Source organism: Nicotiana tabacum, chromosome 9 (assembly GCF_000715075.1).
Source record: "Nicotiana tabacum cultivar K326 chromosome 9, ASM71507v2, whole genome shotgun sequence".
Classification (NCBI taxonomy): Eukaryota; Viridiplantae; Streptophyta; class Magnoliopsida; order Solanales; family Solanaceae; genus Nicotiana; species Nicotiana tabacum.
This window is the reverse complement of record NC_134088.1, coordinates 108,299,069-108,371,157: the sequence shown is the minus strand read 5'-3', so window position 1 is coordinate 108,371,157 and position 72,089 is coordinate 108,299,069. Positions and strand designations below refer to the sequence as shown.

The following is a 72,089-nucleotide window of genomic DNA, read 5'->3' as shown; positions in this document are numbered from 1 at the left end:
TCCCAGAATGTATCCCTTTTTTTCATTGCCAAAGGACACACTTCCTCCTTGTAGGACTTCGAGTGAAAGAAAATCATCGATGCTTCCAGTCATGTGTTTAGAATAACTACTATTCATGTACTATTTTTGGCTGCTTCCTTTCACTGCTCCTTGCACAAGAGAATCAAGGGTTAGACTTAGGAATCCAAATAAGTTTGGGTCTCTTGTAATGAGGGAAGGGGCGAATCAAATTTCTTTTTGTCCATAATGGCATCACACATTTCTTTTTCAGAGAATCAAGTTCCTTAGCAGTAGAAACTTTTTCGACAAAAACTTTGTTTTTCTGTTGGGACTGAAACTTTGCTTTACATAAATCTTTGTAATGACCAGTCTTACCACAGTGAGTACAAAGCCAGTTATCAGGCATAGTAACATACTTGCTATGTGGATTATAGGGTTTTTTTTCCTTGTGGAACCTAATTCCTCCATTACTTTTATACATGGAAGTGATTGTATCAGAGGACCAGGTCCACTTCAGAGATTTATCTAGATTATTTTTGACTCTGTTTAAATTTTTCTGAAGTTGTCTATTCTTTTCAAGTTCAGCATCAAGACTCAATTTTATATTTTTGAGTTCATTTTCAAGCTTAAGGTGTGCCTCACTTGCCACTTCCTTTCCTTTAGAGGAGTTCATGCATTTTTCCATTGAATTTTAAAAAAAGATGTTTTCTTTCTTTGTTTCCTCCACTGTTTCATTCAAATATACAACTACAACCACCAGATTATCTCTGTCTTGTTCTAACTCTCTGATTTCCTATGTTAAAATTTTTTATCACTAATGAGGTTGTCGTAAGTATCAATTAAAACATTAGCCAAATATACCAGCTTCTTTGTAGAATAAGACTTCAAATTTCTTTGAACGTCCTAGAAAGCTTACCTCATCGTCATCATCTTCTTCATCCTCATCAGATATTGCCATCAATGCAAATACGGGATCATATTTTGCATCTTTGCTTTCAACGGCCATCATGGAGGTTTCTACATGTTCATCATCACCCTCAGATTCACTAGAGAAATCTCCTCAGGCAGCCAGAGCTTGCTTTACAATATTATCAGCGACATATCTTCTCTTGAACTTTCTGTCGGGGTCTGGGTTCCTCTTAACCATCTTGTCAACATTGTGTTTGTAATGGTCCTGCTTGTGGAGAGGACAATCTTTGATGAAATGTCCCGTCTTTCCACACTTGTGACAGCAATCATATCCTTTAGTGTTTCTGCTAGAGCTGCCCTTCTTGGGAATGCCTCCATTTCTAGGAACCATTTTCCGAAATCTTGGTGGTCTGTATGTTGATTGACCTTCTTCAAAGTTTAGTGGAACAACCATTTGGATTCTTTCTAGGTGTTAGCCTGATAGAAAGAACCTGCTCTTATATCAATTGATGTAAACTTAGGGTCTACCAAACTGTATAGAGAACCTGGTTCTCTATCAGTTTCCACATAACACAAACACACATCGGTAAGTAAATCACACAATAATATTTTACGTGAAAAACTTCCATCTCACGGGATTAAAAACCACGACCTACACTCGTAGGATTTCAACTTTACTAACCGCGCAACTTTAGATTACAACCTATTGTAACCTAGGAATTAAACTCTTAATCCCTCACCTACTTGCTATAACTATATTGCAAGCCTCTTTGTAATAACTCTATTACAAAGCAACAAACCTTGATTAGCTCTAGTCAAGAAACTAAACCAAATAGTGGTTTAAATCTGTCCTACAAAGACACTTCTTGAAAGTAGTGTAGGATTACAAATGAAGAACAAATAACAAAGACTCAACAAACCTAAGGAATTAAGATATCTTCAATCTTTGGATCTGGTCCTTGAGGTTGCAGCAACTTTGTTCTTGCGAGAGATGGTGGCTAGCACTTGAGAGAATATTGTCTTTTGATTTGCAAGTGTTGGAGCAATGAAATCCCTTGTCTCATGTTGATAATATATGCATGTGAGGTCATTGGGATGATGTAAGAAAATATCTAGTACAAGCCATGCTCCATTAAGTGACTGCTGCACTGTTGCGTGTGTAGTGCAACAATGCAGCAACTTTAACAACTGTAATGAGTTGACCTGTACTGTGACCGGAGGAACTGATCTCTATCTGTTCCCTTTATAGTTCCCTCTGTTGTTCCCTTAATTGATTTCATTGAGAGTTGAACCAGACATCTGACTAGTTACTCTAAACGCAAAGGAACTAATTGTTTCAGGTTCCTTATCTTGTTCTCTCATGAAGTTTGTCAAATCATCAAAACAAAAGACACATAACTTATCAGTTTGGTATGAGGTATAAGAAGGTATAGTGTTGGTATAAAAAATTAATACCACCTTAATACGTTGTTTGGTTAGCAAACCTGGTATAAGTTATCCCGGGATTAAAATTAGTACCAGGATAACTTATACCTTATAGAGGGTAGGGTAATTAGTGCCGAGATAACTTATACCTTCTTCTTAAAAATTATGCAATCGTCATTTTTAATACAACATACCAAACAGTGAATAAAAAACTACCAGGATAACTAATCCCAACATAACTTATCCCGGCATAAGCTGTATTCAAACCAAATGACCCCTAAGATATATTGTGTGATGACCCGATAGGTCATTTATAGTTTTACCCTTCATTTTCGTGTTCTGAGACCTCGAATAACTCCGTTTAGTCTTCCTCGATTTGCATGCGTAGTCCATGTCTTTTCCGAACAATTCTTATGTGAAAAAATGATAAAAGGTGAAATTTTGTCTTAAAACTTATTTGAATTGACTACGGTCAATATTTTGTGTAAGCGGACCCGGATCAATATTTTGACGATCCCGGTGGGTCCGTATCATGATTTGGGGCTTGGGTGTATGCCCGAAATCGAATTCGAAAGTCCCTAACTTGATTTAACGTAATTTGTTGAAAACTAGTAATTCAAAGGCTAAAATAATTTTATAAGTTTGATCGTAGGTTGACTTTTGCTACGGGGCTCGAATTTCAGTTCTGGAACTTGGTATAGATTCATTTAAGTATTTATGACTTGTCTGCAAATTTTGGTGTAAAACGAAGTTGAATTGACGTGATTCGAACGTCTCGTTGTAAAATTTCATGTTCTTGAGTTTCTTTGAAAACTTCAATTGTTTTGGTGTCTGATTTGTGGTTCTAGGTGTTATTTTGATATTTTGATCACGTGAGAAAGTTTGTATGATATTATTACACTTGTGTATGTTTGGTTTGGAGCCCGATGGGCTCGGGTGGGTTCCGGATAGGCTACAAGTGATTTTTGGACTTAAGCCATTGTTGGTTATTCACTGTTGTTGTCACTTGGTGCTTTATGATTCGCAATTACGAAGCTGCTCTTGCGATCGTGGAGGGGAAATTGGGGTTGGGGTGGTTTTCTTCATCGCGAACTTGATAGATGGGTCGCGAACGCGGAGCATTGGGTGATTTACCTTTCGCGAACGCGACCAGCCTCTCGCGAACGCATAGGGTTATGGGCCTGGGAAGAGGGCATCGCTATTACTCTACATAAACGCGAGCCCTGGCTCGCGAACGTGAAGTCCTGGGGGAGAAGCCTTCGCAAACGCGTGAGGAACATCGCGAACTCGTAGACCATTCTGGCTACTATGCTTCAAGAACGCGTCAGGCCCTTCGCGAACGCGAAGAAGGCGTGACACCTAGTCAATTAAATATCCCAAAGACGTGATTTCACCCATTTTTCACCATCTTCTCATTAGAGCTCGGCCTAGAGGCGATTTTGAACAGAAATTTCGTCACCACTTCATAGGTTAGTGTACTTTAACTCGTTTTCTTCCATTTCCATCTGCACCCATTGATTTCTAACCTTGATTTATGTTCATTCATGGTAGAAAATTAGGGATTAGGGTATAATTTGAAATTTTTGTAAAATTGAGATTTAGACCTCAAATTGAGACCGGATTTCGAATCCAATTATATAATCGGGCTTGGGGATGAATGGGTAATTGAATTTTGGTCTGAATCTCGGGTTTTGACCAAGAGGGGTCGATGTTGACTTTTGTTGACTTTTTGGGAAAAGTGTAAAGATCTTAACTTTATGCATTGTAATTAATTTTTCTAGCATTGTTTGATGTAATTGAGTCGATTTTGGTTAGATTCGATTGGTTTGGAGTCAGATTTTAGAGGAAAGGCCTCGGTTGAGCTTTAATTTGCTTGCGGAGCGAGGTAAGTGTTGGGTCTAATCTTAATTTGAGGAAATTAGCTTGAGTTATGTGTTATGTGAATTACATGTGTAGCGGCGTATATGCGAGGTGACGAATGTATATACGCTGTCAAAATTGTTGTTTTCGTGCTTTCCCGTATTTTATTAGTTATCTCATTCCATGTCTTAACTGTTACATGTCTTAGTTGACTTATGTGCCGTAACTTGTTATTTGTCATCCATTTACTCTTGTATTGAAATGCTTGTTTCTTCCATGATTTCATGATTAATTGCTACTTGCCTTACTTAATTGTCATATATTTTGGCTTGACTTGTTGCTTGGTATTAATTGTAGCATTCCTTGATTTGGTACGAGGTTCCTTTATGGCTTTGCTTTCATATTCTTTAATCGTAGAGATCCTTGTAAATTGAGTTGTTGAATTGAATATATTTATTTATATTGATTTTATTTATAGATCGGGTTGCATGTCGTAACGGGTGAAATATTGGAGGATTGATATTGATATGGTGGGATCAGGTTGCACGGCGCAACGTATTTTATATGTGATTTTGATATGGTGAAATAATGGAGGATTATGATATTGATTCTGATTATATGGTGGGATCGGGTTGCGCACTGCAACGAATTTTTACATGATATTCTTGATATTGATACAATAAAACAAGGGAGGATTGTGTTTGTACGGTGGGATCGGGTTGCGCGCTGCAACGAATTGTGTGTTTTATATTTATTGTTACATTGTGTTAGCTTTCAGTGTTTTCATGCGAGATTCTGAGGATTGATGTTTCTAGTTTTACTAGTTTCGAGGATTGAGTTTATTTTCATAAGTTAACTGCCTTATTTTTCCTGTGTTCCTTTTCTGTTATTATTATTATTATTATTATTATTATTATTATTATTATTATTATTATTATTATTATTATTATTATTATTATTATTATTATTATTATTATTATTATTATTATTATTATTATTATTATCATAATTTGTTGGTTTAATATCTGAACCGCTTTAGCCTCATCACTACTTCATCGATGTTAGGCTTGGCACTTACAGAGTACATGGGGTCGGTTGTACTCATACTATACTTTGCACTTTTTATGTAGATTTTAGAGTCGGTCCTAGCGACGGTCAGTAGATTGCTCGGATTGATTGCCTGACGAAGACTTGAGGTACAACTGTTCGGCATTCGCAGCCCTGAAGTCCCCTTCTACTTTATTCTAGCTGTTTATTTCATTTCAGATAGTTATACTTACATTCAGACCATTTTTTGTATTATTCTAATCACTCGTGTACTTGTGATACTAGTTTTAGAATTGTATCTAGATATCGCTGTTGTTATGATTTTCTCACTCTATTTCAGTTTATTTAGTTTCTTGATTATTATTTAATTTGGGTTGTTTAAAATGGCTAAAAATAACTATTCTAACGTTGGCTTGTCCAGTAAGTGAAATATTAGGCGTTATCACGATCCCGAAGGTGGGAATTCCGGATCGTGACAGGCTATTTGGTTCAATTGAGAGATAGACAAGGATATCTCATAAATTGGAATATCGCATTGGATTAGATATCCACCCTATATATGAAATACATTGGTAGATAATTTATCTTTCTATTAACTAATACCCATGATTAAACATGGGATAAATATAATTTCATATTTTATCCCGAAATTAATATTTTTATCTCGGAAACCAAATGTCCCCTAAGAATTGGAATTCATGGTCTGGATTAGGAATTTGAGCAGAAAACTTAACTAGGTAATAATTTAAAATTTTTTACACAGCCTTAGCAGATTATCTTAATTTACAATTTTAACTATCATATATTTGTATTTCAATTACAATCCAACTGGACTCTATCTCTTAAACCGGCATCTCATCACCCCAATCCGAGCGAAAATCATATTGTCGTTATAGAGTTTTATCTTTTAGGAGCGTTTCTCTTCATTTTATTGGTAAATGGTAATGATGATTTTAATATTTCTCTCACTTCCACTTATGGTGGCTGTAATTAATTATATGTTATTATTCGTGGGATCCTTTTTGCCCATGTTTAAAGTCTTGCTTCTTATATTTCATTCCAGCATACTTCTCTCCTTTTTCTTTTTAATTATTTGGTGTAGAACTAATCTTTTTTGAGAAGCAATAAATTTGTGCAATGAGTTGAAAAATTCTTTTGTTTTTTGGGTTTGTCAAAAAAAATTGTAAACTAGTAAACCGCCCGATTTTTGGTATTATATGTATATAATCTGTATATTTTATATATATATAAAAAATATTATATGTGTATTTTAAATATATATATACAAAAAATATTATACATATATAAGCAGTATATATATAGAAAATGCATATGAGAAAATATGACATATTCTGTATATATTTTATTACATATATACACGTCATATATTTGAAAATATACATCTCATATATGTTGTATATGCACTTCTTATAAATTAATACCATTATATACACTGTATATATCATATGCACAGTGGTCAATAAATTATCAAAAAATCACTAGGATTCGTCTACTTTCACCTCTAATAAGAGGAGAGAGATACTCATTAATATGCACAGTGGCCAATCCCATGATTTGTGCATTATGTATACTCATTAATTGTGTGCTTAATCTGTAAAAAGAAATGCTATTTATGGAATAAACAAAGAATGATGTCATTTTTAAAAAATAATTCTAAAGAAATCCTCAACCGTGTAAAAATGTTTAAGGAGGAATATTTGGTGTCTTTCCTTGCGGGCCTTAAGAGCCTTCAAAAGTGAAATCTAATTTGTCCAACCTAAGACCTGATTCAGCTTAGGCCATTGCTCAAGGAATCAAGAGGTCTTTACACAAATAGCCGACGAATTTACTGTTTATTTTTTTATAGCCAGTGTACATAAATTATATAGCTATTACACATTACAATCCATGAATCCAATTAGGTGCACCGGCAGTGAATAAAACAAATGGGATGGGTTAACTTAAAGCGACACTGTAGAATTTATTATACTATCGGTATATAAACTCTAAACCAATTGTAGGTAGCAAACCCATTGTGTTTATATTTATAATCATCCGTGACACTCTGTTCGAATTGTGACCTCGTAGTCATTGAGCTATTTTCAAGTAACAATTCTATGAGTATACAAAACATAATGGCTTTATCTTATAGGACTTGCGAATTTTACGGTATAAAATTTTATAATCACATGAGCTCATTTGACTTAACTATATTAACATAGTTAAAATAGGAATTAATTGCTGAACGTGATTTTATAAATCCACATACGGGATGGAACCACATTAAGTGGTGGACTTCTGCTTAAACTTTCAAGGGTCGTTCGGTGGAAATAAGTTATTCAAGGATTAATTATTCCGCTAATGTGGGATAAACTCATCTCAAATTTAATTCCGAGATTAACTCCGGTAACAAACAACTCCTTTCTGTGATACTGTGAATGCATTTTTGAAAAATTTATTCTAAGTCCTCTTTGATGGCTATTATATTCCACACGAAGTCAATTGGATGAACAATTCACAGACCCTACAACAACTCTTTTTTGTACATTTTGATGCCCATCTTCAATAATGGAAGTTGTAAATGTTGTGGAAACAACATTTTCGACTTGGCTGTAGGCCATTAATCATGTAAGACCAAAATGCTACTCAGTTGTTGTCAATTTGTCTTTTCAGCTTCTATCAATTTTGTACATCTTTTTGGAAACTTTATCACTCCATTTTAAATGTTCAAGTTGTCAATTACTATTTGATTTCAACAACAACCATGGGACAGCAAGCATGAATCCAGTAACCCAATGGGCGTTTTCCCCAATATTTCTTGAGATTAAATATAAGTAGGTGTCTATGGTATATAAAATTAAATTTGAATATATATATATATATCTAGTATATAAAACTGAAATTGTAAAAAAAAGTTCGTGAAATTTGAGTTGTGTTTAGACATTAACTTCACTAGGAAAAGAATATTGAAAGTTTAAGATTTGTCAGTGAAAACCATTTCACTTAAACTACACCTTTAAACTATCATTTCAATATTTCACCTGAAATTCAATATTTACAATACTCGTGACAGAAAAGTATTTGCAACTAGTAAATTTTAGTAGTTTTGCAAATAAAAAAAAGAGACTGATTCTAGTATCATCTTTTTACATAACAATTACTTTTACACTATTAGGTAACTTAAGAGCAAGATGAGTTATTATATGATATATTCAGTCAAACCATATTACCAGTGTAAAAGTAGTGTTTTAGTGAATTATTTTAGCATAGAAGATAATCTGTAGCGTAAATATGCTGCTTAAGTAATTTCTTGACTATTTAAATTTTAAATTTTAAATTTTGATATCTTGACTATTTACTATATCTGGTTTTAAGACTATTTTCTTTTTCTTAATCTTGATAAAAGCTCATTTGCACTTTTTTACTAATCACCTGCTTTCGCCCTTTAGGAAACCTTTTTTCTCCTCTCTTTTCTTTGCTTTCCTTTTTCTTTTCTTTTCTTTCCTTTTTCTTTCTTCTCTTTATCGAACTTTGTCATTGCAACTTTAGGAGAAGTAGAGGCTCATAATTTTTCATACCTTTTCATGCTTGTATTCAAATCTTCATTATTCAATCTCTTTGCAAATCTTGAAAGAACCCCACATGGGCCTGGCCTCAAGTAATCATCACGTCTAAATGCATAAAAGCTCCACATATGTATACTCCACATGCCTATGGAATCTAATCAAAAGTATACCATCTTTGAATTAAAATGTCGAAGTACTAAATAAATGCTTTAAAAAATGAAGTAAAGGCACACCCCGCTTCATCGAGGGCGCACAGGTTCATCCGAATCTCATTCGACAGGAAATCATATTGTATATATAAAGTTAAGATTATTTTTGTTCACATATAATAGATATTGAATCCTATGTATATTACTTTATATTTTTAATTTTTTTAATAAAAATTCTGTCTCCATCACGGCGGAAAGAGTGATTGAAGTGTTCCGTGAAGATGTGTTTAATTAGTTTGGAAAGGACCAACCAAGTGAAGTCTTTTTGAGTTGGTGGAATATTCATAGCATTTGTATTTATTCACCCAACTCATCATAAGACAGAGGATATATAATATTTCACCCAACCACAAAAAGGAAATATGAATTTAAAATAGTACCTATTTTTTCTTTAAAGCATTAATATATAGGTAGAACATTAGGTGAATTCTAACAAACGATTCTAATCTTCCGTTATAAGTACCCCTTCGTTTCATTTTTTGGACATTATTCTATCGAAAAGGCTACTAGCTGTCATTTGGGGCTAAATCGGTTAAGAGTAATTCATTTTGTAACATAAGGTTTAATTATTTAGAAATTACAAAAAAAAAAAAAAGTGTTACAAGTTATGACTCTTCTCATATTAACATAATGAAAATTAATTTTGCAACATATCAGTAGATATACAATTGATTGATATCTTAAATGCGAAATGCATGTACCAAATATGTTTACTCGTGGTGAACTTTTTGAGATACCTATCAAATAACTTTAATCATTAGATCATACATACCAAAATATTGTTACTTCAATATATTAAGAGATGAATAATTTAAAACCCTTTCTCAGATTTTCGTAGCATTGACCTTTCTTGTGATTTACAATATTATCCTAATCTTCTTCATTTTTGTTTCTTTATAACAAATCTTTTAACCTTTTCATAATCAATAAAAAATTGTTAGACTAAAATGTTACACAATTGGTGTCGAATTGGGTACAATGCAGAATTTCTTAACTTTTTCTTTTAAATATAGAAGTTCAATTTGCGCTACTGTTTTATTATATAGTATCAAGTTTTTCGTAATCGTATCTTAGGCCAATATGAAAATAACTATCCATGTAAAGGGAACGGATGAAACTTTACCTATCCCATATTCAATTGAAACAAATTCTTCAAATCAAAATCTTCAGAGAAAAGATTACAAATAGTAATAGAAAATCAGAACAGTAGTTTTATCATAAATGTTTTATAATCTAATTGGAAGGTTTTTATTAAATGCTTCAAGGAGGGGGGAGTGGACTTTTCTCTTTTAATTTTGTATCTTGTGTCCGGTAATTCATATAAGGATCCCAACTAATTTGAATTTGCGCTCAGATAAGACTAATTAAAGAGAAGAAGTGTTTCCTATCAATTTTGTTTTTTCATTTTCGGAACTTAAACTCAAAGACCTCTAATTAAGTACGAGGAATCTTATCAATTTCACCATTATACTTCAATATGAACCTTGGAGTAACCTATACATCACGGTCGAGCCGTGCAACAATTAATGCTTGCATTAGAGTAAACTATCTACATCACACTCCTTGACGTGCGGCTCTTTCCTGGATCCTGCCAGCGGCGGAGCCACATTCAATCAAGGGGTGTCGGTTGACACCACTTCGCCGAAAAATTACACTGTATTGCTAGATAAACTTTTTTATTTTATGTATATTTTCGATACATTGACTCCCCTTCATTTTACGGTATATTTAAATTCTTATATTTTGATATCCCTTAGTGAAAATTCTGACTCCGCCACTGGATCGGGCGTGAACACAAAATGTTTTATGTAACATACTACCATTACTCATCAATATTGAGAGAAGACTTTACATGGCATTGATATGTGAGATGATCATCATCATGTAAATGTCATGTGACACATCATAAAAGACACGTCTTTCCTACATCCTAAGTAATTATCGTACTACATACAACGTGGGAAATGGGCTTAGCTTACTAGGGGTTTGTAGTAGTGGTTCATCATTGTCAAAAAAAAGGTGTCTGTACCACTGTTTGGGGCCATGACACCAATCATTCATTCTTTCTCTTGTCATACTCTTCGTTTCCTACCACAGTAAATAAATACATATATTTAGTGAAAATGTTTCAAGAATAATTAACTGTCCATTTCACGCGTAGGAGTTTGTATTTATTGTATCCTCTTCATTTTATTTTATATGTAAACTTTTTTATTTATGGAATCAAGTAATTTTTTTTAATACGACTCTAATAATAAATTTTGATCCTATACCTGAAATATGACGGATCAACCCAATATGCATATCATGAAGGCAAGATCGAAATCTCGACGACGGAGGCGGAGGTAGAAGCTCAACTAGGCAAATATGAGTTGAATCAAACCTAATAACTTTGCTTAAACAATATAGTATATTAATTTTTTTCTTAAATATTTACAAATATTAAATTTAAAATTTAATTATTATTAATACTTGATTAGAATCAATAAAGTTGAAATCTTCCTTTCGCTTCTTAATTGGCCAATAATAGTCCAAGCAAAGAAGTTTACTAAATATTCCAAAAAATAGGAAATATTTTACCCATGAAAATCATAAATGTTTATGGTAATTGTTTTTTACATATTTTGTGACTTTCTTGGGGTTATCAATATTCGAGGAAAAAAGAAAACGCTTTTGAAATAAATGTACGCCTCGTTTACAATTATAAGATATAGTGGAATACACTAATCGCTCAATGAATAACTTGGTTTAGAATTAGATGTATTAAAAAAAAGCTTTCTCAAATTAAACATAACATCAGAAATCCAATTATTTTCAAGAAAGGAAAGCAGATTAGGAAGTAAATACTATCCGATTTAAGATTAAGAAAAAGGCATGTTTCTTTCCTAGGCCGACATAATTAGTCTCTTACCCTATTGATCAAGGCTGACAGGATTTCATTTAATTTACAGTCAATGTTATAATTACTAAAACAGAAATCTCAATTATTAACGTAACTGGCTGTTACTTTTATCATGTATGCGATATCGTTTTTTTAACTTTGTCTGTTCATTTTTTTGAGTCGTATACATAAATTATATATTGATTATATATAATTATATACATATAATATATAAATTATGTATATATATTATATCTTCATTAATATTTTTAATTTAAGTGATTGGATGAACAACTATTTGAGTTAATTTTACCTTTTTCTCTTCTTAATTTAGTTTGATTTTAGATTCTTTTTATTTCTTCAGAACTGTAAAATAATGTAGTATTTTTTTTTCCAGGACGATAAAATAACGAGAGTTGAAGTGTTGAACTCATACAGTTTGTCTGAAATATATTCTTTTCTCCTTTTCTGCTATTTGAAATTAGATTTTCTCATAATATTTCTAAAGTTTTAGCAATAATATTTCAATAGCTTTAACATAAAATTCAACACAACAGTTTTTTTCTCTTTCCAATTATTTTAAAACTAAACACAGACATGCTACTTGTTGCCAAACATAAAACTAATTTTACAGTCTACACTTTATGTGTATAACATTCTAATTTAGGATTTAATTGAAATAATGAATCATTATTTCTTAATAAATCAGGACTGCCAAATTACTAGCGCGTGCAAGACCAACACTAATGCATCCAAAAGGAAAAGAAGAGTACATTTTAACTTGCACTCAAACGATGAGGCTATTATTTCAAGATCTCCTAATTAATTCATGATTTTAATTAAGTATAATTAGTTTGACCTGGAAAGATTAATTAACTTAAATATTTTCATTAATGAGTGCGTTGAATTTAGTAGAATATTTCCTGCGGGCTGAACAAGTTATACAACTCGTTGTTGCTTCAGTTTTGATTCAAATATGAGATTTTGTAAGACTAAACAATTTTTTTTTTTATGTATTATTATTTAGGGTTTATATAACACAGAGATTGTTATCCATGGAATGATAATACATGAATTATGATTTTAAATCACGAATTCGTTATTATATGTGTACATGCACAAATTTTATTTTAAAAGAACTTTTCTTCAAATTTATTAGAATTCTAACTATATCTGTTTACCCGAAAAACGGATAGAGTTTAATTTGTACGTAGTTCTAAGGATATGTGGTATAGCTTAATACAAATTGTAAGGATAAATAAAAATCTCAAATATGGATACCAAATAAACAAGGTTGGAAAGAAAATGATTTTTAGGACTAAGCAAGATGAATCAATTTATGAATCGTAAAAGAATAACTTTTCAATATAGGAGTGTATGGTGCTTGAATTTACAACGTAAGCCAAAGAACTCTCATCTACATAAATGTAGCCATCCTCTTTATAGTAGAGGATCCTACTTTAGATATAATTAAAAATACATAGTGGATAACCTATGATAAATCAGTTTTTCCCTAATTTTCGCCGAGATTCTCTCCTTTAGTGTGTTCGCAACGGCTCTTGTCTGTGAGCTCAACTCGATCAGCCTCGGTGCTGGTCGGTATTACTTCTAGAGCTCGATGTGGACTCGAGATCAGGCGATGATTCGGGCTCGGTATCGATTGGCCTCTGCCCCTTAAGCTCGAAATCATCTCATCATAGTTCGATTCGGACCCGAACTCGATAATAACTTCGAACTCGGTATTTGACCTATATCTGAAATCTGAAACTCGTTCATACCATCTTCGAAACCCATCCCGATATTACGAAGTCTTTCTTCGATCCATTATGTTTCGACCTCGATCAATCGTACGAAGGCCGAAATCTATTTCGACCGTATACAGATAGTCCCCTCGTTTCTCGGAAAGGATGTGGTGAGAAACGATATGATTTCTCAATGGCTCGATTGGATATGCGCTGACGTTTGCATCAAGTCCGACCATGACGTCCGTGATAGCTGTCTGTCGGTTTAGCTTGTCAAGGCATTTAATGCGTGTCAGACTGTGGTCGGCTACCGCTGATATTGAACCGTCATTGCTTTAATATATAAATAGCCCTTCCTTCCACCATTTATCACTTTTACATCTTCAATCTTCAAAAAAAATTTAAGTTCCTTTTTGTCTCTTCTGAGTTCATTTGCTGATCTGTGACTCTTTTTTGCAAAATTCTTCTTCTAAAATCTAAACTACCAAATCTTTGTCCCCTCATTTAAATTCAAAAATGTTGAAGACATCAAAAACCGTCCCCCAAAAAGAAAAAGATTCTTCTTCCCAATCCGCCGAAAAAACACCAGTGGATCCACGGTCTGAGGAGTGCATTCCGGTGGCATGTGTTCTTACCTCTGATTTCAAACTCGATAAAGGTTCGACGGTTCCTGGCTGATATGAGCCCGTATTGAGATATATTTGTTCGCTAACCGGGGGGTATATCGAGCAGATAAAAAAAGATTGTAATTGGGAGAATAAAGAAGTGGTAGTGCCGTCTCCTGAAAAAGGATATTACTACTCACGTGAGAGGGTTTTTAAGTGTGTACACTTACCCATTCACGTTAGGACCCCTCGACCCTATTATCATAGATTTTTGTCGTAAATACCTAATAACCATAGGCCGGATCTATCCTTCTTTTTGGCGGATCGTTATTTTGATCTGATACTTTGTGAACAAAATCGAGGGGATGCCTTTCACCCTCGATCATCTCATCTGATTGTACCGTCCTCGCCTTTTTCGAGGAGGATTAATAAAACTTCAACGTCGAGCTACCAAGGCTCTATTCTCGAGCATAGACGAGGACATGGATCGAGGCTGGAAGGGCAGGTTCGTTCGAGTAAGGACTTCGGACCTGATTCTAACTGAAAAGATGCCTTTATCCGAAGAGTGAAACATGAAGCGTAAGTGTAATTCTGTTGTTATCTCCTACTATTTTGTCCTTTCATTTCTTTTCTCACCGATATCTCCCTTTTTGTGATGCAATGGTTCCATGCATGCCCGGCGCAGTTCCCGATCTCAAAAACTAGGTACGAGATCTGGTTTTGACCTCCGCATACGCCGAGCGTTCATGGCATGACTTGTCAAAGGGCCGATGGGAGGTCAAAAATCATGGTAAGCCCCTTTCTCGTATTTTTTAGTAGTTCAAACAAAAAGCTTCCCATATACATTAATAAAATTTCCCGTATGTAGGTGTGGGCAAAGATGCAGTTTTGAGGCCCTCATCCGTCGAGGAAGAGGCTTCGGCCTCTGTCCCAAAGCCGATGAAAGATAATAAGAGGAAAAGAGCCTCCATTCCCGAAGATCCAAAATCGAAGAAGAGGACGGCTCGTACGCCGAACAAGAACACCATTCCTTTGACCGTAGAATCAGTTCTACGTCTAAGGGATGGAGACGATGAAGAAGAAGAAAATGATGGGTCTGCGCTGGCGGCCCGAATGAAGAAGACCACCGACGTTCCACGGGTAGCTGGATCGATGGTGGTTCATAAGGCTTCGCCTCGAACTAAGGATATATCGGAGAAAGATTCGGACAGAGTCCCCGAGTTGTTGGAGATCGAAGATGCTTCCCATCGAAACCAACGGATGGGGGATATGTCTGAAGGGGCTCTCCCTGAATCTCTTTGAATCGAAGAGAATGCTCCAAGTTATTCACTTAGGGCAGTACCAATCGAAGACTCGCCCACCTTCCCTGCTTTTTCTGCAGGGGCGATTCGGGAAGCCCAAGCTTTGGGGGCCCTCGAACTAGACATGCCTCATGATGGAGAGGATCCTTTTCGTTACCTATTTATCGTGTCGAGGACGCTACCGGTACAAGTGACACATCAGATCTTTTTCACGGAGTGCAACAGGCTTTAAATCAGGTAAGCCTTAAATTATTTTGTTGGCATTACCTTTATGTTTGCTTTTCTTTTCTAACTTCGTTTCTTCTTTCTTTGCAGGCCGTGACAGTTCATCGAGAAGTATGTTCTCGGTCCCGAACCGAGCTGCGTTGATATGAGGCCGACCTTCAATGGGCTACGGAGGAGAGGAACTCCCTTAAACTCCTCTTAGGACAAAGGGGATAGGAAATAAAAGAGCTCCGAGCTGAGTTGGCCAAGGCTCACCAAGAATAGACCGATCTGTCCGAGTAGGTAATGATACTTTTAAAAGCTTATGGTCTCGATACCAGAACAATGGATAATTTTTCAGTCTCACAGTTGCAGCAGAAAATTGAGATGATCGGGAAACTCCGTGAGGAGGTCGATGTGATAAAAGCGGAGTCTTTGAAGTGGAAAGAAGGTTTAGATCGCTTTGCTGCAGAGAAAGAAGCTGCTTGAGCCCAATTATCATCGGCCGAAAACCAACTTCAAAGTATAAAGGAGAAAAGCTCAGTTCAAGCAAGAAGAATAGAGGAGCTGGAGGCTCGTTTGGCCTCTGAACTTGCCAAGGCTGTTTCTAACGCCGAAAAGGAAAAGGCTGATGCGGATGCATTCGTGGCCGTCTATCGGGTAGATGATGAAGCTTCCCAGGTCCAAGCAAGAGAGGCAGCTGAGACCGCCGATACTCAAGCACACTGGGTCATTGAACTTGCTAAGTGCCGATCTCGGAGGGAGACCCTCGAGGATATCGATACTCAAGGTTTCGATCTCGCTGAAGAGATAAAAAGGGCTAAAGAACTCAAAGCCGATGCTAAAGCCTTGGCTTCCAATGATGACGATGATGGGAGAAAGAATGGGTCCGAGAATGGGGGGAGCCCGATGGAGAAGAGACCGCTCCCAAAGATAACCAAGAAACTTAGCCCTTAGTTTCTATGTTGTAATCAATCATGTAAACAATCTTTTTTGTGTGTGTGTGTGTGTGTGTGTGTATATATATATATATATATATATATATATATATATATTTGCCGACTTGCTTCTGTTTTGTTTCCTGTCTTGTGAAGATTTTATTCATGCCTTATGAATGTTTTCATAAGGATTTAGGCAATTTGATCGAATTTGGACTTCGTAGCCTTTATAACCGAGTGAGTGCTTACTCAAATTTGAAATAAGGTAGCCCATACGCTTAGTAGTCGAGTTGAGTGATATTTTGAACTCGAAGTGATGTAGTCCTTAGGCTTATTAGTTGAGAGAGTGATTCAAACTCGAAGTAATATAGCCCGTAGGCATAATAGTCGAGTGAGTGCTTGCTCGAACTCGAAATAAAAATAGCCTGTGAGCTTAGTAGTCGAGTGAATTATTCGAACTCGATGTAATATAGCCCGTAAGCGTAATGGTTGAGTGAGTGCTTGCTCGAACTCCAAATAAAAGTAGCCCGTAGGCTTAGTAGTTGAGTGAATTATTCGAACTAGATGTAATATAGCCCGTAGGTGTAATGGTCGAGTGAGTGCTTGCTCGAACTCAAAATAAAAGTAACCCGTAGGCTTAGTAGTCAAGTGAATGATTTGAATTCAAAGTAATGTAGCCCGTAGGCATAGTGGTCGAGTGAGTGCTTGCTCGAACTCGAAATAAAAGTAGCCCGTAGGCTTAGTAGTCGAGTGAATGATTCGAACTCGAAGTAATGTAGCCTGTATGCGTAGTGGTCGAGTGAGTGCAAACTTGAAATAAAAGTAGCCCGTAGGCTTAGTAGTCGAGTGAATGATTCAAACTTGATGTAATATAGCCCGTAGGTGTAATGGTCGAGTGAGTGCTTGCTCGAAAAAGTAGCCCGTAGGCTTAGTAATCAAGTGAATGATTCGAACTCGAAGTAATGTAGCCCGTACGCATAGTGGTCGAGTGAGTGCTTGCTCGAACTTGAAATAAAAGTAGCCCGTAGGATTAGTAGTCGAGTGAATGATTCGAACTCGATATAATATAGCCCGTAAGCATAATGGTCGAGTGAGTGCTTGCTCAAAAACGTAGCCTGTAGGCTTAGTAGTCGAGTGAATGATTCGAACTCGAAGTAATGTAGCCCGTAGGCGTAGTGGTCGAGTGAGTGCTTGCTTGAACTCAAAATAAAAGTAGCCCGTAGGCTTAGTAGTCGAGTGAATGATTCGAACTCGATGTAATATAGCCCGTAGGCGTAATGGTCGAGTGAGTGCTCGCTCGAACTCGAAATAAAAGTAGCCCGTAAGCTTAGTAGTCGAGTGAATATTTCAAACTCGAAGTAATGTAGCCCATAGGCGTAGTAGTCGAGTGAGTGATTCGAACTCGAAGTAATGTTGCCCGTACGTTTAATAGTCGAGTGAGTGATTCGAACTCGAAGTAATGTAGCCCGTAGGCTTAATAGTCGAGTGAATAATTTCGAACTCGAAGTAATGTAGCCCGTAGGCTTGATAGTTGAGTGAGTGTTTCTCGAACTCGTTGATTTACCTTAAGCCTGTTTGCGTAATAAATCTTGGATATAAGATATCGGTAAAGAAGAAAATTTTCTTTGCAAGTCATTGTACATGTGTCCATGTTTTGTGTCAGGGCTCGGGCCAACTACCTGAGCATGGTTCGTTTTGACCATTTAGATCTTAAAATTTTTCCTATCGGAACCCTGTTGTTATGAAGTAACTTTCTTGCATTGAACTTGATATATTTGAGGGCTAATGCCCCCCCAGTATTCGAGGTCGATTGTAAAGAGGCCTCGGATACTGTCGATTTGTTTCTAAGTTAGCATGATCAATGATTGCCTCAATAAAAACCTTGCCGAAAAACCCATTTGGGATAAAACCGGTCTAAAGGAAAAAAAGTGCAACGCGTGCTTTCAGACCTAAGCCTTTATATTGAAGGATCCATCCTAGCTCCTGATCGGACTGCTGCAGGGGTTAGTTTCGAAATGTAAACGAATATGGGAGGGTCTTTCCTTAGCAGTAGTATCATTTTAGGTGCGACACATTCCAATTGCTTGATAGTTGTTTGCCGTTTATGATACCGAGCTTGTATGATCCTTTTCCGACGTTTTCGAGAACCTGATACGGTCCTTCCCAGTTCGGTACTAGTTTTCCTTCGTTTGGATTTTGGGTATTGAGGGTGACTTTCCTTAGCACCAAGTCCCCGAGTTTAAAATGGCAAAGCTTGGTTCTTCGATTATAGTATCTTTCGATTCGCTGCTTTTGGGTGTCAATTGGATGAGAGCAACTTCTCGTTTTTCATCCGATAATTCGAGGCTAGTGTTCATAGCCTCGTTATTTGACTCTTCTTTTGCATATCGAAACCTGGCACTGGATTCCCGATTTTGACTGGAATCAAGGCTTCGGAGCCATATACTAAGGAGAACGGGGTTGCCCCAGTACTAGATTTTGATGTTGTTCGATATGCCCAAAGAACTTCGGGTAGGATTTATCTCCATTTTCACTTAGCGTCGTTCAACCTCTTCTTTAGGTTTTGAATGATAGTTTTATTCGTTGATTCAGCCTGTCCGTTCCCACTGGGGTGATACGGTGTTGATAATATCCTTTTTATTTTTTGGTCTTCGAGGAATTTCGTCACTTTGCTGCCGACAAACTGTTTCCCATTGTCATACACTATTTCGGCGGGTATCCTGAATCGACATACGATATGATCCCAGATAAAGTCTATAGCCTCTTTCTCTCTTACTTTCACGAACGCCTGTGCTTCAACCCATTTAAAGAAATAGTCAGTCATAAATAGAATGAACTTAGCTTTACCTGGGGCCGATGGCAGAGGGCCGACGATATCCATTTCCCATTTCATGAATGGCCATGGGGATATGACTGAGTGAAGTTGCTCTCCGGGCTGATGAATCATCGGTGCAAACCTTTGACATTTGTCATATTTTTGAATAAACTTCTTTGCATCTTTGTCCATATCGATCCAATAATACCCTGCCCTTATTATTTTTTGGACTAATGAGTCGGCATCGGAGTGATTTACACAAGTTCCCTTGTGCACCTCACGTAAGATGTAGTCGGTGTCTCCTGGACATAAGCATACTGCCAATGGTCCATCGAATGTCCTTCGGTATAACGTTCCATCTGCAGTTAATGTGAATCGAGCAGCTTTGGTTCGTAGGGCCCTCAAATTTTTAGGGTCTGATGGGAGCTTTTCATTCTTCAAGTATTCAATATATTTATTCCTCAAATCCCAAGTTAAGCTTGTAAAATTTATCTCGGCATGACCTTCTTTGATCATGGATCTCGAGAGTTGAACGACAGTCCCCGAGCTTATCTTGCCTTCCTCGACCGATGATCCCAAATTTGCAAGTGCATCAGCCTCATTATTTTCCTCTCGTGGAACATGTTGTAAAGTCCATTCTTTGAAATGGTGCAAAGTGACCTGCAGTTTATCCAAATACCTTTGCATTCTATCTTCTCGAACTTCGAAGGTTTTGTTTATTTGATTTACCACCAGCAAAGAGTCACACTTGGCTTCAATGACTTCTGCTCCCAAGCTTTTAGCTAGCTCGAGACCTGCAATCATGGCTTCGTACTCGGCCTCGTTGTTAGTCAACCTAGTAGTTTTGATAGATTGCCTAATAGTGTTACCCGTGGGTGGCTTTAAAATGATGCCTAGCCCGGACCCCTTCATGGTTAAAGCCCCATCCGTAAAAAGGGTCCATACCCCTGATGACGTACCCGATTTCAATAAGAGTTCTTTTTCAACTTCAGGTACGGGGGTTGGCGTGAAATCGTCCAAGAAGTCCGCTAAAATTTGAGACTTGATGGCCGTACGGGGTTGATATTCGATATCATATCCACTGAGTTCGACGACCCATTTGGCCAATCGGCATGATAGTTCGAGCTTGTGCAAAATATTACGGAGTGGGTAAGTGGTCAATACGCATATAGGGTGACATTGAAAGTACAGTCTTAACTTTCTAGAGGCTCTTATCAGTGCAAGTGCCAATTTTTCTAAGTGTGGATATCTAGTTTCTTCTTCTCCTAAGGTTCGACTTATATAATAGACAGAAAATTGCGTTCCTTGCTCTTCTCGAACTAGGACACCACTTACTGCGATTTTCGATACTGCCAAGTACAAGCAAAGTTTTTCGTCTATTTTTGGAGTATGAAGCAGTAATGGGCACAATAGATATCGTTTTAATTCCTCTAATGCATGTTGGCATTCCGGGGTCCAAGCGAAATCGTTCTTCTTTTTGAGTAGAGAGAAAAATTTGTGACTTCGATCTGACAACCTTGAAATGAATCAGCCTAAGGCTGCAATCTGTCCCATTAGCCTCTGCACGGATTTTATGCTGTCCACGATGGCGATGTCTTCGATGGCCATGATTTTATCGGAGTTAATCTCGATCCCCCGATTTGACACCATGAAGCGGAGGAACTTGCCCGAACCGACCCCTAAATCACATTTCTCTGGGTTGACCTTCATGTTGTATTTCCTTAAAATCCCGAATGTTTCCTGCAAATGGGTCAAATGGTCCTCTACGCGCATGGACTTAACTAGCATGTCATCAATGTAAACTTCCATTGATTTACCTATTTGTTCCTCGAACATTTTATTTACTAGGCGTTGGTAAGTAGCTCCTGCATTGTTTAGCCCGAAGGGCATCACATTATAACAATATGTTCCATACTTGGTGAAAAATGAAGTCTTTTCCTGGTATTCCGGGTTCATTTGGATTTGATTATACACGGAATATGCATCGAGAAAAGTAAGGATCTCGTGGCCGGCCGTGGCATCGATCATGCGATCGATGTTAGGCAGTGGAAAAGAATCTTTGGGGCATGCCTTGTTTAAATCCTTGTAATCTACACACATTATAAGTTTGTTCCCTCTTTTAGGGACTATAACTACATTGACTAACCATTCGTGATATTTCACCTCCCGAATGGACCCTATTTTGAGAAGTTTAGTTACTTCGTCCTTTATGAATGCGTGATTTACCTCAGATTGGGGCCTTCTCTTTTGATTTATTGGTTGGAACCTAGGGTCCATGCTTAGCCGATGCGTTATTATATCCGGTGGGATCCCTGTTATATCTAAATGGGACAAAGCAAAATAATTCATGTTATCCATAAGAAATTGAATAAGCATGTTCCTGAGTTCGGGGGTTAATCCCGTTCCCAAGTGTATCTTTCGTTCGGGCAAATGCTCGATTAATATGACTTGATCCAACTCTTCAATCGTTGATTGGGTAGCGTCGGAATCATCGGGAAGCATAAAGGATTGAGGGATCCTTTGATCATCATCATAATCGATCTTCTAATTTTGTGGTCGGGTTAAAGTTGGTGTCTGTGATTGCTATTTGGCATCTTGTTTCCCTTTTGAGCTCGATCCCTTTATTGGATAAGGTGAGGATATCAGATTCGCTTCCTCGACTGCAAATATTTCTCTTGCGGCCGGTTGTTCTCCGTACATTGTTATGACCCCCCTCGATGTTGGGAATTTAAGAACCCGGTGTAGGGTCGAAGGTACAACTCTCATGTTGTGGATCCATTGCCTTCCAAAAAGGGCGTTGTACCTCATGTCGCCTTCGATTACGTGTAACTTCATTTTCTGGATGGTTCCGGCCACGTTTATCACTAGAATTATCTCGCCTTTGGTGGTTTCACATGCTATATTGAATCCATTTAGAACCAGGGTCGCGGGAACGATCTGGTCATGTAGACCGAGCTATTGTACGACCTTTAATCTAATGATGTTGGCCGAGCTACCTAGATCAATTAACACACGCTTACTTTTAGTTTTATTCATAAGTACGGATATTACCGGTGTATCGTTATGAGGTTGTATGACTCCTTCTGCATCTTCATCATTGAAGGACAAAGTTTATATAGGTGCGTAATCCTGAGTTTGAGATCATTTTTCTTTCACAATCGATGTCTTAGTGCGTATAAGCACCGACCCTTGAGGGGTATCGACGCCGCGATGATCATGTGAATGACGTGTTGTGGTTCTTCTTGTTCGTTTTGCTTGCCGAAATCCCTATTTTTGAAATGGTTCTTTGCCATGTCGCTTAAAAATTCTCGAAGGTGCGCTTTATTGAATAACCGGGCAACCTCCTCTGGGATTTCTCTGGGCAGGATCGGTCTGCATGGGTCGAGGCCATTTAGTATCTTTGATGCGTTCGATAGCCGACACGATGGCGGATGTATCAATGCTGAATTTATACTCCGATAACCGAGGCGCTTCCTTAGATCCGGTAGGCCTGTCGAACCCACTTCTGTTCATCAGCCCCCAAGACCCTTGACCTCGATCACTTCTTTTGTTGCTTTGTCTAGGGTTACGTCTTGATTCATTAATTCTATGGTTTTCGTTATACGGTCGGTATCGAACCCTGATCGGACCTTGTTCTCGATTGATATCCCTTCGAGCAGCGGGTTCAGACCCCAACTGATCATCTTCGACCCTAATTTTTGATTGGTACCGATTGTGCACGTTGGCCCAAGTGATAGCTGGGTACTCGATCAGGTTGTGCTTCAACCGCTATGAAGCCATCAAACTTCATTCGTTCAAACCTTGAGTGAAAGCCTGAACAGCCTAATCGTCTGTGACCGGGGTTAGATCCATTCGTTCCATTTGAAAACGAGATATAAATTTTCTTAGCATCTCGTTATCCTTTTGTCTTACCTTTAACATGTCTGACTTCCTGGTCTCGACTTTTATGGTCCCGACGTATGCTTTTACGAAGGAATCCACAAGCATAGCAAAAGAATCGATAAAATTAGATGGAAAATTATGATACCATATCATTGCTCCCTTTGACAGGGTTTCACCGAATTTCTTCAATAATACGGATTCGATCTCATCATCCTCTGGATCATCCTCTAGATCTTTCCCTTTGCAACGACTCTTGTCTGTGAGCTCGAGCTCGATCGGCCTCGGTGCTGGTCGGTATTGCTTCTAGAGCTCGATGTGGACTCGAGATCAGGCGATGATTCGGGCTCGGTATCGGTTGGCCTCTACCCCTTAAGCTCGAAATCATCTCATCATAGTTTGATTCGGACCCGAGCTCGATAATGACTTTGAACTCGGTGTTTGACCTATACCTGAAATATAAAGCTCGTTCATACCATCTTCGGAACCCATCTCGATATTACAAAGTCTTTCTTCAATCCATTATGTTTCGACCTCAATCAATCGTACGGAGGCCGAAATCTATTTCGACCGTATACAATATCAAAATGTCATGGTTCTTATTTTTATTTACGGGAGCCTTACTTTTAGAGCTTGTTTGGATGGTTGTTACCCGTTGTATTGTATCGTGTTGTTACTTTAAATACAATGTTTGTTTTGATTGTTGCTTAAATTTTGTTGTATCGTATTATTAAATCCGTTTTTATGTAACGACAAAAACTATCACTTTATGGAACAACCGATTTGATGTAATCGCGTCGTTACCTTTTTTTTCTCATCTTGCTCTTCCTTAGTATTAAATAATACTATTTTATCTTTACCTTACTTTTTTATATAACTATTCTACCTCGTACCTTACTTTTTCTTAATGATATTGTAAGTTTTTTCATCATAATGTTAGTGAATGACATCATGAAACAACGACAAATAATACAATCTATCCAATATTGTATACATTAAAACGATACCATACAATACACAATACATTATGAAACGATATATAACGACCATCCAAACAAATTGTTAAGTAGAAAGGCTAGTTTATTTTAAGGATGTATTGTAATTTAGGTACTGTGATCATTTTTTTTTAATACATACATTTCTTATTTTGTCTTCTATTTGGCTTAAAATAATTTTTTATTGTCTTTCTTTTTGCAAGCAGGAAGCGAAATGAACCTCAAGATTATTTTTTCTCTTCAAACTTGTTGAGTTTTGCTTCAATCATCATTTGTGGTAAGTCGGAATTGCTGAATTGCAGAGTATGAATATATTTTTTAATAAAATATTTCAAATTTTATTTATGAAGCTGCTCTAGTGTACCATGTTCTTCCTCTGTCTGAATTCAGGTCATTAATCATTATGCAGTAGTAAGCAAAAATATTTCATAAAATAATATTACAAGTACCATTTTGATATAAAAAAGCTCTGTCCCAATTCAGGGAAACGAAATAGTTTGACCGATGGTCTTTTTTCGGTTAATTAAAAGAGTTGCATATAGGTATTATAATTGATCGGCACACCCTCCGCAAAAGCACCGTCCGACGAAGAGGGAAGGGGAAAGCTACATATCCAAAAACTTCTACCCTACTTTCTAAATTGGATGTCCGAGGCACCTAATATTCCCATTTCGTCGTTTCTCAGTCTTGTTAGGCTGAACTAGAAAATTCAATAAGACGTCGGGGAAGCAAAATATACGAGATCACAAACATAAATTACTTGTGTTAAATATGAAGTGAAACCAAAACCTTGTAAAGCCCATTGTAAAGATCTCGAACTTCCTACTGATATGTATACAAAAGAGTAAAGGGTCGTTTGGTATACAGACTAAACTATCACGAGACTATAATTCTGGGATTATAATTTCTGGACTAATTTATTGTAACGACCCGACCGGTCGTTTTGAGTATTACAGTCTCGTTCCCCCATTTACTGCTTATCCTGTGTTCAATTATGATTATGTGACTTGTTGGGGAGGTTTCAGAATGAATTGGAACACTTAGTTCCAAGATTTAAAGCTTAAGTTGAAATAGTTGAACGGGTGTTGACTTATGTGTACATGACCCCAGAATAGAGTTTTGATGATTCCAATAGCTGTGTATGGTGATTTTGGACTTAGGAGTGTGTCCGGAAAATTATTTGGAAGTTCGTAGTTAAATTAGGCTTGAAATGACAAAAATAAGAATTTAAAGTTGGGAAGTTTGACAGGGAGATAGACTTTTTGATATAGGGGTCGGTATCCGATTCTAAAAATTGAAATAGGTCTGTTATGTCATTTATGACTTGTATTCAAAATTTGAGGTCAATCGGACTTGATTTGATAAGTTTCGGCATCGAATGTAGAAGTTGGAATTCGTTAGTTTTCATTCGGCTTAAAGTGGGGTGTGTTTCATAGTTTTAGCGTTGTTTGATGTGATTTGAGGCGTCGACTAAGTTCGTATGATATTTTGGGACTTATTGGTATATTTGGTTGAGATCTCGGGGTGAGTTTAGGATGGTTAACAGATCAAATTTGGACTTAGAACAAAGCTGGCAATTTCTGCCTACTGATGCGACCGCACCTGCGAAAATTATCACGAAGGTGCTAGCCCGCAGAAGCGAGCCTGGCATCGCAGAAGCGTGAGGTCCGCAGAAGCGGACGAAAACCTCGCAGAAGCGCAACAACAGAAGCGAAAAAATGGTCCCAGATGCGGCCTCGACTAAGGAGGGACTGGACCGCAGAAGCAAATGTTTCTTCACAGAAGCAAGCCCGCAGAAGCGGACTCTTGCCCGCAGAAGCAAAGGTCTTTCGCAGAAGCGGAAACTTAACCGCAAAAGCATGACCGAAGATGGGCCTAGGGATTTGAAAATAAGATTTGAGGATTTGAAAGTCGAGTTGATGTCGGAATTTGGTAAATTTGGTATGGTTGGACTTGTGGTTGAATGGGCGTTCATATTTTGTAACGTTCGTTGGGTTCTGAGACATGGGCCCCACTGACGATTTTTGAGTTGAATTTCGAATTTTATTGGAAAATTAGTATTTTCATATGAAATTGATTCCTATAATTTGTGTTGACTGTATCAAATTAATTTTGACTAGATTCGTGGCGTTCAGAGGCCGATTCGCGAGGTAAAAGCATAATAGAATAAAGAACTTGTATGGTTTGAGGTAAGTAACTCTTCTAAATTTGGTTCTCAGGGTATGAATCTCTGAATTATGTGTTATATGAATTGTTTAGAGGTGGCGCAGATGCTAGGTGACGGGCGTGTGGGCGTACACCATAGAATTTGTGACTTAAATAAATTCTGTAGAGTTTCATAATCAAAGAATCATGTCATTATCCACATATCCTCCACGTGTTGGAGAAATTGAGCTGAGACTCGTATTAAAGCTCATGTTTAGACTACGTGCCGATATTTTTGGGACCCCCATAGGTCGTGCTCTTGTTGAATTAATTGTTTAAAAATATAATTTATACTCAACCACATCTATTATTTGCATATCATATTTCAGTCTCTGTTGTCATTCATTGATACATCATATCATTTTGACGGGTTGATTTTCATGACATTGTGAGCCCGAGAGACTGGGGAGGTTAATGACTTTGTGAGGCCGAGGGCCTGATTGTGAGCTATATTTATGTGATCGGGTTGCACTCCGCAAGATGCTTTATTGATTTATGCCTAGACCTGGCTTATTATACCGTTTGGGATGAAGGATCCCCTCCGGAGTCTGCACCCCACACAGTGAGCGAATTGGATATTATATTTGGGTGATTGAGTATTTTGAGAATGTAAGTATATGAGGTTCCATTATGGTACATCACATATAACATATATTTTGGCATGTACATATAGAGATGTCATATTCCTCATATCATGCAGAATTTATCTATTTTACTTATACTGAGTTTAATTGTTGAACTTGAAAGCATGCCTGTATTTATATACTATTATTTCTATACTGGACTGTACCAGTTGAGCTCGTCACTACTTTCAGCCCAAAGGTTAGTCTTGTTACTTATTGAATACATGGGGTCGGTTGTACTCATACTATACTTTGCACTTCGTGTGCAGATTCGGGTACTTCTGGATACGGCAATTGCTAGATTTCAGAGTTTCATCTGTTGGAGACTATCGAGGTAGTTGTTTGGAGTCCGCAGACCTTGACTCTATTTTCTTTCAGTTATTTATAGTGTTCTACATTTCCAGATAATGTTTGTATCGGTCAGAATATGTTATCATTTAGATGCTCATGTACTCAGTGACATCGGGTTTTAGGACAGTATTTGTATCAGTATTTGTGAGATTTTCTATTAAATCTAAATATTATATTTTCAAATTTAAAAGAAATTATGATTTATTGAGGTTGTCGGCTTGCCTAGTATTAAGATAGGCGCCATCACGATAGATTATATTTCGGGTCGTGACAAGTTGGTATCAGAGCCTAGGTTACATAGGTCTTACGTGCCATGAGCAGGTTTAGTAGAGTCTTGTTGATTGGTACACAGACGTCAGTACTTATTTTCGAGGGGCTGCCGAACCCTTAAGAAAAGTTTCACTTTCTTGTATTATGTCGTGCGAATTTGTTGATTCCGAACTCTAAATTTCTGTTATTCTATTCTCTCATAGATAGTGAGGACACGTACTACCGAATTAGATGATCAGTCGGGGCCGTGGTAGAGGTCGAGGTGTAGCTCGTACAACAGTTAGAGCAGCACCCGTAGAACCACCAGTTGCTCCAGCTCAAGAGCAGGTTCCGGATATAGTTGAGCCGGCGGGGCCAGCTCAGGCACCAGCTATGCCTATTATGATTCCTGGCTTTCAGGAGGCTTTAGCCCAGATATTGACTGTTTGTATTGGCCTTGCTCAAGTGGTTTCGGCTCAGGCCGCACCAGCCACTTCTCAGGCCGGGGAAGGTACTCATACCCCTATCGCTCGTACTCCAGAGCAGGTAGTGCAGGGACTTCAAATACCGAGGGCACTACCAGTCCAGCTAGTTGCAGCTGCTCAGGCTCAGGTGGGTCCTATTATTAATGACGAGGAGCAGAAGAGATTAGAGAGGTTTGGGAGACTCCATCCTCCAACTTTCAGTGGAACTGAGTCAGAGGCTGCTCAGGATTTCATGGACAGATGCCAGCGGATGCTTCATACAGCGTGTATTCTGGAGATTAGTGGGGTCTCATTTACTACTTTTTAGCTGATCGGGGTAGCCTTCAGATGGTGGTTGACTTATGAGAGAAGAAAACAGTGGGTGCAGTGCCACTGTCGTGGCATGAGTTCTCCGTATTATTTCTGGAGAAGTTTATGCCACAGACCCGCAGAGAGGAACTATGCAGGCAGTTCGAGTATTTATGCCAGGAGGACCTATCCGTGACCCAGTATGAGACACGGTTTTCAGAATTGGCTCATCATGTAGTTTGGTTGGTTCCCACTGAGAGGGAGAAGATCAGGAGGTTCATTAATGGCCTCAACCATCAGTTCCATTTTGTCATGACTCTTGGAAATGTAGAAGGTGCTAAATTTGACGAAGTGGTTGACAGTGCTCGACGACTAGAAATAGTCCGTACTCATGAGCGTGAGGAGAGGGAGGCCAAGAGGTCTCGTGGTCCGGGTAATTTCAGTGGTGTTCCTTCTGGGGGACAACCCTATCACAGCAGGGGTCATCCTTATAGGCCCGCTCAGATGGCTCGTCTAGCTCATCGTGGTGCATCAGTGTCATGACCCAAAATCTCATCTGGCTGCCTATCTCAATACTAGGCAAGCCAACAATCTCAATAAACCACCATATCTTTTAAGTTTGAAAACGAAATAATTTTAGCGGAAGAAACTCATAATTTCAAATATAACACTCCCAAAACCTAGTGTCACTAAGTATATGAGCATCTAATATGAATACAAAGTCTGACAGATAAAAATCACTGTTTGAAAATGTAGAATAATACAATAATTAAACAGGAAAGGAATCGAGTCTGCAGACGTCAAGAAGCTACCTTGATAGTCCCCAATAGAATTAACTTCGAAATCTAGAAGCCGCCGTATCCGGGAGCACCTGGATCTGCACACGAGGTGCAGACTGTAGTATGAGTACAACTAACTCATTAAGTAACAAGACTAACCTCTGGGCTGAAAGTAGTGACGAGATCCGCAAGTACATTCCAGTATAAATAATGGTACAGAAATGTAGGCATGCTTTCAAGTTCAACAGTTAAACTCAATACAAGTGAAATAGATCAATACTGCATGATATGAGGCATATGACATCTCAGTAGAAAGACCTCATGTAAATACTGGTCACAAATTATCCGGTCACTTGGTACTATTTATGGCCAATCTAGCCCAGAGGTGTTCCAACCCGTATATAAATAAACATCGACTGACAGTCAGTCACTCAATACCGTATAAGGCCAATCCAACCTTGGGATAATTTATCCCCCAAATATAAATGATACAGACAAGATCCATGTCCATGTAAATTCATTACAATATAAATAAGTAAGGCAAGTCCATGCCCTCGAAAATCCATCCCGAATATATATAATCATCTACGCTCACTGGAGGAGTGTACAGACTCCAAAGGGGCTTCTTTAGCCCAAGCGTGATATAAAGCCGATATGGCCTACTGCAGGTGGGCAATCCCGATCCGTATAATAATAAAGCCTATAAGGCCTGCTGCAGGTGGGCAACCCCGATCCATAAAATAGTAAAGCCTATAAGGCCTACTGTAGGGGGCATCCCCGATCCGTAATATAAAGCCGATATGGCCTACTGCAGACGGGCAGTCCCGATCCGTATAATAATAAAGCCTATAAGGCCTGCTGCAGGCGGGCAACCCCGATCCATATAATAATAAAGCCAATAAGGCCTGCTGCAGGCGGGCAGCCCCAATCCTATAAATATCCTCACAATGGATGAGCATGAGTGAGTATGAAATATATATTTTAAAATAATTAATTTAACAGCAACACGACCCCACGGGTCCCATAATATCGGCATGTAGCCTAAACATGATTTTTAATAAGAGCCTCGGCTCAATTTCTCTCACACGTGGAACACGTTCAGATAATAACATGATTCATTAAATTTACAACTGCACATGATTTATTCAAGACATAATTTCTGTGGTACACGTCTACATGCTCTTCACCAATCGTGTGTGCCACCTCCAAACAATTTATATCATACCAAAATTCGGGAATTCATACCCTCAGAACCAAATTTAGAAGTATTACTTACCTCAAACCGTGTAATTGTTTACTTTGGTATGCCTTTGCCTCGTGAATTGGCCTCCAAACGCCTCGAATCTAGCCACAATTAATTTGATTCAGTCAATAAAATTTATTGGAATTAATCCCATAAGAAAATATTAATTTTCCAACATAATTCGAAATTTAGTTCAAAAATCGCTCGTGGTGTCCATATCTCAGAATTCGACAAAAGTTATAAAATCCGAAAGCCCATCCAACCATGAATCTAACCATACTAATTTTACCAAAATCTGACCTCAACTCGACCTCCAAACCCTCAAATCTTATTTTCGAATCCCTAGGTTTGAATCCCCGATTTACACCTCAAAAATACGTAATCTAGTCGGATTATTCGATGATAATTCAATATTATGGAGTAGAAATGATCACAAGTGACTTACCTCAAGTTTTCCTTGAATTCTCTCTGAAAATCGCCCAAAAAACCGTTCTTGAAGGTCCAAAAATGGCAAAACTCGGAACCCCTTCGAAATGTATACTGTCAAGGGGTTCCGCACCTGCGTCTCACTTAGCCGCTTCTGCGGTTTAGCCAAGTCTCCACTAGAGCCGCTTCTGCGGGCTCCCATTTGCGAGGCTCGCTTCGCTTCTGCGATGGATGGTGCGCAAATGCGGCTTCGCACCTGCGATCAAACCTCCGTAGGTGTGAAAATACCATAAGCAAAAATTCCAACAGTGGTTTTAAGTCCGAATTTGATCGTTAACCATTCGAAAATCACCTGAGGCTCACAGGACCTCAACCAAATATACCAACAAGTCTTAAAACATCATACGAACTCAGTCGTGTCTTCAAATCACATCCAACAACACTAAAAACACGAATTACACATAGATTCAAGCCTAATAAACTTTGAAACTTCCAATGTATACAAACGACGTCGAAACCTATTAAATCACGTCCGATTTACCTCAAATTTTGCACACAAGTCATAAATAACATAACGTACATATAAAAAATTTTAGAACTGGATTTCGATCCCGATAACAAAAAGTCAACCCCACAGTCAAACTTCCCAAAAATTTAACTTTCGGCATTTTAAGCCTAATTCCACTACGGACCTCCAAATAATTTTTCGGATATGCTCCTAAGTCCAAAATCACCATACATAGCTATTTGAATCATCAGAATTAAATTCCTAGGTCGTTTACATGTAAGTCAATATCCGGTCAACTTTTCCAACTTAAGTTTTCAATTATGAGACTATCTCATTTCACTCCAAAATCCTTCCAGAACCGAACCAACTCATCCGATAAGTCATAAATCAATTGTAAGTCATAAATTAAGTAATAAATTAGGGAACGTGGTTATAATCCTCAAAACGACCAACCGGGTCATTACAATCAGCTAGCCATGGTTCATACAGTGCTCGACCGAGTCAGTCTTCTCTTAGTGAACTTCCAACTCAAAGTTCATCTCGTGCACCATCGGTTCAAGGTTTATTTGTACCAAGTTCTTCTGGTCGCTTTTCCAGTTCTCGAAGTCCACCTGAGTACTTTTTGCCATTGTTCTAGAAAGGTTATTTTGAGTGTGGAGACTTGGGTCATATGAAGAGAAATTGTCCCCGCCTTTCGGGAGGTCCAGCTCAGTAGAGGAGTAAGGCTGCAGCTCCCGCACTAGTCAATTCTCTACCCACCCAGCCAACACGGGGTGGGGCTGAGGCAGCCAGAGATTGGCCTACAGAGGGAGGTCGATCAGGTGGCGGTCAGGACCGATTCTATGTTATTCCTGCCATGCCAGATGTTGTTGCTTCAAATGCAGTGATCATAGGTATTGTCTGAGTATGCCATAGGGAAACTTCTATATTATTTGACCCTGGTTCCACTTATTCGTATGTATCATCATATTTTGCTCGTTATCTGGATATGTCCCGTGAGTCCTTAGTTTCACCTGTTCATGTATTAACACCCATGGGCGATACTATTATTATGGACCGTGTGTATCGGTCGTGTGTGGTAACTATTGGGGGACTGAAGATAAGAGTTGATCTTTTATTGCTTAGTATAGTTGATTTCGATGTAATCATGGATATGGATTGGTTGTCTCCATGTCATGCTATTTTTGATTGTCACGCAAAAACTGTGATGTTGGCAATACCGGGATTGCTGAAGGTCGAGTGGAGAGGTTTTTTAGAGTATGTTTCCAGTAGGGTAATTTTTTATTTGAAGGCCCGATGTATGGTTGGGAAGGGGTGTTTGACGTATTTGGCTTTTGTCAGAGATGTTGATGCAGACACTCATACTATTTTTTCTGTACAGGTAGTGCGAGACGTTTAAGATGTATATCCTATAGACCTGCCGGGTATACTACCAGACAAGGATATTGATTTCGGTATTGACTTGGTATAGGACACTCAGCCCATTTCTATTCCTTTGTATCGTATGGCACCAGCTGAATTGAAAGAGCAACTTCAGGAACTTCTTGATAAGGGGTTTATCACGCCTAGTGTGTCACCTTGGAGTGCACCGGTTCTGTATTTGAAAATGAAAGACGATATTATGCAGATGTGCATCGACTACATGCAATTGAAGAGAGTTACAATCAAGAACAAGTACCCTTTGCCCCATATTGATGATTTATTTGACTAGCTTCAAGGAGCGAGAGTACTCTCCAAAATAGATTTGAGATCTCTATATCACCAGTTGAAAATTCGGGGTTCAAATATTCTAAAGACGGCGTTCAGGACCCGTTATGGTCACTAAGAATTTCTCGTGATGTCTTTTGGGCTGGCCAATGCCCCAACAACATTTATGCACTTGATGAATAAGGTATTCCAGTCGTATCTTGATTTATTCATCGTAGTATTTATTTATGATATCCTGGTGTACTCACATGCCAGGAGGAACATGCACAATACTTGAGTATTGTATTACAGAGATTAAGGGAGGAGAAACTTTATACCAAATTCTCTAAGTGTGAGTTTTGTATTTGTTTGGTGGAATTATTGGGACACATAGTGTCCAGTGAGGGAATTAAGGTGGATCCAAAGAAGATAGAGGCAGTTCAGAGTTGGCCCAGGACATCTTCAGCTATGAAGATTCAGAGTTTTCTCGGCCTGGCCGATTATTATAGTCGCTTTGTGGATGGCTCCTCGTCTATTGCATCGCCCATGACTAAATTGACCCAGAAAGGTGCTCCATTCAGGTGGTCGAATGAGTATGAAGAGAGCTTTTTGAAGCTCAAGACTGCCTTGACTATAGCTGCAGTTCTAGTTTTTTGTTCAGCTTCAGGATCTTATACAGTATATTGTGATACTTCTCGGAATGATATTGGGTGTGTCTTAATGCAGGAGGGTAGAGTGATTGCTTATGCTTCGCGCCAGTTGAAGCCACATGAAAAGAACTACCCTGTTCATGATTTAGAGTTGGCAGTCATTGTTCATGCATTAAAGATTTGGAGGCACTATCTCTACGGTGTATCCTGTGAAGTATTTACGGATCATCAGAGTCTTCAACACTTATTCAAACAGAAGGATCTATTTTTGAGGCAGCGGAGATGGTTGGAGTTGCTAAAGGACTATGATATTACTATTCTATATCACCACGGGAAGGCCAATGTGGTGGCCGATTCCTTGAGTAGAAAGGCGGTGAGTATGGGTAGCCTTACATTTATTCTTGTTGGTGAGAGGCCTCTTGCAGTTGATGTTCAGGCCTTGGCCAATCAGTTCATGAGATTAGATGTATCGGAGCCCAGTCGGATTCTAGCTTGTGTGGTTTCTCGGTCTTCCTTATATGACCGCATTAGAGAGTGCAAGTATGATGATCCCCATTTGCTTGTCCTGAAGGACACAGTTCAGCAAGGTAATGCCAAAGATGTTAGTATTGGAGATGACGGGATGTTGAGAATGCAGGGTCGGATTTGTGTACCAAATGTAGATGGACTGCAGGAGTTAATTCTTGAGGAGGCCCACATTTCGTTGTACTCCATTCATCCGGGTGCCGCAAAGATGTATCAGGACTTGAGACAATACTATTGGTGGAGGAGAATGAAAAAAGATATAGTGGGGTTTGTAGCTCGGTGTTTAAATTGCCAGCATGTGAAGTACGAGCATCAGAGATCGGGCGGATTGCTTTAGAGACTTGAAATTTCGGAGTGGAAATGGGAGTGTATTACCATGGACTTCTTAGTTGGACTCCCATGAACTTTGAGGAAGTTTGATATTCTTTGGATAATTGTGGATCGGTTGACCAAGTCCGCACATTTTATTCCGTTGGGACTACTTACTCTTCGGAGCGGTTGGCTAAGATTTATATCCGTGAGATTGATCGCTTTCACGGTGTGCCAGTGTCCATCATTTCAGATCGAAGCACGTAGTTTACGTCATAGTTTTGGAGAGCAGTGCAACGAGAGTTAGGCTCACAGGTTCAGTTGAGTACAACATTTTACCCTCAAACAGAAGTGCAATCCGAGTGCATTATTCAGATATTGGAAGATATGCTATGCGCTTGTGTTATAGATATTGGGGGTTCTTGGGATCAGTTTTTGCCGCTTGCATAGTTTGCCTATAATAATAGCTACCAATCTAGCATTCAGATGGCTCCATTTGAGTTTTTGTATGGGATACAGTGTCAGTCTACGGTGGGTTGGTTTGATCCGGGTGAGGCTAGGCTATTGGGTACTGATTTAGTTCAAGATGCTTTGAAAAAGGTTAAATTGATTTGTGATCGACTTTGCACAGCGCAGTCTAGACAGAAGAGTTATGCCGACCGGAAGGTTCGCGATGTTGCTTACATGGTAGGAGAGAAGGTACTACTCTGCATGTTTTCCTATGAATGGTGTTATGAGGTTCAGGAAGAAGGGCAAGTTGAGTCCTCGGTATATTGGGCCTTTTGAAATACTTAAAAGAATTGGAGATATGGCTTATGAACTTGCATTGCCGCCTAGTATATCGGGTGTTCATCCAGTGTTTCACGTATCTATGCTTAGGAAATATGTGGGAGATCCATCTCATGTTTTGGATTTCAGTACAATGCAGTTGGATGGTAATTTGAGTTATGATGTGGAGTCGGTGGCCACTGTGGACCGGTAGGTTCGAAAGTTGAGATCAAAGAACATAGCTTCAGTGAAAGTACAGTGGAAAGGCCATCCAATCGGAGAAGCTACTTGGGAGACTGAGCGGAAGATGCAGAGCAAATATCCACACCTATTTGAGACTCTAGGTATAATTCTAAACTCGTTCAAAGACGAACGTTTGTTTAAGAGAGGGAGAATGTAATGACCCGGCCGGTCGTTTTGAGTATTACAGGCCCGTTCTCCCATTTATTGCTTATCATGTGTTCAATTATGATTATGTGACTTGTCAGGGAGGTTTCTTGGAACACTTAGTTCCAAGATTTAAAGTTTAAGTTGAAATAGTTGACCATATGTTAACTTATGTGTACACAACCTCGGAATAGAGTTTTGATAATCTAATAGCTCTGTATTGTGATATTGGACTTAGGAGTGTGTCCGAAAAATTATTTCGAAATCCGTAGTAAAATTAGACTTGAAATGGCGAAAATAGGAATTTAAAGTTGGGAAGTTTGACCGGGAGATTGACTTTTTGATATTAGGGTCGGAATTAAATTCTAAAAATTAGAATAGGTCTGTTATGTTATTTATGACTTGTGTGCAAAAATTTGAGGTCAACCAGACTAGATTTGATAGGTTTCGCCATCGAATGTAGAAGTTGAAATTCGTTAGTTTTCATTCGGCTTGAAGTGGGGTGTGTTTCATGGTTTTAGCATTGTTTGATGTGATTTGAGGCGTTGACTAAGTTCGTATGATATTTTAGGACTTATTGGTATATTTGGTTGAGATCTCGGGGGCTTCGGGGTGAGTTTAGGATGGTTAACAGATCAAATTTGGACATAGAACAAAGTTGGAAATTTTTGCCTACCGATGCAACCGCACATGCGGAAATTATCACCCAAGTGCGAGCCCGCAGAAGCGAGTCTGGCATCACAGAAACGTGAGGTCTGCAGAAGAGGACGAAAACCTTGCAGAAGCACGACCGCAGAAGCGACAAAATATTCGCAGATGCGCCCTGAGCTAAGGAAGGCCTGGACCGCAGAAGCGAGCCCGTAAAAGTGAATGTCTGTCGCGGAAGCGGAAAATTAACTACAAAAGCTTGACCACAGATTCGGCCAAGTGAGCCGGAGATACGGAAACCCATGGACAGAATAAAATCAGAGGGGTTGCGGGATTTTGGCATTTTTGGACATTTCCAACACGGGTTAAGGTGATTTTTCATAGAGAATTCACGGGAAGACTTGAGGTAAGTCACTTGTGATCATTGTTAGTCAATAATATTGATTTATTATTGAGTATTTCGACTAAGATTACGTGTTTTTTAAGGTGAAATTCGAGGATTTGGGCTTAGGGATTTGAAAATAAGATTTGAGGATTTGAAGGTCGAGTTGATATCGGAATTTGGTAAATTTGGTATAGTTAGACTCGTGGTTGAATGGGCGTTCATATTTTGTAACTTTTATTGGGTTTCGATTCATGGCCCCCACTGATAATGTTTGAGTTTAATTTCGAATTTTGTTGGAAAATTAATATTTTCATATGAAATTGATTCCTATAATTTATGTTGACTGTATCGAATTAATTGTGACTAGATTCGAGGCGTTCGAAGGCCGATTCGCAAGGCAAAAGCATATTGAAATAAAGAACTTGCACGGTTTGAGGTAAGTAATATTTTTAAACTTGGTTCTGAGGGTATGAATCTCTGAATTACGTGTTATATGAATTATTTGGAGGTGACGCACATGCTAGCTGACGGACGTGTGGGCGTGCACCGTAGAAATTGTGACTTAAATATATTCCGTAGAGTTGCATAATCAAAGAATTATGTCATTATCCACATATCCTCCACGTGTTGAAGAAATTGAGCCGAGACTAGTATTAAATATCATATTTAGGCTACGTACCAATATTTTTTGGGACCCACATGGGTCATGTTGATGTTGAATTATTTGTTTAAATTGTAATTGTGTACTCAGTCACATCCATCATTTGCATATCACATCTTAGTCTCTGTTGTCATTCCTTGATATATCATATCACCATGTCAGGTTGATTTTCATGTCATTGAGAGTCCGAAAGATTTGAGACTTTGAATGATATTTATGGGACCGGGCTGCACGCCGCAACATATTTTATTTATTTATGCCAGTGAGCGCATTTTTTTTATATATGGGATGAATTTCCCTCGGCATGAAGTTGCCTTATTTATTTATATTTGGGATGGAGTTTCCTAAGCATGGAGTTGCCTTATTTATATATATATATATTTGGGATGGAGTTTCCTAAGCATCAAGTTACCTTATTTATTTACATTTGGGGATGGAGTTCCCTAGGCTGGATTGACCTTGTACAATACTGGGTGACTGACTGTCAGTTGATATATATATATATATATATATATGATATATATATTCGGGATGGAGTTTCCTGGGCTGGATTGGCCATATACGGTACTGAGTGATTGAGTATTCTAAGAGTGTGAGTACACGAGGTTTCCATTGTGGTACATCACATACAACATATATTTTGGCATGTAGATATAAAGATGTCATATTCCTCATATCATGGAAAATTTATCTATTTTACCTGTACTGAGTTTAATTGTTGAGCTGGAAAGCATGCCTACATTTTCTGTACTGTTATTTCTATACTGGATTGTACCTGTTGAGCTCGTCACTACTTTCAGCTCAAAGGTTAGTCTTGTTACTTATTGAGTACATGGGGTCAGTTGTACTCATACTACATTCTGCACTTCGTGTGCAGATCCAGGTACTTCCGGATACGACGGTTGCTAGATTTCAGAGTTTCATCTGTTTGAGATTATCGAGGTAGCTGCTTGGTGTCCGTAGACCTTAACTTTCTTTCCTTTCAGTTATTTGTATTGTTCTACATTTCCAGACAATGTTTGTATGAGTCAGACTATGTTATCATTTAGATACTCATGTACCCAGTGACATCGGATTTTAGGAGTATATTTGTATTAGTATTTGTGGGATTTTCTATTACGTCTAAATATTATATTTTCAAACTTAAAAGAAATTGTGGTTTATTGAGGTTGTCGGCTAGGCTAGTATTAAGATAGACGTCATCACGACATATTAGATTTCGGATCGTGACATTTATCCTACATGGGAGGTGGGATAAAAAAAATTCAATTTAATATGATAAGGTGAGATAAGATAAAATATCTCAGATTAAATATATGATTAAATTTATACTGTATTTGGTTGACGGTATAAATTTATCTCATGATAAACTTATAAAGTTAAACAAACACAGGATAAATTTAATACACGACCCCTTAATGCATTAAATCTTAATTCAATATAATTAAATGAGAGCTAGTCCCTTGAGTAGAGTCTGCAGTACGGCGATGAGTTGTTTAAAAAAGAAGAGGTGGTACCCTTTGGGTAGGCACAAGCAAAAGGTAGAAAGTACAAGAAAAGTGGGTAGTGAGTAGAGCCTAGAAAACTGCAGATTACAGAGTGTCAATTGCCTTCAGACTTTTCTTATGGACGTTTTAGGTCTGGGGGTTCAAGTCCTTGTCTCTGTCTACTTAGCCACTTATCCTTTAATGCACTTTCTTTTGTGCCGTATACTTTGGGGCAAAAACCCATGCTTGATTTTCTTAATTAAACTTAATTTGGTTTGCTTCTCAATTCAAGAATTCCCTTAATTCGGCAGGCATTTATATTATTATGTACACTCTTAAATAATGCGGCATGATTTTTTAAATTACTTAATTTGGTTTGATCATCAATCAAAACAACAACAAAAATAGGCATTATGGTATTACACTCCAAATTAATGTCGCAGCTGTCAATAGACCTTCGTCCTTTTCATTATGGAATATTCTGGGTAAACCATTAGTGCCATACTTTTTTACTTGCATCATTTTCTTTAAAGTAAATAAAGTACTCTCTCTGAACAGAGTTAAATTTTGAGAGTCAGGAATTTTTTTTTTTACTTTAATTTTTTTATATTCCTTTTAGATATGTTGACTTGTTAACTATGGTCATTTATAGTACTTTTTACATAGTACCTAAATATATACATTTTGTTTTAAATTTGTGATCAAAATTAAGAAATTTGAGCTTCACCACATGTATAAATGCTTTAAATTCGCAATCAAAATTTAAAAAGCAACACTTGAAATTCGAACTTCACCACACGTACAAATTTTGTTTGAAATTCGAGTTTCACCGATTCGAGTTTTTCACCATATCCTAACATTAAGTAATTTAGTACCGGGTACCGCACAAAAGAAATACATGCACCAACTTCAAATGCAAGACGGCTTCAACTAAACCTTATAGTCTTTCACTAAATAACATACAAAATTCGAAACAAACGAAATTCTACGGTTCAGACCTAAGCTAACTAGCAGTGGAAGACCATCTGAACAGCAAACTACCATTACACAATTTTTTAAATTAATACTTGCCCATTTTAGTACCCTAATTACATACATATAATTAATAATTATCACCAGCCCTCACTTTATCTACAGGTTCCAGCTTTGAATTCTCTAATATCATACGTTCTAGCCAAAAAGAGTTTGATTACTTTCCATTTTCATCACATAACACTACAAGCATTTGGATTCTCATCACTAAAGAGTTGAGGGGCATGAACTGATACAGGGTATGGATTTTGAAACTGGTCAGCTGGATAAACCGGCCCGTACATATACGGGTATGGATACCCGAATTGGACCGGTTGCTGCATTTGCTGCATCATTTGCATACCATTACCTACATTGCCTATTATCATCTCTCCGCCACCAATGCCGCCGCCTTCCTCGCCCTTTCCCTTCCCTTCGCCACTGCCTCCCTTTCCTTTGCCTCCGCCTTTTCCTTTTTCACCACCACCACCACCACCATTGTCACCGCCTTTCTCACCTTTCTCTTTCTTCTCTCCTGCTTCCTTCTTCGCCGGCACAATTTCGACTTCCTTTTTCAGGTGCTTCTTCAGCGTCTCCGCCAACTCTTTCACATCCATTGACCCTGTCACAGTAACCAAATCTTTTTGCTTGTCTATTTTCATCTCCTTGTACCCTGCAATCACAATCAAAAATCAATTTTCCATTATACCATTCACAAAAACATAACAAATAAAAAATAGCAAAATATAAAATAAGGATTGAATATAGTTCAAATCTAACCTTTGAATTTAGTGACAATTTTGTAGATCTTCTGGATACATCCTTGACAATGGAGATGCACCTTCAGCACCGCCGTGGTAATCGGAGGCTGTAGAACAAATTGCAAAATAAATCCGAATTAAAAATTCTTAATGACTAATTAAATGAATTATAATAATAAATCTCAGAATATTCCATAAATAATTTCTAATTATCACTTGTCAGTTTGACTAATCATGGCTAGGAGCGCCGTAACTGATATAGTACGTGAGAGGCACGTAATTATTTGAAAATTGAAATACTGATTCTTTTTTTTTTTTGAATGAAATACAGTGATGTGAAATGGCGAAGAAACAAACTGACTGCGACAAATGCGCTATTACAGGAAGAAACCGCTAACATACGCCTGTGAAACTTGGGCACATGATTTTACCGCTTATTCCGGAGACAAATGAATCAAAATAAAGTCGATTACTGGGAATTGAAAGAACGATTGAAAATGAACAAGTCACCAGAAAATGCTAAACTGCGCCAGATGCACAAATAGGACAAAAAAATATCAGAATAACAATTATAGTGGCGCATAAAAATAACAGTGGAGTCAGTAATTTTACAGTACCTCTTTCACTTTACTTTTCTTGTTGTCTTCTCCTCCTCCTTTGTTTTCCTTTGGATCCTTGTTTTCCTTGTTCTGCTTCTTCTTTTCTTCGGCTCCGCTACCGCCGCCGTTGCCGCCATCTTTTCCCTTGCCGTCCTTCTTTGGTACCGGCGAAACCAGTTCAACATGCTTGTGTGTTTTCTGCTCCACTTTTTCTCTCAGCATCACCGGATCAACTTTTCCGATTACCGTTAACTTGTTCGAATCAGCATCGCACTGAACCTTCTCCACACCTAAGTTAAGGAATAAAGTAAGAAAATATGAATCAACAGTAACTCTGAGAATTGAAAAGCACAAAGGCAAGGGAGGCGCTTTTCCCTTTAACTTTTTGCTTACATATTACACAGTTACCAAACTCGAAGAATAAGCAGTTAATAGTGATTCAATAAGTTTGTGTGGAATTAAAGTCAAATGCAAAAACAGTGAAACAGAGCACTATAGAAAACGAAGAAAGAACAAAAATAGCAAACACAAATTTTTGAAAAATGCGTAATATATTTAAAATAATCTAGCGGAATACGTTATTATTATAGATAATATACCTTCGAAACTTCGAATGGCTTTCACAACTTTGGAGACGCAGCCTTCACAATGAAAATCAGATTTCAGAACCACAGTTAAGTTCCCGTCGTTCTTCGCTCCTCCTCCTCCTTCCTTCTTCTGAGGTTCTCCGCTCTTCTTCTCTCCTCCTTCATTCTTCTTGCTCTTCTTCTACAAATTAAAACCGAAATACCAAAACAATCACACACTGAAGAAAAACAATAAAAACAAATAGAGAATAACTAACAAAAATGCAAATAGAAACTGTTTTGCAATTCTTACCTCGCCCATTATGGATGTTTAGAAGTCTCTAGAGAATGAAATATGGAAACAGAATGAAAACAGAAGGGCGGAGTGAATTTATAATGGGGGGAAAGAGTGGAAGAGGGGTAGTTGTGTGTGTGCGAGAGAAGTGGAGAGTGGACCGTGTGGTACAGTGAGCTGTCATGGGAATGTGTGAGATGTTATGATGTCGTAAGCATACATGCATGTTATGTTATGATCACGATACTTTATGCATGGCGGAAAACAATCATAGGGGTAATACAGGAATTATAATGAAATTAGTTTAAATGTTGTGATTGATCTTGCAAAAAGTGTTTACACAATTAATTTACTTAAGGCATAAAGAATACATTAAATTTGTCCAAAAAATAGATTTGAACACTTAAACTAAACGGGTGTTTTTTTACACCTTTAAACATATTTGAAGTGAATTATTTTTCTCGTTAACAACTGATTACGCCCAACTCCTAAAAAGGGATTAGCGGTCGCTGCAAATATAATCCGGTCTAAGAGTCCGGAGTCGAATCCCACAGAGAACTAATGTTTAGCTACAACTGTTCACTATCATCAAGAAGACAAGCTTGAACAATTCCTAAGTTATAAATATTAAGACTCTTATGTCTAACTAATTAACTAACAAATTAAAATAGTAAATTAACAACTAAAGACACTAAGGGTTGGAGACAAGATTAAGAAGGTCTAGAGTTATGATTTTTCCCAATTGTCTGAATCTTTCCCGCTATGTCTCCTATAATTTCGCCTAATTATTTTTTATTGATCATGAGTATTTCAGCTGTCGTAATTCTCTCCCGAACAACTACAATAATTTACTCGACATATTCTCCCGAACTACACTAGCTAGCACAATCTTACCGCTCACTATGACCACGTCAAGGCTTTGTTATCCCTAAACCCACATTTGAACCTGCCGCATTGATTCCCCATATACGTTAGGAGTGACGTTGTTCAACAACTACCTAAATATATATCCTTTCCCAAGAAATACATAATAAATAGGCACAGTCAATTGATTGTCATTCAATCAACAGAAATAAGTACGTAGTTGAACAAGTAAAGAAATTCAAAGGCTAAATTATATTTAAACTTAACAAGAATTCATCCTCCAAAAGGTTCCATCAACCCTAAATAATAAATTAGCTACTCATAGTAGTATGTGAAAATTCAATACTAAAATTCATAACCAACAATAGAAAACAGGAAGAAGAAAGGAAAAACTCATGGTTGAATCTTCCTCCTTGTTCCTAGTATATTCTTGCCTCCAAAGGTGTTGTGTAACCCTAAAATAGTGTCTCCTCCTCCAAAGTTGTATAAAAATCACGTTTAACGTGTATTTGGATTACGGAACTTTGTTATGAACTTCTCGTCCAATACAATCCAATCTCGGATAGGAAAGCTGGAATCCGCATCTGCCTTCTTGCGTTATGCGCCCATGGACGCAAACTCAGCTTTTGCAATTTTCCAGTTCGTGAAGCGATCCGTGCCTTCGCTTCACTTCGCTATTTTGTGCCTTCAGTTTTCTCCTTTTTTGCGTCTGTTTTCATGCCACACACGATATTGGACGAGCTCCCAATTATTTCCATCTCTTCCTTTTTGTGTCAAATTGTCATTTTTGTTTATCATTTATATCCAAACTCGTTCCTACACATAAGAAACACATAATGAGCATATTTCAGTTCAAAAACCACGTAATCTCCCGCGACTCACACAAGAATTAATATGCAAATATACAAAAAATTATGCATTTTTCATCATTTATCAACACCCCACACTTAAATTCTTGTTCTCTCTTGAGCAACTTAAAATTAAGCACGTCTGCAAGTACACTTTTCAAAACATACTTAAGATACCTACCAATAACAATGGTTTATATCAATGCTTAGAACCTACATAAGCACTATTTATACTTTTCCTCAAGGTTAAAAATGATGCAAAGACTATTTAAAATATTTGTGTGACTCTTTTTAACATCCAAGCCTCAAAAGATAACTCCAATATATTCCTCTTTTTGACTCGCTTCTTGTGCAAACTAAAGATACGAGTTCCTTACCAATCTATTGTAAAGCATGTACCCTCACCAACAAAATAAAGAGAGTAATTAGTCCGCACACTCAAATATGAATTCAAGTATAATTTAAAGACTCACATAATGAAAGAATTCACTCACTCTCGCAACGAAACTCATGTGCCACCAAAGCTCGTACCATAGGCTTGCCCATAATATAAGTCGCTACTAATTTAAACTCGCAAAGTTTAGGATCAATTAGGTCTTCATGGATTGTAATATAGGCTAAGAGATGGGTAGGATAGATATGGACAATAGTGAGTAAACCTCTTAAGCACTTTTAATACAAAACACTTTAATTTTTAAGCACATCCTCTTCATGATCACTCAACATATCGCTATGAAACCGTACATAACGTAGCCCGTTAACTTTAAGCACATCTACATAAGCACTAGCACATATCAAAGTGAAATGGAGGGATTTTTTTATTTTTTATTTTCTTTTTCTTTTTTCAAAATCTTTTCAGCACCCACCATAAATTGGTATTTCCAGCTAGTGGCTCTCTCAATATACACATGCACCTTTTGGCCTTTCTATGGTTCCACTCAAAAACTACCCAACCTCTTTTTCTTCTCTTCTAGCTACTTAAGTGCTTTCAGAGGTAAAGGTTCAACAAGATTTAATTAAGAACAAAATGGATTCATCTTGTAATGTGGGTACCAAAGAAAAAGTTTACAGGCTCTAATAGGCTAACAAAAGAGAATTTTATCATTGGTCGGCAAGTAACTCAAAGGTCAATCAAAGAAACGCCTATATCATTTTCTAGACTCACAAAGCTTATTTATTTCGCTTCAACTCATACACAGGGAAAGTTCTAGACTAGCAAGGGATGACACAAAGTACAACCAAATATCTCACCTCACACAATGCACATGACTACTCAGGACGGCTCAGACTCGACTATCAAGTTAAGGCAACTAAGCACAGTCATAATATAATTCAATCACATAGGATGTACATAATAGGAGTCAAAAGATGAGCCCAAGTGTCAAAATAAGTCACATATACTCTCGAGGCATATAGTCGCAAGAATCAAGAAGAAAGTACTCAACAAAAATGCTCCATCTCTAAGCCCCGATGTAAAACATGTCAAAAAGTATAGATACTCAAGTTCTTCCCATTCCATTATCAGTTCAAAACAACCAAGGGAAAGAAAAAATAAATCTTTTTGTATTTTTTTTTAGACTTTATACCCTCAAGAAAACTGTCTAGGAAGTCCATCGTTGGGAAAAGTCCAAAATCTTTTGAAAATTTTACTTAAAAAAAAATTACTATCCGGTTCAAAGAGTCATCCCTTGAAAAAGAACCGCGGTCATAAGAAAAAATAAGAGGGATTATTTCTACATAATTATATTTTTTTCAATTTTTTTTTAATACATATAAATTAACACAACTAAACTAGCATAGGAATCCACCCAAACAGTCTCTTCACCCTACACTTAAAATTTTGCATTGTCCCAAGTGCACACCCATAAATACAATTGTCACGACCCAAACCGATGGGCCGCGATGGGCACCCGGTACCTTACTCAACCGAGTACTAACGTAACGTATCTTTCGTATCGTACTATCATAGGTAAATAAGCCGGAGAGGCTGTCGTGAAATAAGTAGAATAAAACATAAGGAAATACTCAATATATGGTGACCCAACTTGATATACCGACTTATACATATGACGTACTGGCCTATAAGATCATACTAGTATTCGTATACATGACATATGTCTACAAGCCTCTAAGAGTACATAGATATCATAAATGCCGGGGGACAGAGCTCCGCCATACCAAACAATACATATTCAAATCATACTGACCAAATAGACAACTCCGGAGCAAGTGGAGTGCACAAACACTTTCTGCTGAGCTAATAGCCTACTAGGAGAACTCTCAATCTGTCTATCGGGACCTGCGGGCATGAAACGCTGCGTCCCCAGGCAAAAGGGACGTCAGTACAAATAATGTACCGAGTATGTAAGGAATGAAAATCAGTAAATCATAGATATGAGAGAAACATGGAGTAAAGGACTCGACATGTAAGTCTGAATAGCTCTGTGAATCTTTTAATATTATAATATCATGCATATGCGTATAAATGTCATACCATGCATAGGTATATGCATTCATAACATCATCAAGCCTCTGAGGGCATCCCATCATATCTTCTCGGCCACTGTGGGTAAATCATCAACGTATACCAGCTGATCAGGTGGTGGTGCGTATATAATGCCATAACCTCTTCCCATATCTCATATACATATAATATATGCGTACATAACGCCTTCTTGTCATGGGTCAATGTACATGTATAAATGCATGAAATTCATAAGAAATATGTTAATAAGATTTCTCGAATATCATAAAATCAATATGCCTTTCGGACAAACTTTATCAAATACATATTTTTCTGAGACCCATGAACAAAGGATATAATAATAATTCATACGGGGAATCAAGAATATAGACATCCATAGTATTTCTATGAATATAGTCATTTATGAAAGTTGCGTATTTTGCTCGTTTCGTTTGTATCATTTGGATCATGCCAAAAAGAAAGAAGGGATAGCCTTAACATACCTTAACTTTGTTGAGTCCTTAATACCTTCCAAGAAATTCTTCAAACAACTCAATCCAATCTACCACATCATAAGGAGATTCAAAATCAGTGCTGAATAAAGGCTAGATCCTCAACTTAAACTAGTAGCTCGTTTACGTAAATTTGGGCAGCATCTCCCCTGTAACTAGGCCCTCCTCCTCCAATACCATATACTAACAACAACAAGAACATAACAATAACAACATGTGAGCATCATTTTCCAACCTTATCACCATCATAATATACTACAAAATAGCCCACATACCCTAATCACTTCATACATAAAATGACAACCAAAGTAGTGTCAAACAACTTAAAATAATGTAATGATGAACGACCAGCCCACCATTCTGTCATTATGTGGTGTTTCTCCACACCATTTATTCTCCAAAACTCCATTAAATAGTAGAAAAATATACAGCCCAAAGGCAACACGAAACAGCCCACAAAACAGTCAACTACAAGTCAAATAACTCGAACTCACGACTTTCGATCACCGTCCCGTGAGTTCTAACTATTAGGAAATGAATTTATCAACCTTACTTGATATTTAAACACTTAAATACAGAAAGTACACATTTTCTTAACTATGAAGTACCTTCCTAAAGTCAAACCACAAGAAAAAGAGAGGCGATATAGCGATACTTACATCGTAGGGATCGTTTTAATGTTATCGCTTCTTGATTCCGTGCCCGGGATGATAATGTTATTTGAAGCTCTTATAGAGAGCTTAAGAGTAAAGTTAGGGGTGTTATTTTGGCGAGCTCTCTGGAAAATTGGAGAAAGAGACGAGATGGGATGCAAATATCCCAATTGTTTTAAAAGTCATAAAGGTGATACTTGGCACCCTTTGATAGGCCCTTCTCCCAATGCTTATAACTTTTTATCCGGGTGTCGTATGAACGAATGGTTAAGTGCGTTGGAAACTATATTCCAAGACCTTCAATTTGATATATAATATATCTCAAAAAAACCTCATAAAGCACACGAAATATATTTCTTAAAAAACTCTGTTATATGGCAAATCCTTAATCGGTGTTTCCGCAACTTTAATCCGATTTTGCTCAAACTTCATATTTTCTATCCAAATATCATATATAGCTATATTATAACTTTAAAATTATTTAAATCATGATTAACAAGTCTCATATTCATTACGTCACCTTGGGACGCACAAAGTGTAATAACAATAGGGTAAAAGAAACTCCCTAGTAGGCCATAGGCCGAAGCATTAGCAGCTCATGGGGTACTCAGACTTCTCCCATACTTGATTCTTTGTGTGGGCACCCTATACTTAGTTCTCACCATCTCACTTGCTTTGCTTTCTTCTAATGGCTTTGCTTCCCATGCTCCTAGAAAATAAAAAGTGACACTACAAAAAAAATTAAAAATTAAAAAAGCAGTAAAGTTGGGTTTTCTCCCAACAAGCGCTTGATTTAACATCGCGACGTGAAGCAAATCACTTTTTGCCTCTACCTCGAGCTTATGAATTGAACCTCAAGTTTTGCTTCAAGTTTTTGGTTATGCTCCAAGTGTGGTGGAACAAATCTAACTGCCCCAAGAAAATAATATAGCATTCTGCTCTTCCTAGCATTTACATGAGGTATGTAATCCTGACTTTCTGGCAAGAAAAATTCCAGAATGCAGGCACCTTGTTACTCATTCCTTGACTCTTCAATTGGCTCAGATGGCTCTATTTCAATATTATTATCCAAACATAATGTGGAAAAATGCTTGGAGTGTGGACCAATGCGCTCAACTACATAAACCTTGAGATTGTCAACATCCTCAACACCAATGACACTAGAGTCAACTAAATATGTATCCTCAATGTCCTTGGTTGACACCGGTATCTCTTCTACAACATTGACATCTTCAAATTTTAGCTGGTTAGAATATTGGTGTTCTACTTTGGACCCCTCCATTGGCACCTCAATTTCTGTCTCTAATGCATGCAGCTCCTGGCTACTATCCATAATATTAACATGTTGAGCATTAAAAGTTTCAACTAGTTGACTCACTTGAGCCTCCTAGTTGCGAATAGTTACATCTTACCTTTGTATCTGCAGTTGTGTCTCATCATTATTTTCCACAAGGTACCTTAGCATATCCTTGGTCTCTTTCAGGTTGTTATCCCCGGGTTCTTTGTTCCTGTTAACCTCACAAGAAAAAGTAGAACTATTATAGTAAGGAATTGGGGAGGATAAGAAATATAAGCACAACCATGAAAGTAACCATCTTGACCACCACACATATCACACACATTCCACACATAAGATTGAGTTGGTGCACTTAACTCTCTCTCGAAAATATTTTGATAATTTTGACATGGGTGGTTTCCTCCACAATATGCATATGAATGATCAAAAGTAGAATTTTCAACATCAAAACTCTCATAGTTCCAAGATGCTATGTCTCACAAATAAAAAAAAATTCAAACTTGATACCAAACAATATTTACAGCTACAACTACAATGTTAGTTCTCCAGCAACGACGCCAAAATTTGATCACGCCCGGCTCTAGTCCTAAAAAGGATAAGCGGTCGCTGCAAATATAATCCAGTCTAAGGGTCCGGAGTCGAATCCCACAGAAAATTAATGTTTAGCTACAACTGTTCACTATCACCAAGAAGACAAGCTTGAACAATTCCTAAGTTATAAATATTATGATTCTTATGTCTAACTAATTAACTAACAAATTAAAATAGTAAATTAATAACTAAAGATACTAAGGGTTGGAGACAAGATTAAGGAGGTCTAGAGTTATGATTTTTCCCAATTGTCTGAATCCTTCCCGCTATGTCTCCTATAATTTCGCCTAATTATTTTTTTATTGATCATGAGTATTTCAGCTGTCGTAATATTCTCCCGAGCAACTACAATAATTTACTAGACATATTCTCCCGAACTACACTAGCTAGCACAATCTTACCGCTCACTATGACCACGTCAAGCCTTTGTTATTCCTAAACCCACCTTTGACCTGCCGCATTGATTCCTCATATACGCTAGGAGTGACATTGTTCAACAACTACCTAAATATGTATCCTTTCCCAAGCAATATATAATAAATAGACACAGTCAATTGATGGTCATTCAATCAACAGAAATAAGCACGTAGTTGAACAAGTAAAAAAATTCAAAGGCTAAATTATATTTAAACTTAACAAGAATTCATCCTCCAAAAGGTTCCATCAACCCTAAATAATAAATTAGCTACTCATAGTAGTATGTGAAAATTCAATACTAAAATTCATAACCAACAATAGAAAACAGGAAGAAGAAAGGAAAAACTCATGGTTGAATCTTCCTCCTTGTTCCTAGTGTATTCTTGCCTCCAAAGGTGTTGTATAACCCTAAAGTAGTGTCTCCTCCTCCAAAGTTGTATAAAAATCATGTTTATCGTTTATTTATATGACCCAGGTAGGATGGAGGGCCGTCCAATACAATCCAATCTCAGATAGGAAAGCTAGAATCCGCATCTGCCTTCGCGCGCCGCGCGCCCATGGACGCGGACTCAGCTTTTGCAATTTTCCAGTTCGTGAAGCGATCCGTGCCTTCGCTTCACTTTGCTGTTTTGTGCCTTCAGTTTTCTCTTTTTTCGTGTCCATTTTTGTGCCACGCATGAGATTGGACGACCTCCCAATTCTTTCCATCTCTTCTTTTTTATGTCAAATTATTATTTTTTGATCATTTATCATCCAAAACTCATTCCTACACATAAGAAACACATAATGAGTATATTTCACTTCAAAAATCACGTAATCGCTCGCGACTCACACAAGAATTAATTGCAAATATACTAAAAAATATGCACTTTTCATCATTTATCAACAACTAATGTGGCAAAAAATAGAAAGAAAATAAATTAAAAGAGCGTACATAATAGGAAAAAAAAAGTGGCCCCCTCTTCTTTGTCCTTCTTCCTCACCCCCCGTCCATTTCTTCTTCGCAGATAGTGCAGTAAACTATTGAAGCTTTAATCCAACTCGAAACCACCCAAATCTTTCACCAAATTTTCCCAAATTTCAGATACAGACTCCATAAATTGCACCCAACAAAATCTCGCAACACCCAAAGTTAAAAGTCTTCAAACAAAAGTCTCTCTCTCTCTCTCTCTCTCTCTCTCTCTCTCTCTCTCTCTCTCTTTTTATTTCTCTCTTCTAGGTTTTCAAAATCAATCTTAATCGGTCTCCAAAAAACTCAAAAATTCAATGCGGTAAATGTTTTATTTCGTGGTTAATTTTCGATCTACTCCTCTATTTATTCATTTGAATTTTTGAATTAGAGGCGCAAATAGAAGCGGTTTTGAACATAGAGAAGAAGATGAGGCAAGTTGGAGATGTCGCCGGAACTAGGAAAATGACAACTAATATTATTCAGTTTGCTACAAAAGCTTGCGCTTGGAATACCTAAAATGTCGTTAAAATTAATTATTTGTCAGTTTATTCTATAAGTTTGTTAAGCAAATTTATTTTTTTGTTTGTAAAAATAGAAGTAAGAAAAATGGAAAAGAAAAAGAGTACAAATTACAAAAGATAGAAAATTTCTGACGTAGCGCTGACATGGTGCCTGACCTGGCGCGTGTCAAAAATAACGCATATTGTGAAACTGGTATTCGTGTTTGAGGTGGTGAAATAATTTATTTCAAATATGTTTAGGGGGTAAAAGAATACCCGTTTAGTTTAAGTGTTCAAACATATTTTTTGGAAAGGGATCTTTATGTATTTTCCCTTTACTTAACTACAAATGAATTCTAAAATGAGTTTATGTCTTGTGATTAATAGTACAAAAGGTATTTACACAATCAATTTAGTCAAAGTAATTACAAATAAGTACTCTTATCTATTATAAACATTCATAATTTGATTAAAATAGTAATTAATAATTTGCACCGATAGTAAAAAAAATTACGTTGTCAATTACACCTTTTATATACGATAATTTTTCCTTTTAAATATGTCCAAGAAAATAATATATTACTTCATCCGTACCGATGCATGTGGCACCCTTTTTTTTCTAGTTAGTTCTACAAAGAATGTCACATTTTGATATTTAATACTTAACATGTTTACTTAAAAATATCCATTTTTCTTCTTAATGAAATGATTTATAGTCACACAAATATTTATAAATTATTTTAGACTATAGGTTTAAAAAAATTAACTTCGTGCCCAGTCAAACACCAGACATAAATTGGGATGAAAGGAATACTATATTTAGACACATTTTACCCCTAATAAAATAGTTTACGCACAAAAATATCTATGATCTATTTTATACCACAAACTTTAAAATATTTTTTGTATCAGATCAAATAACATCACATAAATTAGGTTAGGATGGAAGTAAATATAACTTAAATCATTTTTGAATTTACTAAAGTGCCTGTGCTTTAGGACGATTGGGCTTGGGTAATTGATAGGAAACTTCGTTCGGTAAGGCGTAATAGGTTTTTGTTGGTGGGCCGAAAAGATTAGTGAGGAGCCTTTCTGACTTTTTGAGCCTTTATAGGGAGGGTGTGTCGCTTTTTGTACTTTTGTGAGCTGTAAAGCATTGGCCTACTGAAGTCGTCTTTTGTAAGTCCACCACCATTAGGATTTCTTTAAAGAAGAATTAACACAAATAGCCGCCCACCCAATCATTTAAATTAAAAATAGTCGGTGGAGGTATAATATATGCATAATTTATGTATTATGTATATAATTACGTATAATCAATGTATAATCTATATATATATATCTAGAAAAAGTAAACAATGAATATGACCGGCTATTTGTGTAAAGATCCAATTCTTTTAAAAAACAAAGGAATTTGTAGTCTCAAGAGTAGAAGACGCTTCTTTGTTTTTATTTGTGATTTTGGGTGCATGCTTCGTTGTTCCTTCTTTGTCTTTCAAAAGGTATGGTGAAGTTTTTCATTAATACGTTGACTTAGTTCTACACTTCATGTGTGTTGAGGCAGAGGCGAAATCAGAATTGTACTGATAAAATTATGGGTTCAAATCTATTCAGCAGATTTTTACATATAAATCCATAATTTTCATCGAAAGTTATGCATTCAATTAAACCCGTAACCGAAAGATTACATTCGCCCAGGATCGAGGAATGGTTCACAAACAAAAAAGAAAAGTAAAGGAAAAAAGAGAAAGGTCAAGAAAGAGAATGCTAACTATAAAGTGAACAATGTTTTTTTTTAATAAATAAAGTGGCGCTAACCCTATGGAGAAAGTGAGGAGGAAAATGTCTGTCCCACAACTTTAACTAAGATGATGAAATTAAGAAGCATAAGAAAACAAACAAGGAGAAGAACCAAGGAAAATACTTAAAACAATGTGAATAAAACAAGAAGGAGAGTTTCGTGTTATTTTCATTTGAAGTCCTACGTAACATTTTTCTTTAACCTCCTCATATGAAAGGGTCTGTCGGATACATTGTCGTTAGTTTGAGGGGAATGAGAATAAGAAAGATAAGGAAACAAACAAGGAGAAGCACAAAGGAAAAGTTAAAGCAAAATTGAATTAAACAAGAAAGAGACTTTCCTGTGATTTTCTTTGAAAGCATTTGGAATCCTAAGAATTTTTTCATTCGTCAAATATGACTACAAAATCTTGGACCCTCATGAACGTTGGATACCTAGAGCACCAATCTGCCATTTTCTTTAATATGACTACAACAAGACCATATGCTTATGTATGTTTTAGGAACTTATTGTTGGTCCATATTAATTGAATTCACTATGGGTTTAGACAATATTCGATTTGTAGTAGGAAAAGAAATATTTGAAGTTGAAGCTTAAAAAATGTTTTTGGAAGTTAAATATTTATTTGCAAGTTTCATATATATCGATTTCCAGCAACGGAGTCATTTGCGATTGAGATAAAAGTGTTACAACATATATAAGTACTGTGGCAAAAAATATTTTTGTAATGCCATAGGAAAACCAGTCGTTTTGCCTATTGTAAGCTGTAATCCTTGTCCATATATTAACAATAATATATTGCTTAATAAATCCAGAAAATCTTCTCAACTTATTTTTGAATAGCAATGGGATGTGGGGAAAGTCTTGTCCCGTCCTAACTCCTACTTAGCTTCCTTGTACATATTTTACGGCGCCAAAATGATACACGAAAGGTAATAACAAATAATAATTACGTCTCAGTAATAAATAAGTTAAGATGGACCATATTAATTTTTATTTCTCCATTTAAGCCCAATTCATTCATGTAGCATACGAAAGAAAGCAGCTCATTATTTGATAGCAAAGGGAAGATAAGTAGTAAAGGATATGATGTTTGATATTGTCTTTCTTTATGTCTTTATTCTGAAACCAAATAATGAGCTTCAGAATAAAGATATGCTCCAATTCTATTGCATTCCTCAAGGAATCTCCCAACTTGGTCTCCAACTGAGAATCGCCCGTTTCATTACTTAAATGCTGGCAGAAACCTTTGGTGCTTTTGCTTTGACGAATGAATTGAATTGAGAGAAAATTCGAGGTATACCCTAGCACTTTGTGCACATTTTTTTTTTTAAACAAATAAGTTTCATCTTGCAAATTAAATAAGAATTCCCAACAGATTGTCTTAGCAGTTTGAGCAGATAGCGAACAACTTTTTCATAGGCATCAGTCTCCAAAATATCACATCAATCCGATCACTACTAATTCTAGATTATCAGGAGACGCTGGACATTAGAATTCAAAAGGTTCTCTCTCTCTTTTTTTTTTTTTTTTTCCCTCTCTCCTTATCTTGGCCAATTCCGAGCTCCCTCATTATAAAATTTCAAATAAAATTGTATAGCTATTCGGCTATGCCCCATCCTGCTAAGAGTTTCCCTTCCGGCAGCACTATTATTGTTTGACCTAAAATTTAGATATGGGTTTAACCAATTATATTAAATAAAATAGAGTCAATCTTATCTAATATTAATGTCCAAAAGATACGTTAACCGATCTTGTAGTAAGATAATATGTATATTATACAAATGACAATAAATGTTGACAACACTAACAATATTCAATGACCAAAAAGAAGGGGATAGCATTAAGTAATAATAAATAGCAATGGATGTCATTTAAATAAATAAGAATGTGTGAGTCACTCGAAAATAGATGAGATCTGTGGTTATTTCTTCTGATAATGATAAATGATTGATGAGACTTCGAATGTTGAGATTGTTCTTGGATCGAGTGGAAAAGTTAGGCAAGAATCTTCGGAAAAAGGTATTTGTTGTATCTTTGCAATGACGCCAAATTCTATATCAAAAGTCAATATATTTTCGTACAAGTAAATATCTTCTGTCTCCTATCACTATGCCTTTTTCTATTTATAGGGAACATATACCTAAAAACTCTAATAGTACATGTCTAGAGAATATCTATTAGAATATTCTCTTTTATGTCTTATCCTAAAACTAGTTGTTATAACTCTGTCTAATATTTTCGACCTCGACCTTGATCTACGATGGCTCATCGACCCCACCCTTCATCTCTTAATGGACCACTTCAACCTTGGGCAAGCATTTGTTGAAGTCGTACTGATAACACGTAGCAGCCTACAGAGGCCCTCTTAATGCTGACACGGCTTACTCATATCAAAGATAATTTTTGACCCATACAGTTAGTCCCTCCGCTTGTTGAGGTTGTCCTTAGAGGCGAATTCAATGAGCGAATAATGTCGTCCGTGGTCGATCTTATCGAGCAGACTATACGGGTCGTGATCGTTGTGGAGAGCAAGCAATGTGGCACTTTGTGGGCCGCATATTTCAAATCCCTTAAATATCCTGGGTAATTTGTAGAAGCCACCTGCTCCAAGAAAAGGAGTGACGTCATGTTGTCATGCGTCATTATGATTATGATTCCCGACATATTGCGTCAATTCTGACCCTTAATTAGTTCGGTCGTTTATGATCTCTATGCTAATCATGACTAGCCGTTTCGATTCTGGTGCCCCTAAAGCTTATAAATAGGGGAGGGTTCATTGATTTTATGTTTTTCCACACTCTTTATATTTCATAAGCAAAATTCCTACTTCTCCTTCGTAGGATTTTACCGCCTCTCTGTTACTTTCTCTACTTCTTTGTCATCATCTATAACAATGTCGAACTTCTCATCCGATGTCCATATGGAAGATCATTCTATCCCTTTAGATGTCGTTTTCCCTGATCAGGGAGAAGATGTTGCAGTTGTTGTTGAGGAGGAAACCCTCTATACTGTAGACTTGAGGTAATATCCCGGTACCCTGATACCAAACCCGATTTCCACAAAGCACCTAAAGTGGTGATTAAGAGGTTCCGATCTACAATGACGGTCGAGTGTTTAGCCGAATTTAAGGCTAGTCGGACTTCTTGATCACGTGGAATTGATCCCCGCAGGTGATGACGAAGTGCGGGTCCATTGTCCTGGATTCAGTGCCCTTTACGCTTATCCATTCACCATCAGTTATTAGTTCCTTTTTCCGCCGTTGATAGAAGAGTTGTGCCGCTATTATAACGCGTGCCGAGCACAACTCGCCCCTTATGTCTTCAAGGTGGTAAAAATATTAGTGAAGTTCTCCGAATTGGCCGACATCGAGATTACGGTATGCCACCTGGCGCACCTCTTCGCCCCCTATTTCTATCGAGGGACGTTGCTGAATCTTCGCCACTGTGGGGGAAAATGCTTGGTGGTGAGGATGGACGATAAGGCTAGTCGGAACTTCTGGGTCAATTATTTCTTTGTTAGGACCGAGGCCGGAGTGTCAGTTGTCGTCGGCTTCCCTGAGGCCTGGAACCCCGCTAGTAAGTGCTTGTATTATTTGTGTTTTTTTGCATTTTTCTTACTGTGGGTTGGTTAATCAGTTCTTCTTTTTCTGCAGCTTCTATACTACCTCTCCGGTTGGTGGTCCACATTGCCGACTGGATCAGAAAAATCCTTCCTCATACGGCGAGGATACGTGACTGGTCGAGTTTTTTTTTCCAGAAATTCAGAACGTCTCTTCCCTCGGCAGGTAATATTTTCCCAATCATCGACGATATTTATCTGTCGTCTATGTCTGTCCTTTGTATTGATCTCTTCCTTCTCAATTCTTCTCTAGGTTTGGTCAGAGGGGCTGCGAAGAGGTCGAGGGCCCCCGTAACCTCGTTTCGGAATAGGAGGGTCATTACGCCTTCAATCTCCGCCCCTGTCTCAGCTATTGCCACTTCTGCCTTCGTCCCAATTCCAGCTATCGCCGCTTTCGCGCCCATCCAGTGCCCTTTACGCTTATCAAGTTCCGATGTTGATTTGGACGACTTGAGGTGATAAAAAAGGGCTCACCCAGCTTGAGGTAAGATTGGAGGGGGTTCGAGGACCATCACGATCCAAATGGATATGATTTACTGGTGATCACCAGGGAGATAGTCCCTGCCCTCGGCCCTCTCTGTTTCGAAGTCGAGGGTAAGACCCTCAAGGAGATAGATGACAATGCTCTGTCGAAGAGCATCGCCGGCCTTGCTCTCAGGGTAAGTACTGTTGTACGACTCTTTTCTAATGTCTTAGAACATTCTAAGTTCTAAATTTTTTCTTTGATTGCAGACAGTGATTCTGGAAACTGAGAGCGCCCGGAGGGTAAAAAGGCGCAAAGAGATCTTTGTGAAGCTGAAAGGGAAATATACTGAGTACCATGGTAAATACAGGGATCTCCGAAGTCAGCTTCGCAAGGGCGGCGATATGCAGAACCTAAGGGAAGACTTGAAAAAGAGGGATGAAGAGCTGTTGCAGGCCGTAGAGAAGTGTAGCATCCTAGAAGGGACGTTGAGGAGCAAAGAGGAGGAGCTCGAGATCAGTAGAGGCCCAATGCAATGATCCTTAATCCCAAGTGGTCTAGGTGCAAGGCTAACTTGAAGAGTGTCGGTTCCAGGCATAGGTCTTCAGCAGCAAGATTACCGAGAAGCAGGAGGTGTTCGAGAAGGTGGAGACTTCCCGATTGGACGGTCGGAGGAAGGTGGAAATCCTAAAGTTGACGAATAAGACTCTTCGGGCTGAGCAGGAAAATGATCAGTCGATGGCGGGGGTTAAGAAGGACCGGCTCGAGGAGAGGATCGGGGAACTGGACAGGGAAAACTCCGACCTTCATGACCGAGTTGACGCTCTAGAGGCTCAGAGGGCCCAACTACTTGTACGACCGTGTTATTCTAATGCTTCTAATTTCCCTAGTGCCCAACGAGACTTGTACGAAGAGTGGATTCATGCTGATGCCTGACTAGATGTGTTTCGGGACTTGCATGCAGCGAGCTCTGTTTTTGAGGTGGCCATTGATGATGCCCAGATTAAGGCTTGTGAAGCTTGGGTCGCTTGTGGGTACGACCCTACCACGCCTCGACCTAACGAGGAGGATGAGGAAGAGGGCATAAATTTCGATTCTGGTGCCCCTAAAGCTTATAAATAGGGGAGGGTTCATTGATTTGAAGTTTTTCCACACTCTTTATATTTCTTAAGCAAAAATCCTACTTCTCCTTCGTAGGATTTTACCGCTTCTCTGTTGCTTTCTCTACTTCTTTGTCTTCCTCTATAACAATGTCGAACCTCTCATCCGATATCTATATGGAAGATCATTCTATCCCTTTAGATGTCATTTTCCCTGATTAGGGGGAAGATGTTGCAATTGTTGTTGAGGAGGAAACCCTCCCTACTATAGAGGAGATTGTATCCCGGTATCCTGACGCCAAACCCGATTTCCAAAAAATGCCGAAAGTGGTGATTGACAGGTTCTGATCTACAATGACGGTCAAGTGTTTAGCCGAATTTAAGGCTAGTCGGCCTTCCTGATCACGTGAAATTGGTTCCCGCAGGTGACGACGAAGTGCGGGTCCATCGTCCTGGATTTAGTGCCCTTTACGCTTATCCGTTCACCATCGATTATTCTTTCTTTTCCCGTCATTGATAGAAGAGTTGTGCCATTATTATAACGTGTGCCCAGCGCAACTCGCCCCTTACGTCTTCAAGGTGGTAAAAATGCTAGTGAAGTTCGCCGAATTGGTCGACATCGAGATTACGATACGCCACCTGGCACATCTCTTCGCCCCCATTTCAATCGAGGGACGTTGCTGAATCTTTAACACTGTGGGCGAAAATGCTTGGTGGTGAGGATGGACGACAAGGCTAGTCAGCACTTCTGGCTCAATTATTTCTTTGTTAGGACCGAAGCCGCAATGTCAGTTGTCGTTAGCTTCCCTAAGGCCTGGAAACCCGCCCGTAAGTGCTCGTATTGTTTGTGTTTCTTTTGCATTTTTCTTGCTGTGGGTTGGTTAATCAGTTCTTCTTTTTCTGCAGCTTCTATACGACCTCCTCGGTTGGTGGTCCATATTACCGACTAGAACAGAGAAATCCTTCCTCATACGATGGGGATACGTGACTGGTCGAGTTTTTTTCCAGAAATTCAGACCGTCTCTTCCCTCGACAGGTAATATCTTCCCAATCGTTGACGATATTTATCTGTTGTCTATGTCTGTCCTTTATGTTGATCCCTTCCTTCTCAATTTTTCTCTAGGTTCGGTCAGAGGGGCTGCGAGGAGGTCGAGGGCCCCCGTAACCTTATTCCGGAAGAGAAGGGCCACTATGCCTTCAATCTCCGCCCCTGTCTCAGCTATTTCCAATTCTGCCTTCGTCCAAATTCCAGCTGTCACAATATTTGCGCCCATCCAGTGCCCTTTACGCTTATCAGGTTTCGAAGTTGATTTAGACGACTTGAGGTGATCAAAAAGGGGCTCACCCAGATTGAGGTGAGATTGAAGGGGGTTCGAGGACCATCACGATCCAAATCGATATGATTTGCTGGTGAACACCTGGGAGATAGTATCTGCCCTCGACCCTCTTTGTTTCGACGTCGAGGGTAAGACCCTCAAGGAGATAGATAACATTGCTCTGTCGAAGAGCATTACCGACCTTGCTATCAGGGTAAGTACTGTTGTAAGACTCTTTTCTTATGTCTTAGAACATTCTAAGTTCTGACTTTTTTCCTTTGATTACAGACAGTGATTCTGGAAATTGAGAGCGCCTGGAGGGTAAAAAGGCGCAAAGAGATCTTTGTGAATCTCAAAGGGAAATATACTGAGTACCGTGGTAAATACAGGGATCTCCGAAGTCAGCTTTGCAAGGACAGCGATATATGGGACCTAAGGGAAGACTTGAAGAAGAGTGATGAAAAGCTGTTGCAGGCGGTAGAGAAGTGTAGCATCCTAGAAGGGACGTTGAGGAGCAACGAGGAGGAGCTCAAGATCAGTAGAGACGTAGAGGCCCAATGCAATGATCTTTAATCCCAAGTGGTCAAGATGCAAGGCTATCTTGAAGAGTGCCGGTTCCAGGCATAGGCCCTCCGCGACAAGATTGCCGAAAAGCAGGAGGAGTTCGAGAAGGCGGAATCCTCCTGGTTGGACGGTCGGAGGAAGGTTGAAATCCTCAAGTTATCGAATAAGACTCTTCGGGATGAGTAGGAAAACGATTAATCGATGATGGGGGCAAAGGAGGACCGGCTCGAGGAGAGGATCGGGGAACTAGATAGGGAAAACTCCGAACTTCATGACCGAGTTGATGCTCTAGAGGCTGAGAGGGCCCAACTACTTGTGCGGTTGTATTCTTCTTATGCTTCTGATTTCCCAGTGCCCCTCGGGAGTTGTACGAAGAGTGGATTCATGCTGAGGCCTAACTAGATGTGTTTTGGGACTTGCATGTAGCGAGCTTTGTTTCTGAGGTGGCCCTTGATGATGCCCGGGTTAAGGCTCGTGAAGCTCGGGTCGCTTGTGGGTACGACCCTGCCATGCCTCGACCTGACTAGGAGGATGAGGAAAAGGTCATAGATTAGCTTGAAGAGGACGCCTACTATGATACCGTTTACCCTCAGGGCGAATGTGGAGAGGATGCCGGGGACCGAGATGATGAGGGCATCGGTGGTCAGGGAGATAACGCTGTTAGAAATTTAGTTGATGAGGGCGTAGAGGGCCGTGATGGCTATGGCCAGTAGTTTTTCTTTTTAAATTTTGTGTGTATTCTTGTCGGCGTCTTCAAGAGCCTTTGTAAAAAACTCTTTATTTACATATGAAATATTAAAGTTGTTTTTTGCACCTTCTTCTATTCCTGTGATATGTTTCTGCACTTGTATTTATTTGCTTCTGTTGTTTGCTCGTTATATTTTCTGCTCTTTTTATTGACATCATTTTCTAGCTGGTCGTAGCCTTGGGGATGAATATCTATGGGTCATATCAGCCCTTTGTTTACGTAGGTCAATATGTCTATTCGTTTAGATTTGGCTGATAGGTGTTGTTTGAACATGGTCAATTTTAACTATTTGTCAAGTTATGGCCAAGGGCCGATTGGTATTTGTTCGAGCTGGGTCGAACTTAACCTTTCCTTAAATTGTGGCCGAGTGTCGATAGGCATTGTTTGAACTTGGTCGAACTTAACTTTTTATTAAGTTGCGGCCGAGGGCCGATAGGTGTTTGTTTAAGCTGGGTCGAACTTAACTTTTCCTTGAATTATGGATGAAGGCCGATAGGCATTGTTAGAAGAGATGGCCGAACATAACCTTTTGTTAAGGTGAAACATACGGAGGCCGATGAGTGTTTGTTCGAGCTGGGTCGAACTTATCCTTTCCTTGAATTGTAGCCGAGGGATGATAGGAATTTTTCGAAGAGATGGTCGAACATAACCTTTTGTTAAGGTGCGGTCGAGGGCCGATGGGTGTTTGTTCGAGCTGGGTTAAACTTGACCTTTCCTTGAATTGTGGCTGAGGGTCGATAGGCGTTGTTCGAAGAGATGGTCGAACTTAACCTTTTGTTAAGGTACGACTGATGGCCGAGAGGTATTTGTTCGAGCTTAACCTTTTCTTGAATTATGGACGAGGGCCGATAGGCGTTGCTCGAAGAGATGATCGAACTTAACCATTTGTTAAGGTGCGACTGAGGGTCGATGGGTGTTTGTTCGAGCGAAGTCGAATTTAACCTTTCCTTGAATTGTGGTCGAGGGACGATAGGCCATTCGAAGAGATGGTCGAACTTAACCTTTTGTTAAGGCGGTTTTGATAAACGTAAGTTTTTATTACTTTGACATTGCTGCTCTGACTACATAATTGGAGAAAGTTACAAACTCTGGGCATTGGATGGCGTTCCAGTGACAGTCCCGGTCTATCTAATCCCTTCATTGTTCGACTTAGGGAATCATGAGGAGTCGGGCAATGAAAGAAAAAGCAGTCTGTTCTTTGCATAGTTTGATTCAAAGTGTCCCCTTTCGTCGCCTCACTAAAAACCTCTTTGAGAAAACCCTAATGGGACAAAACACACGTGAGGGAAAAAGAGTACGACTTGGGGGGCTCTCCTTCCTTTTAGAAGTTGAAGTATTTGAGGTGGCTGATGTTCTAATTGTTTGGTAATTGTTTTCTTTCCATTGTCTCTAGTTGGAATGAACCCAAGTTTGATTTGGGTTATAATTTTGTACGGCCGTCCTGTTCGTTCCTAATTTGTCTTCTCGTGGATCTCTACTTACTTAGGGTTTGGATTTGAGTATGTAGTCTCCGACTTTGAGCGGCCGTACCTTTGCCTTCTTATTGTAGTAATGTTCCGCTTGCTATTTTTAGGCGACCATTCTTAGGTACGCCATATCTCTTCATTCATCGATCTCATCGAGCTCTTTCCTTATCGTCATTTCTAGTGTCGCTTTCATGGGAGTACCTTAGGCTGGGCTCTCCGACCTCGACTAATATAATTGCTTCAATTCCGTAGACCATAGAATAGGGTGTCTCTCCTGTGCTTGTCTTTGTGGTTGTTCTATACGCCCACAATACTTCTCGGAGTATTTCCGGCCATAATCCCTTGGCGTTTTCGAGTTTTTTCTTCATAATGTTTAATATGGACTTGTTGGAGGATTCTGCCTGCCCGTTGCCCGCCGGGTGATAAGAGGTTGAAAGTATCCTCTTAATGTGCCATTTTTCAAGTAATTTAGCGATTTTCTTTCCTGTGAACTGGGGTCCGTTGTCGCAGCCGATCTCCTTGGGTAGGCCGAATCGGCAGATGATATTTTTCCATATGAAGGCGATTATCTCTTGTTCGCATATTTGGGCGAACGCTCGTGCTTCCACCCATTTAGAGAGATAGTCAGTTAAAACTAAAATAATTTGCAGATTAACTTGCCCTGCCGGGAGGGGGCCCATGATGTCTATTCCCCATTTGATAAGCGGCCATAGAGAGGTGACCGAGTGAAGATGTTTGCCTGATTGGTGATTTATTGTGGCATATTTTTGACATTTTTCACATTTCCTTACAAATTCTGAGGCATCTTTTTTCATGGTAGGCCAGTAGTACCCTATCCATATGAGGTACTTAATGAGTGCTCGATCACCAGAATGAGCGTCGCAGTGGCCTTTATGGACTTCTTCGAGAATGTGTTGGGTTTGGATTAGACCCAAACATTTCACTAGAAGGCCGCTGTATGTTCTTTTGTACAAGTCGTTATGAAGGAGGTTGTATCTGATCGCTTGCATTCTCAGTTTTTAGCTTCCTTTTTGTCGTTTGGGAGTGTGTCGTCCTGCAAGTAGGTGATAATACAATTGTGCCAGTCCTAAGTTAAACTTATAGATCTTACCTCGATTTGATCAAATGATGAGTTGATGAGGTGGACAATACTTTTATACCCGCTTATGATGCTTGTGGTGACTACGACCAATTTGGCGAGGCCGTCCACTTCGACATTTTAGGCTCGCAAGATCTGGTCGAGCTGGCATTCATTGAAATCGGGTCGTAACTTATAGATCTCGGTTTGATATGTTTGCAACCCTTGTTCTTTGATTTGGAAAGTCCTTGTGACTCCACCTCGTTGTTAGTCATATCCAGGTATCTTATGGACTGGTGAATTACTTCACCGGTAGGGACCTCTAGTACGAGTCCCAGTCCGGATACAGAAGCATTAGATGTACTATCGGTGTATAGGATCCAAAGGTCTTGTGTTTGAAGATAAGCTTGAGCGGCTTCCTTCTCAACCTCAGGCATTATCTTTGCGAAGAAGTCCGCAACGAACTCGGCGAGCACTTGTGATTTATCGTTGTTTTTGGCTGATATGTTATGTAGTTCTCGCTTATCTCGATGGTCCACTTGGCCAGCCTCCCCAACAACTAGGGTCTATGTAAAATGCTTCTTAAAGAAAAAGTAATAACGACCAAGATATCGTGGCACTGATAATAGGGTCTAAGCTTCCGTGAAGCTATGACCAGTGTCAGGGCCAGTTTTTTGAGGTATGGATACCTCGTCTTGGCATTGACAAGTATTTTACTAATGTAGTAAATATGAGATTGAGTACCTTTAGTTTTTCGCACTTGCACTGCACTTACTGCTACTTCGGAGACAGTGAGGTAGATGAGGATGTGTTCCCCGGGTTTAGGCTTTGAGAGTAGAGGCGGTGACGACAAATACGCCTTATGTTCTCATAGAGCTTGTACGCAATCGGGAGTCCATTCGAGGCCGTTATCCTTTTTGAGCAAGAAGAAGAATCTGTGACATCTGTCGGACGACCACGAGATAAATCTTGATAGGGCGACGATTCATCCTGTCAACCTTTGGACCTGTTTCTTAGTAGTCTGTTGTTTGGGTATCTCATTGATAGTCTTGATTTGGTCCAGGTTGACTTTGATCCCTCGTTGTGGCACTAAGAAACCCAAAACCTTTCCCGAGGCTACACCAAATGTGCATTTCTCTGGGTGTAGTTTTATCCCATACAATCTTAGTATGTCGAAAGCTTTCCTTAAGTGGTCGATATGGTCTTCTACCCTTACGGATTTGACCAGCATGTCGTCGATATATACCTTCATGGTCTTGCCGAGTTGGTCTTTGAACATTATTATGACCAATCTCTGACAGGTAACTCATGCGTTCTTCAACCCGAATGAAATGACCCTATAACAATATGTTCCTCTGAGGGTGATGAATGTGGTCCTCTTCTTCCATGAGTATTTGGTTATAACTCGAGTATGCATCCAGGAAACTCAGCAGCTCATCCCGGCCGTTGCATCGGTGAGTTGGTCGATGTGTGGCAACGGGAATGAATATTTCGGGCATGCTTTGTTTAAGTGTGTTAAGTCTACACACATCCTTCATTTACCGTTTTTATTTTTGACTATCACCATGTTGGCTATCCACTTGGGGTATTTCGACTCTCTGATGGAACCATTTTCTAATAACTTTTTTACCTCCTCGTGGACAGCATCATTGATGGTGGGGTTGAACTTTCATCTGACCTGCCTTGCAGGGGGATAGAATGGGTTGGCATTCAACTTGTGTGTGGCAATCTCCTTAGGGATTCCCGACATATCTACATGGCTGAAAGCAAACAAATCTACGTTAGTTATTAAAAATTGACTAAATTTACCTAGTTCTTGGAGTTTGCAGCCCATGTAGGCCTTTTTGCCGGGGTCGCTGGGATCTAGTTGAATGGGGTCGAAGTTCTCCACAGTTAAGTCCACGACTTCAATCGTTTTGGGGTCCATGATGGCATCCCTGGTCTCTTCTTGCATCGACCTCGACCCTATTGATTGGTATGCTTTTTTTTTCCTTATCTTTCTTTTGTTGGGTTGTCGTGCTATCCATGGCGATGCGGTAGCATTTCCAGGACGTGCGTTGTTCTTCTCGTATGCTAAATATTTTCCAAGGCAGTCGGAACTTGATCACTTGTATAGGCTGGAGGGGACGATTCTCATGGGATATATCCATGGTCGTCCTACTATGGCATTGTATGCGGTGGCTTGGTCCATCATGTGGAACGTTGTCTCCAGAGTTATGCCATCGTCGAGTATGGGGAGTGTAATTTCTCCCGATGTCCGTTCAATTGCATTATTAAAACCGGTTAGTGTGATACAGCGTGGCACTATATTGTCCTCGAGTCTTATCTGGGAGAGGAATCGGGGATGGATAATGCACGCTCCACTCCCATTATCTACCATGATACATTTGACATCAGTATCTAAAACTCGTAATGTAATAACAAGAGCATCATTGTGAGGGAAAGTCAAACCGTCGGCATCAGACTCATCGAAGATGATACTTTCTTCAAGACCGTCATACCATTCATGGGTGATTGATCTTTTAAGCTTGTGAGTGGCAGTGAACTTGAAGCCGTAGATGGAGGCATCATCGTTGCCGCCAATAATTATGTTGCTGGTGTGGGCCGGTGAGGGCAGCTTTGGCGGGCCTTGACGTTCTTGACCCCTGGCGAAGGTGTTTCTTCCCTTGTCGCTCCGTAGTTCTTTAAGGTGCCCTTGCTGCAACATGTTCACAACCTCTTGCCTTAGGGCGATACAATCTTCTATTTTTTGCCTGCATTCTTGGTTGAATTTGAAGTCAAGAGACATTTCTGGGAGGATTTGGATGAGATGGTACGTGGTATCCCGCATACCGAGAAGCTTTTCATAGGAGGAAATTTCAACAGCCACATTGGAGCGACGTCTGGGGGGGGGTATGATGATGTGCATGATGGCTTTGGTTTTGGAGATAGAAACGGAGGAGGAACGTCTCTGCTGGACTTTGCAAGAGCATTTGATTTGGTGATAGCAAACTCGAGTTTCCCGAAGAAAAGGGTCACCAACCGGAGTTCGGTGGCCGAGACTCAGATTAATTATTTACTCTGTAGGAAGTCTGATAGAGGTCTTTGCATGGATTGCAAGGTCATCCTAAGTGAGAACCTCGCGACCCTTCATAGGCTCCTGGTCATGGACCTTGAGATCATGAGGAAGAGGAGGAAGAGGGCGATGTATAGCCAACATAGGATCAAGTGGGGTGCCTTGACGGAAGCTAAAGCGTATGAGTTGGGGGTCAAGCTACTGACTATGGGGGCTTGGAGGAGCAGTGGGGACGTAAACTTTATGTGGATCACGACTGTGCAGTGCATTAGGGAAGTGCGAGAGAGGTATTAAGGGTCTCAAAGGGTTACTCTGGTGGTCACAATGGAGACTGGTGGTGGAATAGAGAGGTGCAAGAAAAAGTGAAAACCAAGAAAGCGGCGTATCTGAAACTAGTAAAAAGTGTAGACGAGGAGGAGAAGAGGGCAAATAGGGAGCAATATAAGTTGGCTAAGAAAGAGGCAAATCTAGCAGTTACGGCGGCCGAGACTGCAACTTTTAGTCATTTGTATGAGGAACACGAGGGCCGAGGTGGGAATAATAGGTTGTTCAGGTTAGCCAAGGTGCGAGAAAGGAAGGCTCGTGACTATGACCAAGTGAAGTGCATAAAGGACAAAGAAGGTAGAGTTTTGTTCATTGAGGGGCTTATCCGTTGGAGATGGCAGACCTACTTTCATAACCTCTTGAATGAGGTGGGGGGACAAGAGCATTGTAATGGGTGATTTAGAACTCTCTGGGAGTCGTTGTGACCTGGGGTATTGTAGGCGGATTAGAGTTGATGAAGTGGAGGGGGCTATGCGTAAGATGAGCAGGGGCAAAGCGACCGGGCTGGATGAAATCCCGATGGAGTTTTGGAAGAATGCGGGCAAAGCAGGCTTGGAGTGGCTCACTAGGTTATTTAATATCATTTTTAGAACGAAGAAGATGCCCGAAGAGTGGAGGTGGAGCATGATGGTTCCTGTATACAAAAACAAGGGTGAAATCCAAAATTGCAATAACTATCGGGGTATCAAGCTGCTTAGCCATACTATGAAAGTCTGGACGAGAGTGGTATAACTAAGGGTGAGGATAAGTGTGTCTATTTCTGAGAATATGTTCGGGTTCATGCTGGGGCGTTCGACTACAGAAGCCATCCACCTTGTAAGGAGATTGATGGAGCAGTATAGGGAGAGGAAGAAGGAATTACATATGGTGATCATCGACTTAGAAAAGACGTACGATAAAGTCTCGAGGGAGGTTTTGTGGAGATATTTGGAGGCTAGAGGTGTTCCTATTGCCTACGTTAGGGTGATTAAGGACATGTATGATGGAGCAAAGATGCGAGTGAGGACGGTGGGTGGGGACTCAGACCATTTTTTGATTATGATAGGGTTTCATCAAGGGTCGGCACTCAGCCCTTTTTGTTTGCCCTGGCGATAGACGTATTGACGTGCCATATCCAAGGGGAGGTGCCGTGGTGCATACTATTTGCAGATGATATTGTATTGATTGACGAGACGCGAGGCAGAGTGAACCCACAGTTAGAGGTATGGAGGCAGACCCTGGAGAGTAAAGGTTTCAAGTTGAGCAGGACCAAGACATAATACTTGGAGTGTAAGTTCAGTGGTGAGACTCGGGGAAGGAAAGGGGAAGGGAGGTGAGACTGGACACGCAGGTCATCCCTGGGAGAGGAAGTTTTAAGTACCTTAGGTCTATTATTCAGGGGGATGGGGAGATTAATGAAGATATCACATATCATATTGGGGCGGGATGGATGAAATTGAGACTCGCTTTCGGTGTTTTGTGTGACAAGAAGGCGCTATCGAAACTTAAAGGTAAGTTCTACATAGTGGTGGTAAAACCAATGATATTGTATGGGACTGAGTGTTGGCTAGTCAAGATTGCTTATGTCCAGAAGATGAAAGTAGCAGAGGTGAGGATATTGAGATATATGTGCGGGCACACCAGGTTTGATAGGATTAGAAATAAGGTTATTCGTGGCAAGGTGGGTGTGGCCCCTATTGATGGCAAGATGCGGGAAGTGCGTCTTAGGTGGTTTGGTCATGTGAGGAGGATGAGCACAGATACCCTGGTGAGAAGGTGTGAGAGATTGATATTGGAGGGCCTACAGAGAGGTAAAGGTAGGCCAAAGAAGAGGTGGGGAGAGGTGATTAGGCAAGACATGGCGCAACTTCAGCCGACCGAGGACATGACCCTTGATAGGAAGGTATGAAGGTCAAGAATTAAGGCGGTAGAGTAGGTAGTCTAGAGTGTTCATAACAGTAGTATTAGAACACAATCTCTCTTCTGCTCGTAGTAGATTTTTATGACTAACCGTTGTTTTCTTTCACTATTGATCACCTTACTATCTTGTTATTTTTATTCTACTTTTATATAACTTTTTGGTGCTGTCCCTTCTTGTCTATATTTTCATTAATGTGGTACTTATGCTTTCCTGAGCCGAAACAACCTCTCTATCCTAACAAGGTAGGGGTAAGGCCTGCGTACACACTACCCTCCCTAGATCCCACGGTGTGGGATAGTACTGGGTATGTTATTGTTGTTCTTCTTGGCAGAATTCGCAGAGGGCGACGGATTTTTTGGTATTTGGATCGGACCTCATCTTTGGCGACCATTTTTCCTTTGTTCCGAGTTTCTCCAGGGCGTAGACTATTTCTATAGGTGAAATACAAAAGTTATGAGTAGATAATTGGGGGGGGGGATACCTCTATCGTTCCTGTGAGTCCCCATTCTCGTCCTCGACAGACCTTCATCATAGCAGGAGGAAGGAGGGACGAGGGCCCTGACGTAAGGCTGATGTCGCTCCCTGTTGTCACACCTCCTTTTTTCCGAGAGGGATATGAGAGTTTTTCCAATTAAAGTGATATTAATCGAAATGTGATTATTTATTTATTTTTAAAATCGCCACTTGGAATAATTTACGGTGTCCCAAGTCACCAGTTTATTTTAAATCCCAAGTCGAGGAAAGTGACTCTATTTTTGGTCTGCGAACACAAAAGATTGTGTAAGAAATTCTGTTAACCCGGAAGAAAGTGTTAGGCATTCCCTAGTTTCGTGGTTTTAGCACAGTCGCGTTTAATCATACCTGACTTAATTAAATTGTTTAATTACGTGTTTTAGAACCTATGTGTATTTTACCTTTTACCGCTATTAATCACTTGATAATTCGTATTTAAAGAATTAACTTAAGATGAGTTACATGTACGTATACCCAATTCCTAACACTTAGTTTATTTAAGAAAAAGATTTGGTCAAAGTTGTGCGAACACATACTTTGAATTTATTTGAAAGAAACGTAATCATAATAGCAATTTAAAAACCCGCGCCTAAAGCATTTCTACGAGTGTTTGATTAGGGCATTTTATTTACTAATGTTTGACCATGGTCACGCGAACGTATACCTTGGTTTATCTTGGGCATCACAACTATGTCACACATACGTGTACATAATTGTAATAATTAAACCAATCTAAAGTGTACCTAAAATTGTGATTATGTCTCTAAACTAAGTACCCTATGTTATGTAACTAGGTGCAAAGGTTCCAAAACTATGTGAGACATTTATTTAATCAAATGGGGCAGCTTGTATATTAGCTGTCAAACTGGCCCAGATTTTAAAGTTTGGGGCCTGACAAGGACCGAGTCCAAATGAACTCTAGCCCAAGGTATATATTGTCTATTGCTCAACGGTTAATGAATTTAAATCTAAAGGGACTTGAGCCTGACTGAGTCTAGATAAATCTGGCCCAAAATAATGTTATTAAGCATTTAATCAATTAAACACATTTATTTCAAGAAGGTTTGGGCCTAATAATGAGTCCGGATGACTCTAGACCAATATCCATTTGTGAGCAAATAAATGAAATTACTTAAGAATGATTTGGGCCTGATGGTAATGAGTCCAAGTGACTCTTGGCCCAATGCATACTTGAGATAAAAATTTATGATGACATTTGTACAGTTTTACCTATATTTTGTTTATCTTTTAAAAGTAAAAGGATTTCTGACTAAGATAGATCGAAATTTTGTTAAATTTGGATAATTTTTCTAATGATTTGCCTAAATCTTTTCTTAACTTATGTTAAAGTGATAAGTTTTAAAACTCAATTGCATTTGAAAATCTTAAAGTGATTATCTCTAATCAAATTGTTTGCTTAATTTAAAGATTGAACCTAAGATACAATTTCAGGGACCCAACTGATTTGGGTCCGAAATTGTATTAAGGTCTGCTACATCAATTGTCTTGTAGAAAACCCAGTTTCATGACCCAAAAAATTGAATTACTATATTTAATCATTTAAAACAGTATAGTAAATGACTAATATATTAAACTAATTCATGGTATAAAAAATGTAGCAGAAATGAAATTATTACATTTTTTGACAAGCTGAACAGTAATAATAAATCTACTTGTTACTACTTGAACAAATTTTCTAGACTGTTTTTTTCTTTGTTTCTACTACCACATACGAGTGTATAAATCTCATGAATATAAAAGCTTTAAACAGAATTTTATAATTTGCTGAACACTTTAACACTGGAACTAACATAACTCAAATTGCCTAAAAAAATAATATAAATAATTAATTCTACACCAACTTGCACACAATTTCTAACCATACCATTTCAAACAATAGTAAACAAAATCCAGATTTTTGACGGCTAACAAATCAGAATCATGATAGGACAAAATTAAACTTTACATTTGTTAAAAGAGTACCTTGATAGCAGCAAATAAACAAACAGCTAAAAGAAAATAAATCTCTGAACTTGAGCAGAACAACAACAGTGAAACCCAGCAAAACAGGAAAGATGACCAGATTTTTTAAGTAGGAAAGGAATGTATTATTATATATTCTGAAAGATCAAGACGATTTTCAGAAGTTTTTCCTTTTAGAGAGAGAGCTAAAAAATATCTTCAGGCTATCTATAATATATCCATAATGTGTCTATAATTTGTATTCAGATCTAGAAAAATATTCCCTCTCCTTTAATGAAAAAGAAGGAGTGTATTTATAGGGTGAGGGAGTGAAAAAGGGATGAGAATTAGGTACAAAGAATCTGTCAGAATCCCCTATAAATTAGGGAAAATGACATTTTCTTAATAGAAATGGACAGTTGTCCAATTTTTAGTACCTTTCTTATCTCAGAAAATGGACAAGTGTCTTATTTCTGAATATTTTTTGATCTTATTCCTATTTTTATACTCAGCATTGGGACAATTGTCCCTATTCTAGAAAGTTCTAGTACTTTCTGAATTAATTTTAGAATTACTTTTCCAAAAATAACCATTAAGGGTCTTGAAATTACCTCAGAATTAGATCGGTTCTGGGCCTGAGTCAGGTGACTCTGGGTCTAAAGAGCTTGGGCTCTTAAACTTTTAACAAAGATATGGGCCTGTCTATTTAGCCAGGCCCAATATTAATAAAATAACAAAGCTATGGGCATGTCTACTTAGCCAGACCCAATAAAATAACAAAGCTATGGGCCTGTCTATTTAGCGAGGAC

General features: G+C 38.7%; 3 protein-coding genes across 3 annotated transcripts; 1 reads left to right on the top strand and 2 right to left on the bottom strand.

Moving 5' to 3' along the window:
• Positions 1–39,964: 39,964 nt before the first annotated feature.
• On the bottom strand, positions 39,965–42,425 carry LOC107796263 (heavy metal-associated isoprenylated plant protein 3). Its single transcript, XM_016619013.2, has 5 exons — positions 42,290–42,425; positions 42,010–42,178; positions 41,429–41,700; positions 40,831–40,918; positions 39,965–40,723 (listed from the first exon to the last, which is right to left on the bottom strand). The coding sequence occupies exons 1-5, from the start codon at positions 42,296–42,298 to the stop codon at positions 40,245–40,247; spliced, it is 1,017 nt and encodes a 338-aa protein (XP_016474499.1). The 5' UTR covers positions 42,299–42,425; the 3' UTR covers positions 39,965–40,244.
• Positions 42,426–65,630: 23,205 nt separating this feature from the next.
• Positions 65,631–66,314, bottom strand: LOC142164080 (uncharacterized). The gene has a single exon (XM_075221252.1). The coding sequence runs from the start codon at positions 66,312–66,314 to the stop codon at positions 65,631–65,633; it is 684 nt and encodes a 227-aa protein (XP_075077353.1).
• Positions 66,315–66,335: 21 nt separating this feature from the next.
• LOC142164079 (uncharacterized) lies at positions 66,336–67,303 on the top strand. Its single transcript, XM_075221251.1, has 2 exons — positions 66,336–66,868; positions 66,928–67,303. Exons 1-2 carry the CDS (start codon positions 66,336–66,338, stop codon positions 67,301–67,303), a joined length of 909 nt encoding a protein of 302 aa, XP_075077352.1.
• The last annotated feature ends 4,786 nt before the right edge of the window (positions 67,304–72,089 follow it).

What these genes read in the sequence shown, in the direction of transcription:
- LOC142164079 (XM_075221251.1), top strand. Translation starts at nt 66,336, where the DNA reads ATGGTACGTGGTATCCCGCATACCGAGAAGCTTTTCATAGGAGGAAAT. An exon ending in ATTAGGGAAGTGCGAGAGAG is followed by an intron (nt 66,869 to 66,927) that starts GTATTAAGGGTC and finishes GTGGTGGAATAG; the next exon opens with AGAGGTGCAAGAAAAAGTGA.
- LOC107796263 (XM_016619013.2), bottom strand. An exon ending in AGCCATTCGAAGTTTCGAAG is followed by an intron (nt 41,701 to 42,009) that starts GTATATTATCTA and finishes TCCTTAACTTAG; the next exon opens with GTGTGGAGAAGGTTCAGTGC. An exon ending in AATTGTCACTAAATTCAAAG is followed by an intron (nt 40,724 to 40,830) that starts GTTAGATTTGAA and finishes TTGTGATTGCAG; the next exon opens with GGTACAAGGAGATGAAAATA.
- LOC142164080 (XM_075221252.1), bottom strand. Translation starts at nt 66,314, where the DNA reads ATGTCTCTTGACTTCAAATTCAACCAAGAATGCAGGCAAAAAATAGAA.